At 40.5% G+C, this 72,089-nt stretch overlaps 1 long non-coding RNA gene across 1 annotated transcript; it reads left to right on the top strand.

The window, feature by feature from the left end:
* The first annotated feature begins 11,900 nt into the window (after positions 1–11,900).
* Positions 11,901–50,753, top strand: LOC141409915 (uncharacterized). The gene is made up of 2 exons (XR_012432780.1): positions 11,901–12,452; positions 48,700–50,753. It is a non-coding gene; the product is annotated as an uncharacterized lncRNA (long non-coding RNA).
* The last annotated feature ends 21,336 nt before the right edge of the window (positions 50,754–72,089 follow it).

The raw sequence follows: 72,089 nt of genomic DNA, 5'->3' as shown, positions 1-72,089 counted from the left end.
TCTGCATGCGGTAGCCATGATCATGTGGTCACAGGTGCCCCCATGCCACGCCTTTGAAGACTCATATGCCTGCACTATGCTGCCTGATTTTTCTAGTATTCTTTTTCCTTTTCACTTGATCCCAAGCATTTTGATAAATCCAGCTTTGTTTAACCAAAGGCATTCTTAATAACTATTATTAGACAACTCATTTAATAATGCTCTGACTTTCACATTAAAAATGAACCCAATATGAAATTTTGTCTTTTACTCTTGATAATTCCTGTTGCTGCTCTTTCCCTTGCCAAGATAATGGAATAAGCCTCCTAAAACAAGACACTGAAGTAGAACTGCTAAGAGGATGATTTAATCATTATTTGAAGGAAATTGCTTTTTAATCTCTACATATGTGAGACTAGAAAGAATTTCAGCTCAAGTTCTTGATAGCTCATTTCCATCTGATGTCCAGCTTATAAGAACGGAGTTATTTTCTGTGAACTTCAGGGGCTTTGGAGGGCATATGACATTAAAACAATTGGGTGTCCTTAGCAACTTTGTTCATTACTACCTCCCTAAGTTAGGAGAAGCATCCATCAAGCTGCACGCACCGGCTCACCTATTTAAGATCAGAGCACTACAAAGGCTTGTAGGCTTTTTACTAGAGCAAGAACCCTTGGGCCTGGAATAATTTCTGACTCCAGTAATAATGGTAGCCACTCAAATATGGGATCCTCATGGGAATGGAGAATGTCAGATTGAGAGGTGACAATAGAGCCCATCATGTACCAGCCTCCTTGGTCCCACCCAGCATCACCTTGGATGACACTTCTCTGGCTGAACTCTTTGATGAAGCACAAATGGTTTTCAGAAGTAGAACTTAGGTGTCCAGAAAATAGCAATCAGTTTCCTTGGCTCCCCATAAGCCTTAAGGCATTGACTGGGAACCATTGAGAGATATTGTGTCCCAGGACCATGTGAATATCCTAGAAAAGCATAGACCCAAGGATTGCCTAGGACAATAATAACAGTCACTTACATATCACACTCAAGAACTATTTTAAGTATTTTCTGTCATAGTAACTCCTCAAAATAACTCTGAGGAAGTTATTTTACAAATGAGGAAACCAAGGGTTAAGAAGGGTGAGTATCCTGAAGAGCACCCCACTTTTGTGTGCCTTGGCCAGAATTCACAGCCAGGCAGTCAATTTCAAGTCCCCTCTCTTTACTAGGACCCCTGATCTGCCTCCCTAACTCTCATCCCACCAGGCCTGCTTACATTTACCCAAAAATCCTGGTGCAGAATGTCAACTAATCTATGTAAGGTGTGTAATGGAAGGTGAGATGCATAATTTTTAGTGGAGCGAAAAAAAAATTTAGGCCCTGTTTACCAGGGCCCAAACACGTGCCACAGCAGTGCTCCAGCCCCCAAACCCGTCTGAATACTCTTTTAAAGCCCATGTTAAAACAAACACTTGTCTCCAGCAGATTCTCTGGGCTTCCCTAGAAAGATGCATACATCCCATAAAATACTGAAGACAGACACAAAATAAGCTTCGACTCAATGCTAGGTCAGAGCACATGGTTAGATTTCTGGCTGCAATAGAATATTTCACTGTTGAAGGTCTCCAAAGAACATTTGTAGGACTCCAACTTGGAGTGATGGGACATAGGAAACCTCCTCCTCCTCTTCCCCCTCCTCCTCTTCCCCCTCCTCTTCCTCTTTCTCCTCCTCTTCTTCTATGTCCGCCTCCACTTCCTCTTCCTCCTGTTCCTCCTCTTCCTCCTCCTCTTCCTCCTCTTCCTCCTCCTCCACTTCCTCCTTCCAGGCCTGGGCCAGTGCCAGGAAAATAGAGTGACCAGCAGGCAGGTCCTGCATGGCCCAAGGGAGAACAGTGACCAATATTTGGGGAAAGGATTCAAGATGACAACAGAGAACATAAAGGATAATTTTTACTTTTTAAGGCTTTTTCAGGCTGGGAGTCTGGCTTTGAAGATGGCAGTTAAGATGTTATGGGCAGGAAGAACATTAAAGTACTATGTGATGATTACACATCTCTTTTTTTTAAAGGATGCTCTTGATTTGTAAAATTCTGCAGAACTTCAGAAATCTCCAAATGTCCCCAAATTCCAATTTTTCAGCATCTAAATGACATTTCCCACATCGCCTCTCACATCTGGAAAAAGCGGAAAACCCTTTGTGGACAATATGACTTGCTGATTGTCTTTGAAAATGATTCCTGTAGCTATTCATAGATGTCATTAACTCATTTGTCCAACACATGTATAAGCGCCTATGTGTGCCATGCTAATACTGTCACTGAAGACACAAGGAGAACAGGGCCCAGGACTTATAGACCAGTAGTTACAGACATGTCTGTAGGATCTGAGTTCCTAATTTGGAAAATTAGAAAATTGGAAAAGGTATCTGCAGTGGAGAAGCCCACCATTCCCACTGCTGTACCTGTTGAGATACATAAATGTAGTGAAGCTCCCTGAGCACATTTTCCCCTAAGCCATCAAATCCAGATTTGAGTCATTAGACCAAAGAACACAACTCCACAGAAGTACTTGCCTATTTTGACCATCAGATGCTGTGATCAGAGTTGCCGAAAGTAGAGTCCCTGGAGAGATCTGATAAGAAAGCAAAGACTGGAGAGAAAGGATATCAAACTGCTCCATGGTGGTGGCAGATTTGCACATGGAGGGAACACAGAGGGACACACCAGAAACATCCTTAAAAAACAAACTGCTCACTGTGGGAACTTAAACTCTATGGAAAGTTAAGTGACTGCACCCCATGTGTGGTAAGTTAGGACAAGTTGCTTGTCTCTGATGCTCTCTCTCCTACACATTGCTGTTTGCTACCAAAAACAAAACAAAACAAAACAAAAAAGCATTTTATTACCCCTCTCCATACACTCATTATTTCTTTCCCACGGTGTACTTAGCTCTCCGAGTCCCCTTCTTCCTTCCAAGAACAGGGCCCTGTGCAAGACTTTGCCCTTTTTTTGTTCTAGGCAAAGGACAAACCTTACTAAATGTAACCCATGTTTGCAAACTTGGTGTCCCCCACTAACATACATATAGTAGGTCCTGGCTTCCCTCTTTGAAGATCCTATCTCCTCTAGTGTATTTGGGGACAAAGGTTATCTCACGAAGCTACCCCATTAATCTGCAGCCACAGTTGTGCCTCCAACATTCCTTCCATCCATATGTTTAGCTTCTGCTCCTCCTCAGATCTCATTTATTTTGCTGCCAGTCCCTCCCGTAGTTGTCGTGTGAGCTGTTCTTGTGATCACCTAGGCCTTTAGTTCCCCAATAGCATGGCTAAACCTAAGCTTGAATGAGTAACAAGACTTTAGTAAAGATTTGGAAATGGCACACAGGAATGACCACTCTGAGAAAGTCAAAACTGATACTAGAAATGTGGAATCATAAAGTTTACAGGCCGAGCCTCCCCACATACAACCTTTATTGGGCACCTCTCAGCCAAGCTCCCAGCAGGCTTCTCCAGTCCTAGACTCTGCATTTCCTCCCACCAGGGAGAGGGGAAGAGGCCTCCAGTTTTTCTCTTGTCCATAGGGTTCTTGTCTGCAATCCTGGTCTCAATATTCCCCAGGTTCTCTCTGTTTTCTCCCCTTTGTGCATGATTAACAGCTGAAATGTCCTTCCTATTCAGGGAGGGTTGGTCTTACCTTGGACAATGAACTAGAAGGCGGTAAATTAAACATCAGTCCTTTTCCAAAGTCTGAGTTAGTATAGAATGTCGCAAACAGTGCAGCTTCAAACAAGCCCCACTTTAAATCTGGGCCCCCTGGTAATCTCTTCACCGGCCTGAGTGAGGATGGGTCTCCAGTGCCCCACCCTCACCCCCAAGAGCTTCCAGCCTCCACTCCAAAAAGGACATCCACATATTTTTCAAGAAAGGAAAACAATTTTTGTAGGCTCTGCAGAATAAATCTTTAAAGATTAAACATTTTCCTATAGAAAACAATTTGCAGAACTGCAACACCATCCACAATGAAAACAGCTTTTTATGTTTTGTGCATGACACCGGAACCCCTCAGAAAGGCAGGGTCTAAATTTCTGTATTTGAGAATATTTACTTTTCCTTTTAATAACTAAATATCCATTGTAGTGTCTTTCCAGAACAAAGGAATATTTACCCCAGAGGACAATATTTGTCCCCCTGTTTTAGAATACATCAAACAAGAAAAGCTTTGAAAGTACAGGGGGTTTTTTTTTTCTTCACCAAGATTTCAAAGATCCCAAGACACATTCTTTGTTAGGGATCAAGATCAAAGAGTTACGCCTTTCCTTTCCCCCGGAGTCTCCGCCAGAGGATGTTTTCTCCAAGCATATGGCCTAAAGTGGGGAGCCTGCATCAGATTTTGTCAGCAGGGTTACACAGATTCGTGATGGGGGAGGCATGGGGAGCTCCCAGAAAGCTCTTTAACATCTGCACCCTGGCAGCAGGGCCTTGATGCAATGGCAGATGCTAATGACCATAAGCCAGGGGTCCTGATTATAGTTCCACATCCGCCAGGGCTTAGAAAGTTACTAACTCGTAATCCCCAGCCCCTTTTCAGTCATTCCCTATAGAGGCTAGCTTCAGAGCTGGTGGAACCCATGCCAGTGTGTCCGTATCTGTGTTATCACTTTTAGGTTTGTAAACTCAGATATGGCAGGAACCAAATTCCTATAACCCCCTTTCTACACAGAGCATCTCACATGCAGAGTCCTAGGATGCTAAACGTAGATGGAACCTTAGAGTTTCTCTAATCCAACCTCATCATTCATTCAGATAAGTAATTTGAGGTACAGAAGTAAATTTGCATTGGCAAGGTTGCAGAGCTGGTTCACCCCAGAGCGGGGACACACCCAAAAGTCTTTTGTGTTCTTCCAGGTATTCTTCTCATTTAGCAAGGCTTTTTTGATGATAGTGATGTGATGAAATATCGAGTGAAAATCCTACAGGTTTTATCATTCACAAACAGTTCCTAAGAGACATCTATGTTCCAGGCCCTGTAGTAGGAGCTGGTTCTGCCCTTAAAGAGCTCACAGTCTAGGCTTCGAGAAAGTTAATGACTAGCTAAGGAAGGCTCTATGACAGGGCATCTAATACTTTAGGGGCACCAAGTAGAGGCAACTTCCCAAGCTGAAAACTATACTCTCATTTTGAATTGGACTACATCTAGATAGCTGAGGACTTTCTGAATGTAGTAACTTTGCTTTAGGGGCATTTAAACATCGCTTGCTACATCTCTCATGGTTGCAGTGAAAAAAAGATTAAAAATAGGCTGGGCGTGGTGGCTCACGCCTGTAATCCTAGCGCTCTGGGAGGCTGAGGTGGGTCGATTGCCTGAGCTCAGGAGTTTGAGACCAGCCTAGGCAACACGGTGAAACCCCATCTCTACTAAAATACAAAAAATTAGCCAGGCATGGTGGCGTGCGCCTGTAATCCCAGCCACTCTGGAGACTGAGACAGGAGAATCGCTTGAACCTGAGAGGCAGAGGTTACAGTGAGCCAAGATCGCACCACTGCACTCCAGCCTGGGCAACAGAGTGAGACTCCATCTCAAAAAATAAAAAATTAAAAACTAAAGTAAACATTGCCTCCTTGTGCAGGTAAGATGGAGGTAAGTGTGCTGGAGGAGGGCAATGGGTCCCTCTGTTCTGACTCCCTGGGGTGCTAAGTTAGCAACTTATGTCCCAGCAGCTCCAGAGAGGACTAGGTATGACCAAGCCTAGCAACCCACCCCCAGGCACCATGCCCAGCCTCTGGATGAGGCTGCAGATATCCCCTTATGCAAAGAGCATGTTTGTGCAGCTCTGGTGGGGCAGTGTCTCATGCTAGCAGAAGCCAGTCAGTGCTTAGTAAGGTGACATTGCATTTTTGATGCCCAGCCTTGGCACCAGGGATTGGGCAAGTGAGGACAGCCTGAGTGCCTTGAGGGAGGGTCTCTGGGAACTGTTAATCCTGGCTTCCCAGGAGGTGCAGGAGTCTGAGCAGAGGAGTTGCAGAGAGCAGTGCAGGCCAAACCACAAGCCAGGTGCACCCTGAAGAAGGGACTACACTCCACACAGTCAGCCAACCTCCAAGCCATTCCACCTCCCAAGGAGCTCTTGGTCTCTGAAACCACCCACTTAGATGGGTACTGAGAATGGGGGAAAGGATACAAGAAGTGCATCAAAGTGAAAGTAAAAAACATAATGGTTAAGACAGGTTCTGGGGAGGGGGAACAGAGCAAGATAGAGGGACAGAAGGCTCCACCAATCATGCCACCTGCAAGGACACCCATTTAACAACCATCTACACCAAAAAAGCACCTTCATAAGAACCAAAAATTAGATGGAGTTCTTTGATTGCCCTAAGCACATCTGCAATAGGATGGAAATGAAATTGTGGATTTGTACTTAAACTAAAGAACTAGTTTTAAACTACTGGAAAAAAATAAAGCATACACTCATCTGGTATTTTTTAAAAACAGAGAACAGGTTCTGGGGCCAGATCATCTTGGTTCAAACCCTGGCTCCACTTACTGCCCCTGTAACTTTGTGCAGGTTGATCAGTATCTAGGCTGTAGTAAAACACGAATAACAAGTAGCTACCTTAGAGTATTATTGTAAGGATTAAATGGATAATGCATGTAAATTGCATGGTTCCTTGTAAGTATTTAATAATATTAGCTATTATTAAAGCATAAGACATAGTCCTTGTTTCTAAATTTCTTACAATCTAACGAGAGGGATGAGAAAAATCATATAGGAAACAATAGCAGAAACATGAGATAATATGTAACTCAGTTTCAAACTGCGTAGTTCAAACTCTAAGATCTGTGAAAATTAGCATAGAATTCTTCTTAGATTGTCTCTGGATAATGCCCAAATAAGAGAGATATAGGAGGATTAAGAGGGGAGCACTGTGGCAGAGTGGTCAAGAGCTTGGACTTCAGAGTTAGACAACAGTGTTTGAATTCTGGCTCCACCAATGACTAGCTATGGAATCTTGGGGAAAATGCTATAATGGTTAATTTTATGTGTCAACTTGACTGGGCCCGGGCTGCGCAGATGTCTGGTTTATCATCATTCTGGGTGTGTCTGTGAGGGCGTTTTTGGATAAGATTGACATTTAAGGCCAGCGTGGTGACTCATCCTGTAGTCCCAACGCTTTGGAAGGCCGAGGCACGCAGATCACTTGAGCCAGGTGTTCGAAACTAGCCTGGGCAACATGGTGAAACCCTGTCTCTACTAAAAATGCAAAAATTAGCCAGGCATGATAGCATATGCCTGTAATCCCAGCTACTCAGGAGGCTGAGGCAGGAGAATCACTTGAACCTGGGATGCAGAGGTTGCAGTGAGCCGAGATCTTGCCACTGCAAAGTGGAATCTCACTTTATCCAGCATGAGTGACAAAGCAAGACTCCGTCTCAAAAAGAAAAAAAGATTAGTATTTAAATTGGTGAACTGAGTAAAGCACATTGCCCTTCCTGGTGAGGGTGGGCCTCATCCAATCGGTCAAAGGCCTGAGTAGAATAAAAGAGCTAATTAAAGGAGAATTTCCTCTTTGCCTGATCGTCTTCTAGCTGGAACGTTGACTTTCTTCCTGCCTTCAGACTCAAACTGAAACATCAGCATTCCCTGAGTCCCAAGCCTGTCAGACTTGAGAGACAAGAACTGCACCAACAGCTCTCATGGTTCTCAGGCCTTCCGATTCAGAACAGAACTAAACCCATTGGCTTTCCTGGGTCTGCAGCTGGCCAGCTCACCCTGCAGATCTTAGGACTTGCCAGATTCCATAATCACATTAATGATATTTTATCTGTGTTCAGATGTGATTACGATGTGGTTGTTTCTCTCTGATCCATTTTGCAGTCACAGAGTAGCCTTGTCTGATGTTGATGTTATGTTATATAAGATTGTTGACATTCCATGAAAGAACACCAGGCCCAGTGGGGAGGGTCAGGCCAGCTCCTGGATGTCAAGTGTTACCTTGTTCTTTTTCAGGAGCTTCTAAGAGAAATCAACTGAAGGCTACTAATAGACCCAAATTGCCTTCTGAGGGGCTAGAAGTGGATAACTTTCCATGTTAGTCTTTTTTTTTTTTTTTTTTTTTTTTTTTTTGCTGCTTACTGAGAAGTTGCTATTATTTATCAGATTAGAAAATTTATGTTTCCTTCATTCCAAGAAATACATCAGGATTTGATTCAGAGCACACAAACAACACATATAGCCTGTGACAAACGAATTAAAACATGTGCAGTTCCAAGTGTCAAGAGGATGTTCATCACTCTGGGAGCTGTCAAAGGAGCTGATGGCAGTGCATGTCTCAGTCACAAGCCAGGCTATTGGTGCACGCCCAGGAGGCCTGTGGCATGTGACAAGTCTCTGGGGCAGCCAGTTGGACACAGACAACTCTCTCTGTCATCCAGAGCTGTTTTCCAAAGAGTTTCCTTTACTGTCTCATAGGTGAACTGCTGTAAAGGTGCATTCACTTTGTGTCGTCATGACTATGCACTACAGAAATTACAACCCTACTTTCTTCATTTATTGCATCCTTGTCTAGGCTCACAAGTGTCATCTTCATAGGTGCTATGACAATCTCATGTAGGGTTTCAGATCTTTCAGACTCTCTGCATTTTCCTTGTGGGCTAATGAAGCCTTGGAGAAATGCTGTGTAACAGTGGCTTTTTGCTCTTGACCCCCTTATTTTGAGCTTTTCTTTTTCTTTTTTCTTTTTTTTTTTGAGATGGAGTCTCACTCTGTTGCCCAGGCTGGAGTGCAGTGGCGCAATCTCTGCTCACTGCAAGCTCCGCCTCCCAGTTTCAGGTCATTCTCCTGCCTCAGCCTCCTGAGTAGCTGGGACTACAGGCGCCCGCCATCATGCCCTACTAATTTTTTGTATTTTTAGTAGAGACGGGGCTTCATCATGTTAGCCAGGATGGTCTCGATCTCCTGACCCCATGATCTGCCCGCCTCAGCCTCCCAAAGTGCTGGGATTACAGGCGTGAGCCACCGCGACCAGCCAAGCTTTTCAAAACTGAGATCAGTTCAGGTGTTCCCAGAGGTCTTCCTTTGCTTTCCAATCAATGTGGACTTCCCCAAAGGTAATTCATAACCCAGTATGTGTTCCTGTAGCCTCACCTATCCAAAAACATGAGCTACCTTTTCTCCCCAATGCTGAAGGTAGTTTTTCCTTCTACTATACACGTTATCATTGATTTCTTATTTATAATTACTGACTCAGTATGCTATCAGCTAAAAAACTGAAAACCGAACTAAGTGTGGCTTAAACAAGGAGAAAAATGTATTCCTTCACGTAACAAGAAGTCCTAAGTTAGGACAGTTTCAAATAGGTCAATTCAGCAACTCTATAACACAATTAAGAACACAGGTTTTGTTTTGGTTTTTTTTTTCACCTCTCTTTCCCTCTCTCCACTCTAGTCAGCACACTGACCTTTCCTCTTGGGCTGGCTTCCCTCAAGGTGGCCAAGACAGTGGCTCCAGATCTCATACTCTCACATAGTAACGAAATGACAGAAGATGGGAATGGACACTATCCCTTACTTGGGCACGTACTTAAAAGATAAGAGAACTTTACCTAAAGTCCCACAGCTGACTGTGCATCATGTTTCATGGGCTGGAATTGTGTCCCATGTCCATTCGTGAACCAAACACTGACAGAAGGGATGGAACTTAGATCACTGACTTAATCAATTCACTTCCTTGGGCTAAGGAATGACCTGGCCTCCACATAAAGGAGATAACTACCAGATATATTTTAAAAATCAGGGTCTGTTAACAAAGAAGTAAATTGGATAATGACTGCTGAGTAGACAACAGACAGAACCTACCATTCTCAGATATCTCCAGAAGAAAACTCAGGTCCAATAGTGCCTGCACATGCCACAAAGCAGTGCAGCACAGACCCCTTTGCAGGTCATCCACTTCCAGGTTAACTCAGAGGCAGTCGTATTTCACCTGGAAGCTGCTACCAAAGCCAACACAAAGGAGGCCAGAGATGAGACAAAATAAAACAATCTTTTGTTTTAAGTGCAGGCTACAGTATGTGTCTCTGAGAGAAACGGAAGTAGGACATAAAGTACATAAGATTATTTGAATTGTTGAACTGTGCTTTCCTAAGGATCTAACATATAATGCTGTAGCATTTTAACCTTGTATCGCATGCATCATAATGCATGGGCTTATTATAAGCAATGTTTGATTGTAGTCTGACTTTCCCAAGTTTGCAGTAAATGCAATTTTGGATTGGAATAAAAATTTAGGGCAAAATCTCCTTGGTTACTCTAGAGCCAAGAAGTAGAAGGATTCTGAGAATTGATTCCATTAGGTGTAGCTGTGCCTCTGGAGATGAGGAAGGGCTTTTGTTTTGTTAATGATCCTGGATCTTGTTTCTCCATGCCAGGCTCCACTACTGATGCTAGAAATCACTCACATCTGAATGTGAGATTATTTTCCATTTTGAATAAGTACAAGTTTCATTTTATTTGACAGCTGCTTTTCCAAAGAGTACTGAATACACTCAGGTGTCTACAGTATCTACTCTGATGTTCTTATCACCCAAAACTCTTTCCACACTTACATAAAGCACTCTACATGGCCACAGCCAGGTGCCCAGAAGCATTCTGTATAGATGAGTCCTTGTCCTTTGATCCAGTTAATCCATTGTCTCATAACAATAACCATCCCACAATGCAGTGACTTAAAACAACCATTTTATTTTGCTCACAATTGTGTGGGTCAGGAATTTAGGAAGGACTCAGCTAGGTGCTTGGTCTGTGGTCCACATGGCATCAGCTAGGGGAGGCAGGGCTGGGAGACCACCTTATATATGGCTTCCTTACTCATGAGTCTGGCATCCTGACCTCTCTCTCTACACAGTACCTCCTCCTCCAGGGCCTCTCCACATGGGGACTGGGCTGCTCACAGCACATTCCTCTCAATGTGCTCTATTTCTTACACAGTGACTGGCTTCCAAGATGCAGGAAGCAGACATTATCAAACCAATTAAGGGCTGTGCCTGGAGCTGCTGCAGCATTACTTACATTCTATTGGTCTAAGTAGTCACAGGGCTTTCCCAGGTTCAAGAGAGTACAGAGAAAGAGTCTCAGCCTTGATGGGGTTTGGCAAGGTAACTATGTTACTCTATCTTGCTGTAAAGGCATACCTGAGGCTGGGTAATGTATGAAGAAAAGAGGCTTATTTGGCTCACAGTTCTTCAGGTTGTACAAGCATGACTCCAGCATCTGCTTCTGGCTAGGACCTTAGGATGTCATTTCTCATGGTGGAATGTGAAGGGGGAGCAGGCATGTCATATGGCAAGGAGGGAGCAGGAGAGAGGTGTGAGGTGCCATACTTTTTCAACAACCAGCTCTCATGTGAACTAACACGGCGAGAACTCACTCATTACTGTTGGGAGGGCACCAAGCTATTCATGAAAGATCCACCCCCACCCATGACCCAAACGCCTCCCATCAGGCCCCCACATCCAACATTGAGGGTCAAATTTAACATGAGAGTTGGAGGAGACAAACATCCAAACTCTATTAGTGACATTTCAGAAAACATATAGAAGGTATTATCGTGGCCATCTTTGGGAAGGACAATCTACCATATCCTTTTATTTATTTTCATTGTGTAACAATTCTCGCTTCCTGTCTATTATACAGGTTTCTTGAGGATAAACCACGTGTGTTGCTTTTATAAGGAGCCACACATGCCCTGTATGGAATGTCACAAATATTCATCAGTAAGTGCTGACCAACTCAAAGGCTTAAAATCTAACTCATTGATGAGTCACAGAAGATCCAATGACTGATGCGGATCCACCCACTGTTCTTCGGTCCATCCTACCCTTACTGGTAGAGCAAAACTATACCAGAGAGACCTTTGTTCCTTTTAAACCAAGGCTGACTGCCAAGACTCATGGGAGCCACTGATGAGTATCAAATCTAGTCAGGGAGAAGGACATAAAGATGACTTCAAGGACTTGGAAAGTTCAAAGGGAGTGGTAAGACAGAAGATGAGAAAGGCAAGAGAAGGGAAAAGACAAGAGAATTTCCAGCACCAGAAACTGCTCTAGGTTAAGCAGACAGGACTCTATAAAAAGGCTATCTGGAAGCTCGCAGAGTCACTGAGAGGCTGGGAACTGGACTCAGAAGATGGCAGAAGTGTCAGAAATCTGGTACAACCAGAACAAAGCCAAAGTCATACCACAGAATCAGGGAGGACACTGTGCCACTGCCTCTGTTCACAGGATGCCATGGCTTGCATGGCTGCTGCCCGGATCACTGCTATTGCTACCCTGGAAACCAGAAGTGCTGCTGCAGCCGCCTCCACCCATGACAGCGATCATCTGCTGTGCCTGCTCCCTAGTGCTGTTCCCAGAAAGGTGCATCTGACTGGCTGAGCGAGTCACATGTCCACACATATCGCAAAGGAAAGCTAAGAGAGTGAGTACCATTGTCAGCTTTTCTCCCACCAAGGCTCACAATGTGGTGTTCCCTAAAATAGACAGGAAGTTCATATGATGGACAGCCAAATCATGGGCAAATGTCCACTCTATAGCCATTATGGATGGTTTATTCCCTAACCATTTATGAGACCCTGCCATGTGCCAGGCACTATTCTAGGCACTAAGAATAGAAAAATAAATAGGAAAGACATGGGGCTTATCTTTTTGTGGGGTGGGGGAGGGAAGACAATAAATGAAGACAATAAGGTATTTCAGATAGTGATAAATGCAATGAAGAAAATAAAGTTGTGTACTAGGATACAGGGTCACTGGGCAATGTATGGATATATGTGGAGCATGGGGAAGTGGGCAGGGGTTACTCTAATGGGATTGTCAAGGAAGGCCTCTCTGAGGAGGTAGGAGGAATTGGTCAGAGATCTGAAAGATTGAATGGAGTCAGCCAATGAAAAGGCCTGGAGAAGAACCTTCCAGGTAGAGGGAGAACAGAAGCAAATGTCTTGAGGTGGGCATACATGAGCAGCGCTGAAGGAAGAAACAGGAGCCGCTGTGCCTAGAGCAAAAGGAGCAGTGGGGAGTTCTGAGACGGTGTTGGAGTGGCAGCCTAGCAGTGTCAAGGTCTCCCTAATTGGTGTGAGAGCAGGTGTAGCAAAGGACACTTTACACCTGGAGACATGGTCCCCTTTCTTATGATGGTGGCAGTGCTGGCTTAGAAGTAGAATTCAAAATGGTTTTGTGGGCTTTCAGAAGTTTTCAATCTACTTGGCCACAATCTGCTATAAGAATATATTTTATTATATTTTATTCCACTACCCAGCATACACACATGCACATGTGTGCCATTTGATGACAGCCATGAGAAGACTATAGTATTAAAATTACATCCTCCTCCCCGTAAGTATTTGCTTTTAAAAAAAGATGACTTTCAGAGAAAAACTGCTTGAGCAAAAAAAAAAAAAAAAAAAGCCTGCCTGAGGGTGGATTTCGGGCCCAGCTGCATCTGAGTGAGGGCCAAGTAGGTGAAGAGATGGGGCAGCATCTTCTCAACCCTCTCAGGTTGCACATATGTGCGTGTGTGTGTGTGTGTGTGTGTGTGTGTGCGTGCGCGGGCGTGCGTATTGGGTACTCTCATATGTAAGATGGTTTATTTCATGTGTCAACTTGGCTAGGCTATGGTACCGATATTTGGTCAAACATCAGTCTGGATGTTGCTGTAAAGGCATTTTTTAGATGAGATTAACACTTAAATCAGTAGACTTTGAGTAAAGCAGATTACCCTCCATAATATGAGTGGGCCTCATCCAATTAGTTGAAGGCTTTAAGAAAAAACAGACTGAGGTCCCCCAAGTAAGACAGAATTCTGCCTCCAGACTGTCATCAAACAGAAGCTGCAACACCAAGTCTTCCCTGAGTCTTCAGTCTGCCAACCTAAATATATATGTAGGTTCTATTTCCATGGAGAACTCCAACAAATACAATATGTGTATATCATATATCTACATATTTATCTGTATCTATACCCAACATCTATACGTACAACAAAAGCTTCACAAAACACAATACTTACTCTTATGGCATACAACATAATCGGGCATTCCCTCTTCTCTTCTATTACAGAAAATAAATACTGATAACTTATTTCAGGCCTGTGAGACCTTCTCCTCCCTTTCCCCTGAGTTTCCAGTGCCTTCCTGCTGTTTCAATTCTGGGAGTGATAATGAGTCATAAAGTGGGAAGTAACTTAGAACTTTCTTATTTCATCCCTTATTTTACAAACAAAGAAACTGAGGAATAAGATAAAATTATTTGTCTTTCGTTCCTTTTATCCCAAAATATTGCCATTTGATAACAGCTGTGAGAAGACTATAGTATTAAAATTACATCCTCCTCCCCTTAAGTATTTGCTTTGAAAAGAGATGACTTTCAGAGAAAAACTGCTTGAGAAAAGAAAATGCCTGCCTGAGGGTGGATTTCAGGCCCAGCTGCATCTGAGTGAGGGCCAAGTAGGGAAAGAGATGGGGCAGCATCTTCTCAGCCCTCTCAGGTTGCACTTAACTGCCTGCCTGAGTATAAAATCACTTTCTTGGTAATTCACTTGGTAATTCACTGGCTGGTGACTCATTGACAGTTTTTGGTTCCTTCTGGATGCTTGTGCCTGGAGCCAAGACAGCTGTCTTTTGTTTTCTTGTATTGTTCATCATTAGAAGCTGGAGGCAGGTTCTGAAAGGATGAGTCCTTTAACCAGGAAAGGAAAGGCTCTGTCCAAAAGGCAGACAAGAGGCTGATAGGTGGATGGTGCCACAGATCCTGCATCACTCCTCCACAAAGCCCTAACACCTGCCGAGAACAAGGTTTTGGTTGGTTGAGTCCACCCAGCCCTTCATTTCCTGCCTGCTGATGCTGTCCACTGAGACCCCTGCAAGCTCCGTGAGGAGGCACTGCAATGGGCACAGGTTGGTGAACAGGATGGCAGGTCATGGGCAGCCTTGTACAGACCGATGTTCTGCCAAGAAACCTGATCTACAAGACTTTTTCACTCTTGAAGCCAACTTGGCACCTCAGTGAAACATGGAAAGTAAACAGCTTTCATTTTAAAACATTATTTTCTATTTTGGCTCTCTAGTTTAATTTGATTCATCTTTTGTAAATAGTAGAAATATTAAGGGAGCCTTTCTTTCTTTGAAGTCTCCAGAACTAGGTATCTCTGTGCATGTCTCTCTTACTTTCCGTACCAGAGTGTGAACTCTAAAAGCTACCATGTCTCAAACACTGTAGTATCCCCTATCAGAGCTATCACACTGCCAGGCACATAATGGAGACTTAGGAAGTATCTGTGGATGAATGAACATAGATAGGACTCATTATGTCAACTGGCCCACAAAGGAGCGGCAACCTCAGGCGAGGAGAAGGTATTTAGAAAGACTGTAAGGCAGCATTTCCCCAATTCTGAGGAAGACAGTTTTACGAAACACTCTTCCCCAAAAGAACTTCATAGTCATATCCATTTAGGAAACAATGCAATCGATTGTCCCATAAAGTGTAATTAAATACACATTGATATAATAAAGGCACTGAAAGGAGCTGCTGTAAAGACACCTCTATTTCTCACAGCTACCTGAACACGGGCCCCTGCTGCTGTTGAACTCTAACCTTGTGTAGAACTCTATAGATAAACTCATGTTTTGCAGAGCACACTGCAGGAAAATGCTGCTTTCAAGTAGAACTCTATAGATAAACTAATAGATACTCTATAGGTACTCTGTAGAACTCTATAGATAAACTCATGTTTTGCAGAGCACGCTGCAGGAAAATGCTGCTTCAAGTGCAGCATAAAAGGAATCTGGGAGTCACCACTCTGGTACTCAAAACAACAAAAAAGCTGAACAAACTCAAACTCAACAACTTTTCTCTTAGATCCAACAGAGAACTGAGGTCACACGGCAAACCGATGCTCCCAAAATTAGGGAGAGGCAGACAGGTGAATACAGAAAATCACAGTTTACCAGAGAAGAAACCTCTGTGGGAGCCAGGTACCAATACTAAACCATATTGATGTATTGCTGGAGGCTCAGCGTGGACAAGTTTGGGAGGTGAAAATGAAAACTGCAGTAGGAGCTAATCTTAAGGGGGTTCCCCATAACTCTGCAAATGCCACCTCCAGGAACGCCACCGAATTATCAGTGAAGATCAGAGCAAAACTCCCTGTGCATCAGGGGAAAGTCACCATTCTGAAATATGCCAGAGCATTCTGTTCTTCTAATGAGGTCTCCCTCAAGGGAAGCTACTTTCCAGAACCTAACCACCTGGGGTTCTGGTAGAGCCTAATCGACCTAGGGGAATGGAACTACCCAACTCCAGCCCCCTGTAGCCATCGTGTCTAACCTAAGAGGGGAAAACCAGAAGCACCTGGAAAGGTCACAGCCCTGATTCACAGTGTCTCTAGCAGACTGAGACCTAGTCACAGGACTACAGGCTGCTTCCCCTCCACATCATTAGGGTTCCTGTACAAAGACAGGGAAATACAATGGAAACTTGTGGAGAGGCCCAACATGAATGGCTGTGACTCAAGAGGGCTGGTAGAAAGAAAGCACCAGTAATGCTGAGAGAGATGCTATTTCCTCCACCTACCATAATTTCCTCTGCCCTCTACTTCCTGTGTTTACTCCTCATCCACCATGCCTCCCACCTACCCCAATCCTATCCATTCTCCAAGTTTCTCCTCTTGCATGAGGCTCCTGAGGACTCTGGCACACATACAGGTTAACACTTACGTCCCCAGATTCAAACATTAGCTGTTTTTTTTTTTTTTTTTTTCCCTGATGGTTTCATATTACCTCTTCAGAGTATCAGTTTCTTGAGAACAGGGATGTATGAATTATGAATTACTTGGTGACTTCACCTCCTTCTGGTGTGTGGCATCACTTGTTGGAGCAAAAGAGCCCCAGAAGCCAGCAGAGCTCAGGCAAGTGTTGCAAATGGGAGATGCAAAGATAAATCAAATCTTGATCCTGCCCTCCAGGAGTTTACCTGTTGATAGACTGAACAGGAAGAGAATGGCTACTGGTTAGCCCATGAGTTGGCTCTTTTTGCACAAAAAGGAAGACTGTGTAAAGACAGGAACTATCCCTGAAGAGGGGAGTAGACTCTCTGTGGAGCTTCTCTTGACTAGATCCTTCAGTGCAAGCCTGGGTGGACTGGGCACTGCTCTCAACAGCATGCGTCTGAGACCTGCTCACAAATTGCAGATACTTTCACACCTGACCTGCTGTGATTTATTGCACTGAAGCAAGAGGGGAAAAAAAACCCAAAAATGTATAAAACATGAAAATTTGACCCTTAAAGGTAGTGTGATTTCATCTCCAAAATACCTACCATTTGGCAAGGAGTTGGGTTAAGTTTCTAAGGAACAGTTGGATCTGATCTGAATTACCTAAACCAGAAGACACTTTCAGTCTAGAATCATTTCTTTCCTTTAGGGGAAAATGTCATGGTGTAATGAAAACAGTTAAAGAGCTGGTGCTTTGAGGTAGCAGGCCTGTCCCCACTCCACCTCTCCCTTCCTAGCCAAAGTAACCTTTCTGAACCCAGGTTTCCTCATCTCTGCAATGGACAATAATGACTAGCTTGCAGATTTGTTGTGAAAGTTAGAGATAACATATTCAAAATGCCAAGGGTGATAGTGGATATGAGTAGTACCCATTCTGATTATTTAGATAGAAATCCACCTGTTCAGTAAGACTCCTTCCACTGAAACTGCGAAAGCAAACTCTTGTAAAATGGAGTTATTTGCCTTCTTGATATGTCTTAAGTTCTGTCTCTTTCAATGTGATGTCAAAAATGACATCCTGATTAATTTTCAATGATCTATCCAGACTAAGAGCCAGTTTCATTTGAGTAAGAAAACTCAGGAAATTAGAGAGATCTTTATTTGTCACCCAGGCTGGGGCAATCATGGCTTATTGCAGCCTCAACCTACCCAGGCTCAGGTGATCCTCCCACTTCAGCCTCCCAAGTAGCTAGAACTACAGGTACATGCCACCACAGCTTTTTTTTGTTTTGTTTTTGTTTTGTTGGTTTTTTGTTTTGTTTTGTTTTGTTTTTTTATTTAAGAGATGGGGTTTCACCATGTTTCCCAGGCTGGTTTTGAATTCCTGGGCTCAAGTGATCCACCTGCCTTGGCCTCCAAAAGTGTTGGGATTACAGGCATGAGCCACTGTGCCTGGAAAGAGATCATATATTTTATAGAACTGATTAGCTCTTTTCACCCAGACCTCATGTGTAATGTGAGTGCCCTATGATTATCCTAGCAGTTCAGAATGAAAAATGAGTGAAATATTTGTGGAAAGCTTTGGGTAAATTTTTAGTTGGTTTTTGCCTTACTCTGGCGTAGAAGGATATTTCTTTTCCAGCTGGAAAACTTCTCTGTATCTTTCTTGGCCCTTGGTTCTTCCTTCCTTCAGAAATTTTAGACCTGCCCTGTTATGCAAGTTGTTTATTGTGGGTGAAAGCACTACATGCAGCTTCTCTTAGTTTTGGGCATTGGGAAAGTCCTTTGGGAGAAGTTCCAACCCTTATGACCTGATAGAGAGCTGAAGACAGTTCAGAAAATTCCAGGAGATTAGTGAGTTCTGCAGTTCCACAGGATCCAGATAGGTCTGGACCCAGAACTTCCCCAAGCACACTCTGATGGAGTTGGAACCAGGGGTCTCTAAGCATTTCCTCTCGTTTGTATCCAACCCCACATATTCCAGGGCCTCTAAGCCATGGTAAAGTTGGCTTGCCACTTCTTGACCTGAACATTGCCCCATGCCCTAGGCTTGGATCACACCCAGCTGTCCAAATATCTTGTTTTTTTCTGGGGGTGGAGGGGCTGGCAAGGAGTCAAGCCCTGGGTGAAATGGCAAAGCTTTTATTATGTAAGAAACCTGTTTGACTCGCTCATGCTAGAGTGGAGGTTTCATAATGCTGTGTCATTCCCCTAGTAGACGTGACTTGTGATTTGGCAGTTTCTAAAAGTGAAATTGGAATATGCAGAAGACATGGTCTCAGTTAGGTCTACAGAAATCATTCTTTTGATATCTGATTGACTTGCCCTGGAACACTGTCTTCAACTTAGGACTGCACTGTCTCACCCAATGTGAGAGACTGTAAATAATTGAACTCAGGCTGGTTTACATTTCCATTTTTTTACAATTTAAAATTTTAATTATTACCAAACAAAAATATCCACTCAAAATACAATTCAACAATGCAACAGTCATCTTACAGCAGAGAAATGCAGAGAAAAGCAAAACTGTAAGCGACTATGAATAAAGGGTGAATGTAGTCTCAAATCCTCAAAGAGCTGTGTTTATTTCGTTGATGAATAGATTATTCATATTCAGTTCTGGTGTGCTTTAAGGACTAAGATGCTCATTTTACAATTAGCACACATGTATATTGTCACCTGTTCTCCTTACAGAAATGTTCTTCCTCATGGTTAATGTTTCCCTTTGGTAACAGTTTTGCCAGTTCATATAAAGTATTTCATTTTTAAAACCCAGCATAAAGTATAGACTGAGTCTGAAAAGATTATAAATATAACAAACCAGAATACACAAGTTCCACATTTCAAAAGCCTCAATAACAAAAGAGAAAGATCAAATCCCTTATTAGTCTCTGTAAAGTCACTTATAAAGCTGCTGCTGATCCTATTAAACATGATATAACTGACCTTTTTTATTAAATTTTTATTATACTTTAAGTTCTGGGGTACATGTGCAGAATGTGCAGTTTTGTTACATAGGTATACATGTGCCATGGTGGTTTGCTGCACCCAACAATCCATCCCCTACATTAGGTATTTCTCCTAATGCTATCCCTCCTCTAGCCCCTCACCCCCTCACAGGCCCCCAGTGTATGATGTTCCCCTCCCTGTGTCCACGTGTTCTCATTATTCAACTCCCACTTATGAGTGAGAACATGTGATGTTTGGTTTTCTGTTTGTGTGTTAGTATGCTGAGAATGATGGTTTCCAGCTTCATCCATGTCCCTGCAAAGGACATGAACAACTCCTCCCTTATGGCTGCATAGTATTCCATGGTGTATATGTGCCACATTTTCTTTATCCAGTCTATCACTAATGGAAATTTGGGTTGTTTCCAAGTCTTTACTATTGTGAATATTGCCACAATAAGCATACGTGTGCCTGTGTTTTTATAGTAGAATGACTTATAACCCTTTGGGAAATGGGATTGCTGAGTCAAATGGTATTTCTAGTTCTAGATTCTTGAGGAATCACCACATTATCTTCCACAATGGTTGAACTGATTTAAGCTCCCACCAACAGAGTAAAGCATTCCTAATTCTCCACATCCTCTCCAGCATCTGTTGTTTAATGATTGCCATTCTAAATGGCGTGAGATGGTGTCTCATTGTGGTTTTGATTTGCATTGCTCTAATGACCAGTGATGATGAGCTTTTTTTCATGTTTGTTGGCTGCATAAATGTCTTCTTTTGAGAAGTGTCTATTCATATCCTTTGCTCACTTTTTGATGGGGTTGTTTTTTTCTTGTAAATTTGTTTAAGTTCTTTATAGATTCTGGATATTAGCCCTTTGTCAGATGGATAGATAACAAAAACTTTCTCCCATTCTATAGGTTGCCTGTTCACTCTAATGGTAGTTTCTTTTGCTGTGCAGAAGCACTTTAATTAAATCCCATTTTGGCTTTTGTTGCCATTGCTATTGGTATTTTAGACATGAAGTCTTTGCCCATGCCTATGTCCTGAATGGTATTTTTGTGGGTTTTCTTCTGGGGTTTTTATGGTTTTAGGTCTTAGGTTTAAGTCTTTAATCCGTCTTGAGTTAATTTTTGTATAAGGTGTAAGGAAGGGGTCCAGTTTCAGTTTTCTACATATGGCTAGCCAGTTTTCCCAACACCATTTATTAAATAGGAAATCCTTTCCCCATTGCTTGTGTCAGGTTTGTTAAACATCAGACGATTGTAGATGTGTGACATTATTTCTGAGGGTTCTGTTCTGTTCCATTGGTCTATATATCTGTTTTGGTACCAGTACCATGCTGTTTTGGTTACTGTACCTTTGTAGAGTAGTTCAAAGTCAGACAGCGTGATGCCTCCAGCTTAGGGTTGTCTTGGCTATGCGGGCTTCTTTTTGGTTCAATATGAAGTTTAAAGTAGTTTTTTCCAGTTCTGTGAAGAAAGTCAATGGTAGCTTGATGGGGATAGCATTGAATCTATAAATTACTTTGGGCAATATGGCCATTTTCACGATATTGATTCTTCCTATCCATGAGCATGGAATGTTTTTCCATTTGTTTGTGTCCTCTCTTATTTCCTTGAGCAGTGGTTTGTAGTTCTCCTTGAAGAGGTCCTTCACATCCCTTGTAAGTTGTTTTTCTAGATATCTTATTCTCTCAGTAGCAATTGTGAATGGGAGTTCACTCATGATTTGGCTCTCTGTTATTGGTGTATAAGAATGCTTGTGATTTTTGCACATTGATTTTGTATGCTGAGACTTTGCTGAAGTTGCTTATCAGCTTAAGGATATTTTGGGCTGAGACCATAAGGTTTTCTAAATATACAGTCATGTCATCTGCAAACAGAGACAATTTGACTTCCTCTTTTCCAAATTGAATACTCTTTATTTCTTTCTCTTGCCTGATTGCCCTGGCCAGAACTTCCAATACTATGTTGAATAGGAGTGGTGAGAGAGGACATCCTTGCCTTGTGCTGGTTTTCAAAGAGAATGCTTCCAGTTTATGCCCATTCAGTATGATATTGGCTGTGGGTCTGTCCTAAATAGCTCTTATTATTTTGAGATATATTCCATCGATACCCAGTTTATTGAGAGTTTTTAGCATGAAGGGCTATTGAATTTTGTTGAATGCCTTTTCTGCATCTATTGAGATAATCATGTGGTTTTTGTCATTGGTTCTGTTTATGTGATGGATTACATTTATTGATTTGTGTATGTTGAACCAGCCTTGCATCCAAAGATGAAGCTGACTTGATCGTGGTGGATAAGCTTTTTGATGTGCTGCTGGATTCAGTTTGCCAGTGTTTTATTGAGGATTTTTGCATCAATATTCATCAGGGATATTGGCCAGAAATTTTCGTTTTTTGTTGTGTCTCTGCCAAGTTTCGGTGTCAGGATAATGATGGCCTCATAAAATGAGTTAGGAAGGATTCCCTCTTTTTCTATTGTTTGGAATAGTTTCAGAAGGAATGGTACCAGCTCCTCTTTGTACCTCTGGTAGAATTCGCCTCTGAATCCATCTGGTCCTGGGCTTTTTTTGGTGGGTAGTCTACTAATTACTGCCTCAATTTCAGGACTTGTTATTGGTCTATTCAGGGATTCGACTTCTTCCTGGTTTAGAATTAGGAGGGTGTACGTGTCCAGGAATTTGTCCATTTCTTCCAGATTTTGTAGTTTATTTGTGTAGTGATGTTTATAGTATTCTCTGATGGTAGTTTGTATTTCGGTGGGATCAGTAGTGATATTTCCTATATCATTTTTGATTGCCTCTATTTGAGTCTTCTCTCTTTTCTTCTTTATTAGTCTGGATAGTGATCGATTTTGTTGATCTTTCCAAAAAACCAGCTCCTGGATTCATTGATTTTTTTGAAGGGTTTTTTGAGTCTCTATCTCCTTCAGTTCTGCTCTGATCTTAGTTATTTCTTGACTTCTGCTAGCTTTTGAATTTGTTTGCTCTTGCTTCTCTAGTTCTTTTTAACTGTGATGTTAGGGTGTCAATTTTAGATCTTTTCAGCTTCTCCTGTGGGCATTTAGTGCTATAAATTCCCCTCTACACACTGCTTTAAATGCGTCCCAGAGATTCTGGTATATTGTGTCTTTGTTCTCATTGGTTTTAAAGAACATCTTTTATTTCTGCCTCCATTTTGTCATTTACCCAGTAGTCACTCAGGAACAGGTTGTTTACTTTCCATGAAGTTATGTGGTTTTGAGTGAGTTTCTTAATCCTGAGTTCTATTTCTCTGTGGTCTGAGAGACTGTTTGTTATGATTTCCATTCTTTTGCATTTGCTGAGAAGTGTTTTTTACTTCCAATTATGTGGTCAATTTTAGAATAAGTGTGATGAGGTGTTGAGAAGAATGTATATTCTGTTGATTTGGGGTGGAGAGTTCTGTAGATATCTGTTAGGTCTGCTTGGTTCAGAACTGAGTTCAAGTCCTGAATATCCTTGTTAATTTTCTGTTTCATTGATCTATCTAATATTGACAGTAGGGTTTTAAAGTCACCTGCTATTATTGTGTGGGAATTGAAGTCTCTATGGAGGTCCCTAAGAACTTGCTTTATTAATCTGGGTGCTCCCGTATTGGGTGTATATATATTTAGGATAGTTAGCTCTTGTTGCATCTTGTTGTTGATCCCTTTACCATTATGTAATGCCCTTCTTTGTCTCTTTTGATCTTGTTGGTTTAAAGTCTGTTTTATCAGAGATTAGAATTGCAACTCCTGCTTTTTTTTTCTTTGCTTTCCATTTTCTTGGTAAATATTCCTCCATCCCTTTATTTTGAGCCTATGTGTGTCTTTGCACATGAGATGGGTCTCCTGAATACAGCACACTCATGGGTCTTGACTCTTAATCCAATTTGCCAGTCTGTGTCTTTTAATTGTGACATTGAGCCTATTTAAATTTAAGGTTAATATTGTTATTGTGGATTTGTTCCTGTCCTTATGATGCTAGCTGGTTATTTTGCCCATTAGTTGATGCAGTTGCTTCATAGTGTCCATGTTCTTTACAATCTGGTATGTTTTTGCAGTGGCTGGTACCAGTTGTTCCTTTCCATATTTAGTGCTTCCTTCAGGAGCTCTTGTAAGGCAGGCCTGGTAGTGATAAAATCTCTCAGCATTTGTTTGTCTTGAAATAATTTTATTTCTCCTTTGCTTATGAAGCTTAGTTTGGCTGGATAAGAAATTCTGGGTTGAAAATTCTTTTCTTCAAGCAAGTTGAATATTGGCCACCACTCTCTTCTGGCTTGTAGGATTTCTGCAGAGAGATCCACTGTTAGTCTGATGGGCTACCCTTGGTGGGTAACCCAACCTTTCTCTCTGGCTGCCCTTAACTTTTTTTCCTTCATTTCAACCTTCATGAATCTGACATTATGTGTCTTGGGGTTACTCTTCTTGAGGAGTAACTTTGAGGTGTTCTCTGTATTTCCTGAATTTGAATGTTGGCCTATCTTGCTAGGTTGGGGAAGTTCTCCTGGTAATATCCTGTAGAGTGTTTTCCAACTTGGTTCCATTCTCCCTGTCACTTTCAGGTATGCCAATCAAATGCAGATTTGGTCTTTTCACATAATCCCATATTACTTGGAGGATTTGTTCATTCCTTTTTATTCTTTTTTCTCTAATCTTGTCTTCTGACTTTATTTCATTAAGTTGATCTTCAGTCTCTGATATCCTTTCTTCCACTTGACTGATTCAGCTATTGATATTCATATATGCTTCACAAAATTCTCACGACTGGTTTATATTTCTAAATATTAAAGAACACTCCAGTGTTTTAGATCCACCTTTCTTATAGAAGCCTGCGAAACTCACTGGACTAATTGGAATGGTGATAGCTAACAATTGTAACACTTTTTGAGAACTTAATAGTATCAGGCATTTTCTAAGTGCTTTACATATATATGCTCATTCAACATGATGACCACCTTTTGTGATAGATATTATTACTACTCCCATTTTACAAATGGAGAAACTGAAACATGGACTGGTTAAGTCACACATCCAAAGTCATACAGCTGGAAAGTGGTCAGCTGGGAGCTGAACCCCAAAAGACCATATCTGGAGTCTCTTACACCATACTGCCTGTCCTAGAGTTGGAAGACCTAGGCTCCTGCCTTACTCTCCCACTGACTTGCAGGACAGGGTAAGAGAGATGTTACCATGCTTCACCCACTGAATGGTGTTTTTGTGAGGATCAACAGCAGAGCCAATCACCTAGTCACTCTAGCCAGAAATCTGAGAGTGTTCCTAGATTCTACCCCCATCTCTCTCATACGCACACCTCACATCCAATACAGCATTAAGCTTCACCCTTCTGGGTCCAAAAGTGACTTCCAATCAGTTCCCACCTAGTCTCACATCATTAGAATTCATCAACCAAGCTGCTTTCTAAGATCATGTTACTTCTGGTCTTAACTCTAAAGGACATTTCTCAGGAGGCTGAGGCAGGAGGACTGCTTGAGCCAGGGAGTTTGAGATCAGCCTGGGCAACATAGCAAAATTCCATCTAAAAATTTTTAAAATTAATTACATTTTTAAAATATAGAGGATATTTGTCATTTTTTGGCTGTATCTGAGCACCCTTCTATTTTGAGGAGACTTCCATTGTGTGAATCCTGGTGAGGGTCCATTCATTTGTTTTCTTGGCCCCCTGGAAGCTAGAGCACTGGGTCTGAATTTAACCACTCAGCTGCCCTTCTCTGAGATTTTGAGTCTGAATGATATAAAGAAGCAGGAAAGGTTTAGGATTTGTACTGGTGGTGTCAGTGGTAGCCAGGAACCAAGAGGAGTGGTGGTTGTTGGTTGTACCTATGTGAGCATTATAAACAGATTCCGCTTCTCTAAGCTGCCCAGCCTTCATTCCTATCCATTTTCTAAACCTAGTTCTCTGGTCTTCTCATGAGCTCTAGGAGCTACCAAATATCTAAGACTGGTTATCTATCTTAGTTACTGAAAACAACTGGAAATTCCATCACTAATCAGAGGTGGGCAACTGACAGCCTATGGCATATAGGACGGGAGCCACTAGTTGAATTATTATCTGTGGACACAAGGCATAAAAGGTCCATTGAAGATATGGCTTTGGGGAAACTGAATTGCTGCCACCATAAAATGGTTTGAAGGATATGAGAAATTTGAGGATAATAGAATTCTTTCTTTAAGGACTGAACAGCTAAAAGAAAGGGAATGATTAACTTAAATGACTAAACTATGGGCTCATGACGTGGACTGAAACTCGGAACTTTCTATAACTGTCCAAAAGGAAATTCTTATCTCTTACAACCACAGCACAGAGGGAGCTGAAAATTAAAAGCACAACTTAATCCTGTGGATTGCCAAATCACCCTGCCAGTTGAATTCACAGCCTTGCCATATTTTTTGTGTGAAATTTTTAGGGCACCAAGTCTCATTTCTGCACCTGCAACACTTAGCCAAGAGCCTAGCCCTCACTCAATAAATCTGTGTGAAATGAATGATAAATCTTCAAATTAAAAGTAAAATGTCTTATGTTAACATTGTTCTTTCTTCTAAATTAGCAAAGCAGCAATAAGGTAATGACTGTTATGATCACACGCTATGTGATTTTACCTTCAGTGGCATTAAAAATTAGTGACTCTTCTAATCCTATCACAGGCATCTCCAAGACAGACAAAAATTAGGAAGCATGCATTTCACTGTAGCTTGCAAAACAGCTTCATTTTGCTGCAATTATTTCCTCTTTGGAAATTGTCTTTGGGGATTGTTTCCTCTTTGAGACTTGTAAGCATTTAGTAAAATATCTCAATTATTTGGCATAGCCGTGGCTTTTAAGAAATGAACAATGGGGGCTGCAACATTTCAAGAGGCAATGTTGTCTTCTTTTGGCTACACACAGAGGGATTGCCCAAGAATCCCCAAAGAGAGTGGTGATCTAGGGATGAGCCCTTCTGAGTGTATGCCCTCCATGACCTAGGTGGGCAGGGCTGCAAAGGGAAAGTCAACCAATGGCCAAACCCTTTTTTCATTGATAGTAGAATAAGCCCAATATCTTCACTGGATCCTCAGTTCCTGGCTGCTGACACATGATGTAGAGTTTATGTGGTACCTTTTCAGACTTCAAGTATCTGGACAGGTATGACACAGACACCTGTTCTTGCTCTGTGAATACTGAGTAAGGATCTCAGACTTCCTGCCCCTACCAAGTTGCTGTTATGTATCCAAACCCCTCACTCTGTCAAAGTCACTGCTCTATCCTAATCCAAACGTCTCAGCATCTCATTTCAGAACGAACTTATTAGCTGCCTTCTAAGTGCCAGGTCTGAATGCAAGTCCCAGTTTCCGTATCTCCTATCTGTGTGACTGTGGGCAAGCTACTTCACTTTTCTGTTCCACTGGTTCTTCATCTCTAAAATAAGCATAATATTTCCTGTCAGAGGTATGATGAGAGTTAAGTATTACAGAAAGTATATATCACACTACCTCGCCATGGTTATACTTAATTATTATTTTTGCAACCAGTCCATCAGGTTCCACACCTCCCGTGACCACCTTTGACACGGTGGTTGGACTAACTTCCATGTTTGTTCTCCTACCTCTACATTTTCAGACCTTCCATATTAAAAAGGGTCTGTGTAATTCTAAAGTCTTTCAACAGAATGCAGGCTATTAGGCTGGCACAAAACAGAAATCTGCACTTCAGCACTTGGCTCAGGATCTTTTCCAAAAACTGCAACTGATATTCCCGAAAGATAGGAAAGGAGTCACGTCTCTTCTCACGGGTTGACTCTCACCTGAACTGACTGAGCACTGCTTCTCTTTGGTGCTTATTCCACTGGTTCTGCTCAAAGGTTGCTTTTGCTTTCATCATCTCTCCTTCAGGACACAGTGAATCATGTAAACAATTGTGTTTTCTTCTTTGCTGTGACTGCTAAGAAACACAAGGTCCTCTCTGGAAAATAGAAAACGGGGATTCTCTGCCTCGTGTTTAAAGATCTTACCCTTAAGATCTCTGTAACTGAACCAGCAATTTCACTTCTAAAATTTATTCTACATAAATACCCACAAAACTATAAAAATATGTATGTATAAGAATGTTTCATTGGAGCACAGTTAATAATAGAAAAAAAAATAAGAAAACTACCCACATGCCCACCAACAGGGATAGTTTAAATAAATTATGGACCATTTATGCAATGGATTAGTAACCAGCCATTAAAATAAAGCATTCGATCTACATTAACTGCCATGGAAAGGCTAGGATACATTCCAAGTCAGTAACAGTGATTTCTCAAGGGAGCCGACTTAAAAAGGGAAAAGGGAGCTTTTCACATATTACTTCATACAGTGATTTGAATCCTTACAAGTATTACTTTTGTAATAATTTCAAAAAAAATCTTAAGACATCACAACCTTTCACTTTTTACTTGGTGTAGTATATTATTACGTTAGAACTCTTAGAATAAATGTGTATTGCTTTTGGAATAATTTTCAAAGATAATCTTCAGCCCTCCCAATTATGTTTCAACAAAATTTCCTGCTTCCCACTTCCACCAGGTCTACCTCCAGATCAGAGGTGCGCTGTGAAAAATCCTTCTTGTAGCAGTAGGATTTATCTTGTGAGACTTATGTGGAACAATAAAAAGACAAGTTTTGGATGAATGACTGAAGGTCAACAAATCTTCATCCTATCAACTTAGAGGGCAATCACTCATTTATTCACTCAAAAAATAATTTCTGGAGACCCTACTCTAGGTGGTGTTCTAGGAACCAGAAATATATATACAAGACTGGCAATGCCATGCCTCAGTGGAGCATTCTTTCCAGTGAAAATCACTCTAATTAAAGAAAATTATTTATTTTGCTCTGTATTTCTTAAGTAGTACACTGGGCATGTTTTGAACCTGATCTTCTTAGATCAGCCTTCTGGAGGTGATCAGATATTGGAGATGTCCTCGGCCATAATAACTTGTCAGTAACTTTCAATGACAGAGGTAATGAAAGTATTTTGTAATATCCCCGATACAGGAACATGAAAATCACCCCAATTTAAAATGTTCTAAAATAAGGTCACTGATGTTTTTAAAGAATTTTAATAATATTTATGTGGAGAGTCCTTGTTGTTATATATTCATTCATTCATTCATTCATTCAACAAATATTTAGTGAGTGTTTATGATGTTCAAGGCACTAGGCTTGCTTTGGTGAAAGAAATAAAAGACAAAGACAAGCTCCCTGGTCATGAAGAATTTATCCCATGTAAGAGCAATAAGCTGAGACATACGAATGCTACCTAGATGTGTTCAAGTTCTTCTTCAGGTCTGACTTACACTCTTCTTTAACACTCAGTTAACAATAGTCTGAATCCCTATTCTCTTGACCACATGAGGTCCTGGTATTTAGCGATTTCCCCTCCCAAATCTAACTTTCTCTGGGAAACTTAAGGAGAGATCACATGTTCCGCAATTCCACTCCAACTGTGGTTGTAGCCTCCGCCCACAATATGGTGCTCAGTTCTCTCCAGCAGCTGTTGCAACCTCATGGCCTCATCTAGAACTTCCAGTACAATGCTGAATAGCAGTGGTGAGAGTGGATATCCTTGCCTTGTCCCTGATTTTAGGGGGAAGATATCCAGTCTTTCACCATTAAGTATCATGCTAGCTGTGATTTTTCCTATGCCCTTTATCAGGTTGGAAATCCCCTTATAATGCTTTTCTGAGAGTTTATCAGGAATAATTTTTGATTTAATTTTGTCAAATATTCTGTATTCTGATGATCATGAGTTTTCCTTTTTAGTCTGCTACTATCGTGAATTAGACTGACTTTTCAAAGTTAAACCAACTTTGCATTCCTAGGATAAATCCCACCGTTCATGATATATTACCCTGTTTAATAGATTATTTGATTTAAAAAATTTAGTTTAGATTTTTTGCACATATTCTCATGAGAGGTGTTAGTCTATAGTTTTTTCCCTTGTGATGTCTTTATCTGACTTTATTATAAGATAATGCTAGTCTCAAAGAATGAGTTGGGAATAAGTCCCTTCTCTTCATTTTTGTGGAAGTTTTTGTATAATTGATTTATTTCTTTCTTAAATGTTTGGTAAAATTCACTAGTGATGCTATATGGCCCTGGAATTTTCTTTGTTGGAATATTCTGGTTACAAATTCTATCTATGTAATAGATATAGGGACAGTCAAGTATTTATTTCTTCTTAAGTGAGTTTCAGTAGTTTGCATCTATTAAAGAATTTATTTCATCTCATTTGTCAAATGTATTGACATAATGGATAATATTTCCTTATGTTCTTTTTAATAATTCTAAAATCTATAGTTATATCACCACTTCCATTCCTGATATTGGTAATTTGTGTGTCCTTTATTTTTTTTTCTGATTGGTCTAGCTAGAGATGTATCAATTTTATTGATTTTCTCTAAGAACACATTTTTTGTTTTATTGATTATCTTTATTGATTTTCTGTTTCATCAGTCACTGATGTACACCCTAATCTTTATTATTTCCTTTCTTCTGCTTACTTCAGGTTTAATTTGCTCTTCTTTTTCTAGTTGTTATAGTATAAACTGAGATAATTAATTTGATCCCTTTTTTCTTTTCTAATATAGGTATTTAAGCCCGTAACTTTCACTTTAAGTCCTGCTGTAAATACAACACAATTTTATATGTTGTATTTTCATATTTATTCATAGTTCAAAATACTTTGTAATTTCCCTTTTGGTTTCTCCTTTGTCTCATGAGTTATTTAGAAGTGTGTTATTTTGTTTTCAAATATTTTGGGATTTTTCTGAGAGATTTGTATTAATTTCTAATTTAATTCCAGTATGATAGGAATATATATTTAGTATCATTTTAATCATTTTAAAGGTATGAAGACTTTTTATGGTCTAGAATATGTTCTCTCTTGGTAGGTCTCCTATGTGCACTCAAAAATAACGTGTAATCTGTGCTGGTGGGAATGTAAATTAGTACAAACTCTACGGAAAACAGTATGAAGATTTTTCAAAGAAGTGAAAGTAGATCTACTATGCAATCCAGCAATCCCACTACTGAGCACTCAAAGGAAAATAAGTCATTATATAAAAAAGACATCTGCACCCATATGTTTTTCTCAGCATAATTCACAATTCCAAAGATATGGAACCAGCCTAAGTGCCCATCAACCACTGAGTGAATAAAGAAAATGTAGTGTATAGACACCATAGACTACTACTCAGCCATAAATAAAGAATGAAATAATATTTTTTTGCAGCAACTTGGGTAGAGCTGGAGGTCACTATTCTGAGTAAAGTAACTCAGGGATGGAAAACCAAATACTGTATGTTCTCACTTATAAGTGGAAGCTAAGCCATGGGTACACAAAGGCATACAGGTGGTATAATGGATACTGGAGACTCAGAAGTGGGGAGGGTGTGAGGGGTGAGGGATAAAAAGTCCGTATTGGGTACAATGTACACTACTCAGGTGACAGCTGCACTAAAATCTCAGACTTCATCACTACACAATTCATCTGTGTAACCAAAAACCACCTGTACCCCAAAAGCTATATATATATATATGTGCATATATATAAATAAAATAATGTGTAATATGTTGTTGCTGTTAGGTGACTTGTTGTGTAAAGTCAACTAGGTCACTGGATGTCAGTGTTTTATCAATTTCTTGGGCAGGTATTTTCAAATCACTTACCATGTTTGTAAGTCTGTCTATGGCACTCGCAATTCTCAGTTTTTACATTTTGCATTTTGAAGCTGAATATCTGGATACATAAGCATTTGCGATTGTTAGGCTTTCTTGATGAATTGACCCCTTTATCATTATGAAATGGCCCTCTTTATCCCTAGTACTATTTTTTCTTTAGAAATCTACTTTTTCTGATAATATGGCCATTCCAGCATAAATTTAATTAATGTTAGCATTAATTAATGGCATTTCTCATCCAATCCTATACTTATAACCTATTTTTGTTTCATACTTAAAGTAGATTTCCTCTAGGCAACATATGAAGAGATCTTATTTTTTTAATCCAATCTGACCATCTCAGGCTTTTAATTAGAATGTTTAGACCATTTACATTCATTTGAATGTTAATATGATTGATTTTAAATCTATCATGTTATTTTCTAATTCAACTAAAAATTCTTCTAAAATTAATACTACAGAAATACATACAAAGCTAGAAATTTTTACCATCTGTCATTTGTTACATTTTCCCAATTTTTCTATATTCTTTTGGACTGAGAATTTTATGAATCCATTTGTTTTCTTTTTTAGGTGACTATAATTACTTGCTGAATTGATTTTTGTTGTTGCTTAAGAGAATCAGGGTCGGGCGCGGTGGGTCAGTCCTATAATCCCAACACTCTGGGAGGCCGAGGCGGGTGGATCACGAGGTTAGGAGATCGAGAACATCCTGGCTAACATGGTGAAACCCCGTCTCTACTAAAAATACAAAAAATTAGCCAGGCGTGGTGGCGGGCGCCTGTAGTCCCAGCTACTCAGGAGGCTGATGCAGGAGAATGACGTCAACCTGGGAGCTGGAGTTTGCAGTGAGCTGAGATTGCGCCACTGCACTCCAGCCTGGGCGACAGAGCGAGACTCCATCTCAAAAAAAAAAAAAAAAAAGAATCAGGTAACATACTCAAATTGTTTGACTCAGCAGTCAGGGAAAAAATCCATCCTTATAGTATTGGTATGGTTTTCCAGTGTTCAAGATTTCTTGGTGTAAATGCAGATTTCCAGTTGTTATTATTTTCTTTCTGCCTAAAGGACTTCCTTTAAAATATCTTTTGTGAAACAGTGCCAAAGATAAATTCTTTATTTCTGCCTGCATTTGTGAAAGATTTTTGCTGAATATAGAAGTCTAGCTTGTCAGATGTTTTTCTTTCAGTACTTTAAAAATACTGCTTCACTGTCTTCTCCCATGCATTATTTCCAACAAGCCTGATATATTTCTTATCCTTGTTCCCCTACACATGTCATTGTTCTGGATGCTTTTAAGATTTTCTCTTTATCACCAGATTTAACAGTTTGATTTTGAAGTGACTTGATGTAATTTTCTTCATGTCTCTTATGCTTGAGGATTATGGAGGTTTGGGGACCCGTGGGTTTATAGTTTTTATCAAATTTTGAAAATGTTTAACCTTATTTTCTTGAATATTTTTTCTATTCTAACCACCTCCACATTTGAGACTTCAGTTATCCAGAGTTTAAGCCTCCTACAGTTTCCCATTTCTCTGTTTATTCTTTTTTCTCTATGTGTTTTATTTTGGGTTCTATATATATATATATATCTGATCTAAATCCATTATAATGATTATAATACCAGGGTCTCTGTATTCCAAAAGATTATCTTTCATTTGTACAATCCAAAACTCCCTTAAGTCTAATTCTTCTCCAAAAATCAAAGATCTACCTTTCTTCAAAGATAAATTTAATAATCACTGGCAGAATTAAGACAGATTGTTCTCACTCTCAGCCATCAATATTTTGGAAAACATCAAGTGCAGAAGTCAGCACTGGGAGTCTGTTACATTAACAGCTCAAATAGCTGGAAGAACGTGGTAAGTCTACAAACAGGTTACCAGTAAAGTGCTCTCAGAGTCCATGGGAAAGTGAGATCACTAGAGAGAGGAAATCAGCAAGGGTGTCATGAGTGAGGTAGCATTTACCACAGATCTCAGACAAGGGAAGCACTTCTATGGTCAATATGACAGGAAACATTTAGAATGCAGATAATACAATTTCCCAATGCATGGAGGCAGAAATTTATGGAGCAGGTTAGAACAATAGTATGTGATCCCATTTGGCTATTTAAAGAGTTATGAGTCACATAAAGAAGTTAAGAGGAAAAATCAGTGACAAAATATGTGTATATAAATATATATATATATAAAAATCAAAGACAAAATATATATATATATATAATCTTCAAGTTTACTAGTCTTTCCTTCTGCAGTGTCTAATCCAGTGCACTTTTAATCTCAAACATTGTAATTTCCATCTCTAAAAGCTACGTTTATGTCTTTTTATGTCTTCCCTGTTGCTGCTAACATCCTCAATATTCCCTCTAACTTCTTAAAGTTAGAATATAGCTATAATGATGGTTTAATGTCCCTGTCTATCAATTCTTTCATCTGTGTCGTTTCTAGGTTGATTTCTACCCATTGATTTTTCTCATCATGACCCCAAAATGTGGGTCACATTTTTCTGCCTCTTTACTTGTCTAGTGTGGGTGGCAAAACTCAAACATGACCTCGGTGACAGATGCTTTTTTGTAATCCCCTAGCCTTGATGAAGCAGTATCACTTTTATAATTATATTACATATCCAAAGACAAGATAACATTTCAAAGATGAAAGTACCATATCAATTGGATTAATCAAGAGAGAAATTGCCTTGGTAGACCTGACACAATCAGATGATCTCTTAACAAGGAAACTGGAGAGGAGAAACAGAGAAAGCCAGAGAAATGTGTCCCTCATGGTCTTGAAGATGATGCCAACCCTATGAGTTCTACAGTCGTAAGGAAATGAATTTTGCCCATAATCACATGACCTTGGAAGAGGACCCTGTGGCTCAGATGAAACTATAGCCCCAACTGTCATCTTGATCACAGCCTTGTGAGACCTTGAGCAGAGAAGTTAATTGAGCCTTGTCTGGACTAAGGTAATAAATGTGTATGTTATTTTAAGCCATTTCATTTGTGTTCCCCTTAGTCAGTTTGGGCTCTTACAACAAAGTACTTCAAACTAGGTGGCAGAAATTTATTTTTCACAGTTCTGGAAGCTGCAAGTCCAAGATCAGGATGCCAACATGATTGGAGTTTAGTGAGGGTATTCTTCTGAGTTACAGACTGCCAGCTCTTTGTTGTACCCTTACATGGTGGAAAGAGGGCAAGAGAGCTTTCTGGGTTCCTTTATAACAGCACTAATCCTATTTATAAGAGCTCCACCCTCATGACCTAATTACTGCCCAAATTTTCACCTCCTAATGCCATCACATTGGGGTTAGAATTTCAACAGAAGAATTTTGCGGGGAAACGAACCTCTAGTCCCTAACAGTGGTAATTTGTTAGGCAGCAACAGAAAATGAACACACCTGGTAATAGTCCATTGTATGCCAGGTATTGTCTATTTTAATTTGTTCAATTTGTATTCCTAAAAATCCTCTTGATCATTGTCCTTAACACAGTTAGGTTACTTGTCAACAGTTAAATCCTCTCAGGAGTTGCTTTTAGGCTTTCATCGCAGAACCAGAGCAGTGTTTCATCTAGAATGATTTTTCCTTGACTAATGCGTCAAACAACTTCTATATATGTTACCTGATTCTCCATAAATCATGAGCTTTTCCACTCTGGCTGTTGGGAACAGAAACTTCTCCAGGCCCTGGGTGATCTCTGAGTATTATTCCCTCTAATCCTTTGAGTAGTTCTTTCCCCAGCCTTGGCTAATTTGCTCAGACACAGGATTTGATCAGTACCCAGCTGAAGAATCAGGGGACCCTTTGCTGATCTCCAGAGTTCTCTTCTCTCTAATGCTCTGCCCTGAAAACCCTAGCTGCCTTGGCCTCTCCACTCTGCCAACTCTGAGTCCTCCACTGAGGGAGGCATCCAGGTTCTGCCTGGCTTGAACTCCCTACACCAATGCCTGAAAACTGCCAAGGCAGTAAGCTGGGGCAATGATAGGCTTATTTCATTTGTTTACCATCTCACTGTATTTTATTGCCTGATACCCAGTGTCTTAACGTTCATATTTTTTTCTTATTTTTTAGTTGTTTCAGGCAAGAGGATATATTCAGTCCTTGTTGCTCCATCTTGGAAGAATTGGCTATCCTTATTTGTATTATGATTTTAGTAATTAATTTACAAGTGCAATATAATCCTAAACTTTACCATTTACTTTTAATAATGTACTACTCAAGTAAATTATAAAAACTTTGAAGTCATTGGTTCCATAAGCCCATCATGATTCATGTTATAATTATTATATGTATTACATCTACATTTGTTATAAATCATAGAAGATACTGTTATAGTTTTTCTTTAAAGAGTTATGAGTCACATAAAGAAGAGGAAAAATCAAAGACAAAAATTATTCTTTTGTACTTACAATTTTTTATGTTATTTCTTCTTTTTATGGCGATACTAATATCATCTAGTATCATTTACCTTTAGTCTGAGGAACTTCCTTGACCATTTCCTGTATTGTAGGCCTGCTTGTAATGAATACTTTTAGGCTTCTTTCATCTGAAAATATCTTTATTTTGCCTTTATTCTTGAAGAATATTTTCTCTGGATATAGAATCTGGGTTGATGTGTTTTTTTTTTTTTTTTCTTTCAACACCTTAATGATATTTTACCACTCAATTCTCCATGGTTTATGATGAAAACTCAGCTGTTAATAATTGGTCCATTATATATGGTGTTTTCTGTTGACAGTTTGAAGACTTTTCTCAATCTTTGGCTTTAAAAAGTTGGACCATGGTGTACCTTGATGTGGGATTGTTTATATTTATTTTACTTGATGTCCTTTGAGCATATTTATCTGTAAATTTCTGTCTTACAAATTTGGGAAATTTGGGGGGCCATTTTTAATCATCTTTTTTCTATTCCTTTTTTAAAAATCTCTTCTTCTGAGACTCCAATTACACATATACTGGAACACTTAATATTTATGTAACAAGTCCCTGCACTCTGTGGCTTTTTTTTTTTCCAATTTTTTTTCTCCCTGTTCGTCACATGGAACAGTTACTACTTATCTATTTTTCACTTCACTTACTCCTCCGTCTGTCACTTCCACTCAGCTGTTAGTTCTATTCAGTGATTGTTTTAGATCAGATATTACATTTTTTAGTCCTAGAATTTCAATTTAGTTTTTTCTGTTTTTCTCTGTTAAATTTTCTGTTTCTCTTTATTTATTGAACTCGTATTTTGTTTGGTTTCATTGAATATCATTATAATAGACGTTTAAAAATCCTTGTCTGCCGTGTCTATCTAACGTCTTATCTGAGGGTCTCAATCCTCTTTTCTCGATATATTCCATTTTTCTTGGTTCTTTTTTGTTGGGAAATTTTGGATTTATCCTGAACTTTATGAATATCAAGCTGTGCAAATTCTTGATTTTATTGCTTCTCTAAAAGGTGTGGGGTTTTTTTGGCGGGGGTGGGGGGCTTATGCAATTTTGTTTCTTGCATTATAAACTCTAATCTCAGTTCAGATCATTTGTCTTTAGTTGAGCTGCCTTGAGTCTGTTTCATGCATATGTGGTTCAGGAATCAGAGAAATCGTTAGACAAAATTTTGGGATTTCCTCTGTGTTTCTTTTGCTTTGGGAATTCTCCAACTGTCTCTATCAGCCATGGATTCCCCTACCAGAGAGATGGTGGATTTTCTATTGACACCTCTACCACACTGCCACTGTGCACATTCAGTGGGTTGCACTGAGACCCAGGCTAGAAGCCACAGACACAGGGCACTTACTTCATACTGCTTCCTCTTTCAAATATTTATTCTTCGCCAGTGTCTTTCTGCTTCTGTTCTCTCTCCACTGCCTTCAAGTAGTTGCTTTTTGCTTTATATTCAGGTTTTATCATTGTTTTACTGCAAGGGAATTTTTCACAAGGGTCTTGTTCCATCATCACTTGAATCAGAAGTCCCTCTCAGTTACCTTTTAAATTCAAGAATCTTGTCACTCAAAGTCAAAACATTTTCTCCAGGGCTTTGCAGAGACTTGTTCACATAATGAAAAATGTCTGCTGAGAAGGCAACTTTTTGCAGCCATTGTTCATCAAAGCACTTAACGAAACTTGCCCAGTATGATATTGAAAGTACTTTTGAATTTCATCTTTCAGTTCAAACACCCTGTTGAAAATGCTTCCTCTGCTGAGCCACCAAATTTCTGTGTATAGCAGGATATTTCTGTGGTCTTTATCGACACCTTTGCAGCTTTAAAAGTATTCTCAAGTTAGCCTTTATATAACAAAGATAGTCATTTTGTAATACTATCTAAAACTTTCATTTCATCTCCAAGAATGTTTGACATTCTCTTTGAAGAAGACAATGTGTTGTGACAATGTGGGAAACTTTTTTCCTTTAATAAGATGCAAAAGCTCTCACAGAACCAACTTTTGACAGAGCACTATCCGTGTTGATGTCAATGTAGTTCTTAGAACTTTTGTTTATAGATATGAAAGCCAAACATTAATTATATCTTGGCCTTTCCTTGTTATGGGCCACTCTTTGTTTTCTTGAATTTCACAATTACTTGCAGATCTTACAAATGCTAAGTATGACTTTTATTGGTGAAATCCTGACTCATCAACCTAGAAAAGGAAGCTGCGGTTTTTCAGGGTATGTCACAAAACCGCTTCAAAGTAGTGTGACGTGTCATCAATACTTCAACATATGACACTGTTTGAGAGTGTGGAAACTTTTCAATTTCTTGTAGTGCATCTTTTCCTAGCCTTTGATTCACAGTAATTTTACATGATCATATTGTTAGTCTTACCAACTGTGTGACTTTTCCTGTTTAAGACAGTAAGTTCTGCTACTAAATAACTTGCTCCCTGATCCCTTTCACTGAATGTACTTGTTTCTTTGTTGTTTGTTTGTTGTTTGTTTTAACAAGAGTTACTGTTTGTTTTGAGATTCTAATGGCTGCTTAAAGTAATCAGCGTCTTTACTTCTCAAATAGCTATGACTTATGTTTAAGGGTTTTTGTTTTGTTTGGGTTTTTTTTTTTTTTTTTATTGAAACCATTCCCACATCTCTAAGTTGTTTGACATAGCAGGGATTGGCAAATGACAGCCCATGGGCCAAACCTCACCAGAGGCCTGCTTTGGTACAGCCCACAGAGCTAAGATTGGCTTTTACATTTTTAAAGCATTTAAACAAGCAGACGAAGACAAAGAAGAATATGTGACAGAGACTACATGTGATCTGAAAAACCTAAGATATTTGCCACCTGCCTCTTTACAGAAGAATCTTGCTGGCCTCCTCATGTGGATGATTCTCAATAAAATAAGAAAATTTGGATAATCAACCTATAGAAGCTCCTTGATAAGTGTCTTTCATCATAAAGATGGACTTTTTCTGTGTCCTTTGTTCCAACCACGCAGGAAAATGACTCAGAAGGCTATAATTCATCATCACTAACCTTATCAGGGTTATCCCCAGGCCTAAAATTTTCCTCTCCCATCTCATATCTCACCTTCACAAATTACCACATTGGGTTATCAAACATGTTTATAAAATACAAACACAAGTTAAGTATAAAATGTAAGAGCATAGTAAAATTTAAAAATTCCCCCAAACTCATCAATCACTAGAGAAATCACTTTTAGCCTTTTCAACCTACATTTTGCAATGTTTGTAACCACAACAAAACTGGGGGCAGGAGGTGGGGCAGGGAGCAGCTGATCCTTTAGAATGAAAATTAAATTTCCCATCATTTTTAGTTATACTAGCAAAGCTTGTTTAATCCTGTAAGTCATCCTGTAGTGCATATGGGGAGTTTAGGGAAAATAATTAGAGAGGGAAAAACTCATGTTATCCGTCTACCACCCTCTCATCTGTGTAATGTAGCACTCATCAGTTACCAGTGACCTCCCATAGCTTGCATCAAAAACCTCAACTGGGCACAAACAAAGGAATACAATCCTACTGCACACTGCCACAACAGGGCTGAAAGACCTCTAATGAAATTGCTGACATGTCTGCTCAGCCACTATCTATCCTCAAAGTATGCAAACTTCAAACGTTGATGTTTAGGTTTTAAATCAAAACCTCTTACAAAACCCCTAGTGATGACATATTGAACTGTAAGGTTTTGTGGAACCCAAATTGAGAAACGTTGGACCAGGGTCTCTGTATTCCAAAAGATTATCTTTCATTTGTATAATCCAAAACTCCCTTAAGTCTAATTCTCCAAAAATCAAAGATCTACCTTTCTTCCAAGATAAATTTAATAATCACTGGCAGAATTAAGACAGACTGTTCTCACTCTCAGCCATCAATATTTTGGAAAACATCAAGTGCAGAAGTCAGCACTGGGAGTCTGTTACATTAACAGCTCAAATATCTGGAAGAATGTGGTAAGTCTACAAACAGGTTACCAGTAAAGTGCTCTCAGAGTCCATGGGAAAGTGAGATCACTAGAGAGAGGAAATCAGCAAGGGTGTCATGAGTGAGGTAGCATTTACCACAGATCTCAGACAAGGGAAGCACTTCTATGGTCAATATGACAGGAAACATTTAGAATGCAGATAATACAATTTCCCAATGCATGGAGGCAGAAATTTATGGAGCAGGTTAGAACAATAGTATGTGATCGCATTTGGCTAAAGTATAGGTGACATGTAGGGGGAAGGGGAAGGAATATTAATAAAGTGGCATGAAGCCTGAATGACAGCTGGAAGCCCTACAGTGCTAAGACAAGGAGTTTGATTAAGTCATGAGAGCTATTGGAGGTTTCTGAGGAGTAAGATGACATAACCTCATGAAATGTATGAGATATGATTAATATAAACCCATCCCATATTGTGCCCCTTTGTAACCTACTTGTACAGAAGAATGTGAGTTGTTTCTGGCAGGATTTTTGTTTAATATATACCCTTTCTTTCATTTCCTCCAGTGAGCAGCAACACACCCTTGTAAGACAGCTGGTAGGGTTAGGAGTATTGCCTATGTCAGTGGAACGAGTTCCTCTGCCTCAGAATAGGTGAAAAGCATCACAGAACTAGGAAGAGAATGAGGCCAACAGATGGCAGAGTGGTCAGGATTTGTCAAATTCTCATTAATGTATCAAACCCCACACGGAAACGCAGAGAGCCTTGTATAACCTTTATGTGGCACTTCTGTCTTGCAGTCAAAATGAAGAAACCCTATAAAAGCCAAAAATTACTCTCCCATGACATTACAGAAGGAAGTTTTTGGTCAAAGTGTTGGTTTCTTCAGAGGTTGGGGCCCACTGATTCCTGGCTCTAGCTTTCTCCTGCCAAGCTGTCTAATTTTGCAATTCCAACTCAGGTTCAAATAAAACCATGCTCCAGGGTTGCCACCTTGAAGGGAGGAGATTTCCTTCTGGAATATTTGTGATGACGTAGATAAAGCACTAGAGAGGGTAGTAGAAGATCCATGGAGAGACCAGAAGGATGGGTACAAGAAGACAGATATGCTTTACAAATAAGGACTCTCCAGGATAAGACACAAACTGTGAGCAGGCAGATAGAACATTATGTAAACATGAACGAGATCATGGGATGGCCACCAACTCTTAAAGTGTTAGGATGAAGTGGATAGCTCTGGAAGCTTAAAAACTACTAAAATTGATTAATTTTAAAAAACGTTGGTTTTACATTCTATATGATTCAATATATGTAGGAGTCTTGGAAATATCAAGAAAACACAATGAAGAAATTAAGAGTAGAGAGGTTAGGAGCCACCGTGTTCTTGCCAAACAGGCAGAGTAGGAAAACAGGAAAATATTGAGGTAGGAATATAAGAATATACTACCCTGTTACAGTCAGGTTCTAGGATGCCTGCATGATCTTCACCTCTTACTATTCATGATCATCTGCTGTCTCCTCCTACAAGAGGTGGTCTGTGCAACCACTTGATGAAGAAGACAATGTTTAACTTCTGAAGATAGGTCATAAAAGTCACCACAGCTGTTGCTTTGTTTTCCTGGACCACTCTTTCTGGGAAGCCAGCTACCATACTGGAGGGAAGCTCAAACAGCCCTTTGGAGAAGAACCCATGAGAAATAGTGAAAACTTCCCACCAACAGCAAGCACCAACTTGGCAGCCATGTGACTAAGCCAATTTTGAAGCCACTCCACCTCCTATCAAGCTTGCAAATTGTTACCAGTGGAGGGTTTCCAGATTCTTGGTGTCTTGAACAAAGAATTGGACAAAACGCACAAACAAATCAAGGAAACAATGAAGCAACAAAAGCAGATTTTTTTAAAATGAAAGTACACTCCACAGAGTGGGAGTAGGTACAAGTATAGGGTCTCAACAGTGCGATTACAGAATCTTCTGTGGCTTAAATATCCTCTAGAGATTTTCACTGGTTACTTGGTGTACACCCTATATAAATGAAGAGGATGAATTAAAGTTACAAAGTCACTTACTAGGTGTATGCCCTATGTAAATGAACAGGATATCTTCTGTCATCACTGAAGTGTTTTCCTTTGATTTAGTTCTAAGAAGTCCTTAGGTTCCCTGCCTCCAGGCCCTATTCTCCTGTCTTATTTCCCCCCCCAAAAGATGTGATCCCCACAAATCTTTATGGGAGGCAGAGGGACTGATGGTCTTTCTTCTGTAACTGTTTCATGCTGGCTTGGGGTGTAGTCCCTACCCATTATGGATCACAGAACTCTTGTCCTGCTCTGTCTAAGGGAGGCAGGGTAGCTCCTTAATGACCAGGGATGGTGTCTTCACCTGGAACTGACTGGAACCTTTGTCACATGATCATCTGAAGTTTGATGTTCTCTAGGAGAGAGGAAATGAATTTCATTAAAAGGTTTAATGGGAACTTCAGGAGGTAGATACTTATGCTGTCAGGAATGTTTGTTATAGAGACTTGCAGGAGAAAAACAAAACCTCTTCTGTTCTAGGATCCATGTGTGATATGGTTTGACAGTGTCCCCACCCAAATCACATCTTGAATTCCCATGTGTTGTGGGAGGGACCCAGTGGGAGGTAATTGAATCATGGGGGCAGGTCTTTGTCGAGCTGTTCTTGTGATAATAAGTCTCATGACATCTGATGGTTTTATAAGGGGGTGTCTCCCTGCACAAGCTCTCGCTTTGCCTGCTGCCATCCATGTAAGATGTGACTTGCTCCTCCTTGCCTTCCATTATGAATGTGTGCCCTCCCCAGCCACGTGGAACTGTAAGTTCATTAAACTTCTCTCTCTTTTGTAAACTGCCCAATCTCAAGTATGTCTTTATCAGCAGTGTAAGAACAGACTAATACAGTAAATTGGTACCAGGAGTGGGGCACTTCTGAAAAGATACCTGAAAATATGGAAGCGACTTTGGAACTGTGTAACAGGCAGAGGTTGAAACAGTTTGGAGGGCTCAGGAAAAGACAGGAAAATGTAGGAAAGTTTGGAACTTCCTAGAGACTTGTTGAATGGCCTTGCCCGAAATGCTGATAGTGATATGGACAATAAAGTCCAGGCTGAGGTGGTTTCAGAAGAAAATTAGGAATTTGTTAGGAATTGGAGGAAAAGTGACTCTAGCTATGTTTTAGCAAATAGACTGGTGGCATTTTGCCTCTGCTATAGAGATTGGTGGAACTTTGAACTTCAGAGAGATGATTTAGAGTATCTGGCAAAAGAAATTTCTAAGCAGCAAAGCATTCAAGAGGTGACTTGGGTGCTGTTAAATGTATTCAGTTTTTTAAGGGAAACAGAGCATAAGAGTTAAGAAAATTTGCAGCCTGACAATGCAATAGATGAGAAAATCCAATTTTTCTGAGAAATTCAAACCAGCTGCAGAAATTTGCATAAGTAACAAGGAACTGAATGTTAATCCTCAAGACCCTGGGGAAAATGTCTCCAGGGCATGTCAGAGGTCTTCACAGCAGCCCCTCCCATTCCAGACGTGGAGGCCTAGGAGTAAAAAATCATTTCATGAGCCAAGCCCAGTGTCCCTGTGCTGTGTGCATCCTGGGGACTTGGTGCCCTGCATCCCAACCACTCCAGCCATGGCTGAAAGGGGTCAACATAGAGCTCAGGCCATGGCTTCAGAAGGTGCAAGCCTCAAGCCATGCTTGCATGCAGCCATCTTGCTTGTTGAGCCTATGAGTGCCCAGAAGTCAAGAACTGGGGTTTGGGAACCTCCGCCTAGATTTCAGAGGATGTATGGAAATGCCTGGGTGCCCAGAAGTTTGCTGCAGGGGTGGGGCCCTCATGGAGAACCTCTGCTAAGGCAGTGCAGAAGGGAAATGTGGGGTCAGATCCCCCACACAGAGTCCCTATTGGGGCACCATCTAGTGGAGCTATGAGAAGAGAGTCACCATCCTCTAGACCCCAGAATGGTAGATCCACCAATAGTTTTCACCATGAGCCTGGAAAAGCCACAGACACTCAATGCCAGCCTGTGAAAGCATCTGGGAGGGGAGCTGTTCCCTGCAAAATCACAGGGATGCAGCCTTCAAGACCGTGGAAAACCACCTCTTGCATCAGTGTGACCTGGATGTGAGACATGGAGTCAAAGGAGATCGTTTTGGAGTTTTAAGATTTGATTATCCTGCTGGATTTTGGACTTGCATGGGACCTGTAGCCCCTTTGTTTTGGCCAATTTCTCCCATTTGGAATGGTTGTGTTTACCCAGTGCTTATACCACCATTTTATCTAGGAAGTAACTGACTTGCTTTTGATTTTATGGGCTTATAGGCAGGAGGGACTTGCCTTGTCTCAGATGAAACTTTGGACTGTGGATTTTTGAGTTAATGCTGAAATGAGTTAAGACTTTGTGGGACTGTTGGGAAGGCATAATTGGTTTTGAAATGTGAAGACATGGGATTTGGGAGGGGCTAGGGGTGGAATGATATGGTTTGGCCGTGTCCTCACCCAAATCTCATCTTGAATACCCACATATTGTGGGAGGAATCCAGTGGGAGGTAATTGAATCATGGGGGCAGTTCTTTCCCATGCTGTTCTCATGATAGTGAATAAGTCTCATGAGATCTTATGGTTTCATAAGCTCTCGCTTTGCCTGCTGCCATCCATGTATGATTTAACTTGCTCCTCCTTGCCTTCCACCATAATTGTGAGGCCTCCCCAGCCATATAGAACTGTAAGTCCATTAAACCTTTCTTTCTTTTGTAAATTGCACAGTCTCAGGTATATCTTTATCAGTAGTGTGAGAATGGACTAATAAAATGTGTCTCCTTAAAGTCTTAGCACAAGCAACTCCATTTTCTTTGGTTTGATCTGATGAGGTCTAGTGCATGAGCTCAGTCCAAAACAATGACCTACCATAATTTTGTTTAAAAAAATTGTCCCCTTTTGGTCAGGTTCTAACACAACCCTTTCTGGCACATTTTGTATACAAAGTTATGTGTTAACTAGAATTCTTATCCTTAGTAACCTAAAACTTTAGTGAAATCCTAAAAAGCAAGAAATCTTGAGCTATGAGATATGGACATTTATAGATAAGAACAATTCCACAGTGTTTAGAAACATATTTCCCCATATCACAACCCTTTCTTAATTGGAAATGACCCAGATATTCAGTGAGCATCAAAAATAACTTTAAGATTTTAATTTACACAAAAAAACACCTAAAATATCCCATTTACATGTACTTATTTCATTTTTAAACAGTTTATCTAGATTACTTCTGTAAACTGAGATATTAGACACTATTATTTAAAGTTAGTTATTTCCTTGTTAACCACATTTTTAATAGCTAGTGAACATCGGGTGCTCACCCATACCTAGGTGAGAGCCTCAAAGTTAAGTACACAGATATTTTTGCCAACAGCTCAGAAGATTTAGCTAACATTAAATTACTATCATTTGTCAAAAAAAAAAAAAAAAAAGAGGGGGCAGGCAAACCAAGATCATTTTGTTTTGGCTGGGTTTATAGTTTTATAACCTTCTATGCCAAACCCTGATACCTCAAAATATCTACCAGAGACAAATATAAAATTGAGATAAAAATGTATGCCAACAATTCTGAAGGCATTTCTATTTTTATTTTATCAATAATTTAAAAGCCAGCTTGTTTAGTAAAGTTATACTTAAGTCATGTGAACTTGAAAATTGCTCAGACTTATTTACTTAATTTATGAGTGCTCTTTTATAGGCCAATTTGGTAGACACAACATATAACAAGTGTACATACAAATAAACACATCTAGATATGTATGTAAACACACACAAAGATTCGATAGCTTTTACCTTGGAACCCTAGCCATGAGATAGCAATACAAGCTCACTAGTTTTACTTTGTTTGCCCCAATAGGTAATCCAATGAAGGCTGTGAACCAAAATTTCGGGTAAAGCAGTTTCCATTGCAGTTTCATTTTTAGAGGCCAAACCTCCCCAGACTCCAAAGAACACTGGGTCCAAATATTACCAAAGAAGAGCATCACACATTGACCAGACCCCCTGCTTAGAACAACAGCACAAAAGCCTAGACACATAAAACTCCATCCCACTTTCCCATTCAACAGCAAACTTCAGATTCCAAACAATATGGGGCCCACACAGTATTGCAACTGCAAGAGAAAATTCTGAGGGCTTAGTACTAGACCTCAGGACCTCTGCCAAGGGCATCCACTTTGGAGAGGTTGGGGTCCGGAGGACCCCCAGGGAATCCCCCTTTAGGGTCCAATCTTAGAGTGTCAGATGTCTCTGACCTCAGATGGGCACCAATGCCACTCTGCATGCTTTCCCTCCAGAGGGAATAACCTACTATGAACTTTCCTTTGTTCCTGGATGAAGGCCTCAACTTCCAGCATCCTTATAATTTGATAAGGCCATGCTTTCCCATGCTTCCCATTCCATTAGTGATAGCCATGAAATTTAATGATAAGAACTGGAGGCTGGGTGGGTTTCTTCTGCCCTTAGTCAAGTAGGGTAAGGGAAGAATTTAACATAAAAGAAGGTTTCAGTAACATGAAACACATGTGAGTTCGCCCCGAGCTGTACCACATGTAGGGATTAGGGACCACAACCACAAAAGATAGAAAATATCCCTTCCGAGCAGCCCCAGCCAGAAATCTGCAGTTGCCTCTGTGTTTAGGCACTGCCCACCAAGGTGCCCGAGCTGGAAAGGAAAAGAGGGAGAGAGATTCCCCTGTATGGAGCAGAAAAGAAAAGGAGAAAAATCCCAAACTTTGGGCTTACCTCCTGGCTGGCTTGCCAAAATATGTTACCAGTGGAGTGTGTCCAGGTTCTTGGCGTCTTGAACAAAGAATTGGACAAAACACATAAAACAAGGAAAGAAAGAAGCAAAAAGGCAGAGATTTATGGAAAAATGAAAGTACAACCACAGAGTGGGGGTGCGTATGAGCATAGGGTCTCAACAGTGCAGTTACAGGATTTTCTGTTGTTTAAATACCCGCTAGAGGTTTCCATTGCTTACTTGGTGTACACCCTATGTAAATGAAGAGGATGAAGTAAAATTATGAAGTCATTTATTAGTTGTATGCCCAATGTAAATGAAGAGGATATTTCCCATCATAGCTAAAGTGTTTCCATTTGATTTAGTTCTAAGAAGTCCTTAGGTTCCCTGCCTCCAGGCCCTATTCTCCTGGCTCAAAATGATTGTAGCCCCAGCCAACATCTGAAGAACAGATGTTATGTTTGTCAAAAGAAAAAGAAATAAAAAAACACCCTGAGCTAGAGGAACAACCCAGCCAACCCCAACTATAAGAAAATAAATGTTTATCGTTGTTTTAAAACACTCTGTTTGGAGGTAATTTCTTATATAGCAATAAATAACTAATGCACTGCCCTACCCAAACCTAATCTGGGTGGTGAGCAGAAACTCTTGTCAATAGAGTAAACAGTTAATAAACAGAGAGGAGATGAGGGAGTTCAAGGCTTAAAGATGTGAGGGTAAATGGGGGGATTTAAAATTAGGAGCTCCGGTTAGTGTTTAGGTTATGTGGGTTATGGTGAAGGAGGGAGCTGAATGCCAAGAGCTGGGTCTGTTTTCTGGGCTGAAGGAGTGCAATATATGTTATCTTTATGCTAAATTATGCTAAAGTCAGAAGAATAAACACATAAGCGGGGATTCAGAGTAAGTCTGCCTAGTTATAGCTCTCCTTGTGACCTACCCAGATACCCTTTACTGAACCAATGCACCAATCCCCCAGCTGTGGTGTCCTCCAAGAACTGCTGTGGTAGCTCCCTCAACCAAAACTGATGAGAAGTTACCCTATCCCCCCAGGGCAACCTGCAGCCATTAACTGACTGATACAGGGATACACAAAGCCCCTCTAGCCTCAATGCTTGACAATTCCATGGTACTAGTCTTGCTCCAAATCTCCCTATTAAATCAGACTGAGCCTAAATTTCAGCTGAAATCATCCAGCTGAAACCACATCTTCCTTAGCTTCTTCCCCTTTGCTATGCCACTTCCCTCATTCCCTTACTGAATTCACTTGATATTACACTCTTAACAAATGATTTGTGCTAGAATTCCTGCTGCAGGCTCTGCTGTTAGGGAACCCAAGCTAAAACCGCAGGTTTAAAGGAAGTGCATATGCTGATAGCATCTATTTGGCTGCATCTTTCAGAATCCATGATTGACCCAGGTAGGGTGCAGTGGTGAGAACCCTAACAAGCGCTGCTTTATGTCATGGATATTAAATATGCATATCCTCTTAGTTCTAAGAGGAAAATGTAAGGAGAAGTAAGAGGATTTGAGCATTGGGTCTGTAACAATTAGAAAAAGGGGTTGATTATCTCCTAATTTTCAAGGCTAGTTTGTGAAGAACCACCACAGGCCACTGTCAGACAAAATATGAATATCTTTACAATAATGGTCTCATCCCCTGGGATGACTTTATGGTTTTAGTTTATGTCCCTGTCTCCTCCACACTTGCTTGAGAACACTGGGAAAAACAGTAATAATAAATTAGATACTGGCACTTATATTTGATGCTTCTATCATAGAAGAAAATGTGAACGAGGTTATATGAAGTTATATGACATGGAATCACCAAAGAGTTCCCAGAAAGATTTAAAGTAAAGAAGTAAATGAATCTAAGAAATTCACACATCTGGGGGATGTCTATTCCCGAAAGAGAATATAACAAAATAACTTTGGCATATTGGCTTTTAAATCATCTGCCCAAGCCGATAGCCAAGAAAAAAGAATCTAATAAGGCTTTTTTACTCTCCTGGAAAGGATCTTCTGGAGGTATTCCCGATTAATTGTAATGCTAAATAGCTTTCTTGACTGACATGCCCTTATGTATTAATAATCTTTCTTCTGATGATTTGTTTCAACTAGGTGGAAATTGCTACCATTGTCATGTCCAAGGTATAGCAAATGGAGGCAATTGTCTCAAACCCCAAGACTGGTTCACTCAACCCCTTCTCGCACCACCCCCTGCTGGCAAATGGGCTGTTACTCAGAGAAATTTGACTCGGAGAAAAGGAGATGACTCTGCCTTCTGATAATCTACAGACACGACCATCATCAAAACAGAGCCAGTGAGGCTTCCATTTCCACCAGGTACCCATCTCCCATTTCTGCATGAATCAGGCCTAACTTCAGCTATTCAGAAATCCTGGAGAGGTAAAAAACCCACCAGAGTTACCTGCCTTGGGTCAAACACCTCTCTAGATATGGCTCCAATCCTCTCCATTTATTCTCAACATTTTATATTTTGCATTTGGAAAGAACACTTAAGTCAGTAAACTTGGGTCTGTGACTGCCACCAACTCTCTGTGAGCCGAGCCCTTCCCCCTCTCTTTGCCTTGGTTTTGTCAGCTACAAAATAGAGAGATTTATTTTAATCAGTGTGTCTGCTTCCAAAAATGCTTGTTCAGAGAGATGACTCACACAAAAAAGATTGAGTATGAAAACCAGGGATCGCTGCAAACCATAACCCCCACATGGGGAATTCCCAGCATTTTGAGCATAATAAAGGCTTTCCCTAATAAATAAAAGTGTTTGACATTGTTTAAGCCAAAGAAAACATTGATCACAGAAACTTTTTGGGTGGAATACTTACTAAAATTCCATGCAACCTGTCTTTGGTGAAACCCTATACTGGAGAAGCCTTTCAAGCTTCTTGAGTCAGTGATTGCTATGAAGGTATTTTTTTTAGATGAGATTCACATTTAAACCAGCAGACTTAGAATAAAGCAGATTAGCCTCCAATCAGTTAGAGGTCTTAAGAGTAAAGTCTGAGGTTTTCTCAAAAAAGGGACTGCAATGTAGGAGACCAGCCTGAGTTTCCAGCCTTTGAGACATATAGTTCTCTATTACATGAGAAAGAGAGAGAGATGGATGAATATAGATACCTATAGATTGGATATAGATGAGATATCCTATTGGTTCTCTGGAAAACTCTGACTAATACACTGGTATCGTGTTTTGGCTGAACCAAATACCAGGATGGAATAGTATAGTTCTTCATTCTCCGTTTTTTGTCATCTGATAGAATCTAAATTCTCTCAAGAATTTGCCATAATAGAAATAATTATCTTCTGCAGGAAATTAGGGACAATGTGGTGCTATGGAAAAAGTATTTATTAAATGGCAAAACAATTCATTTCCACACCCCTTCATCACTCAGGGCCTTGATTGCACCAATAACGTAGGATTGTGGGGATCTGTTTATCTAAGGCAATCACTTGCTGAACTGAATTTTGGTGGTCCTTTCAAGTTCTGAAATCTGTAGCTTTCTGATGTAATGGCTGGTGTGCTTGAGAAATTAAATCTAGATCATCTCTTAACAACAAACCTCTTGACAACCCCACCATGGCTGGGTTTCTTTGAAGGAGAAGTTGCCATTGTTAACCCAAGTTCCTGGCAGTTTCTGGTTCAAATTGTCCCTCAATAAAGGTCTTTTCATGCTAATGAACAATTTTTAAAAGATACCTAATGATATCTTGGCTTTGTATACTGTGTAATTAATTTGGAATCCCAAGGGAACTCTTATTCTGGCATAGACATCCCATCTAAAGAGTCCCTTGAAGGAAGCGATCGTCACAAATGGAATGGAAATCTTTATAATGTCTGTTATGGGAAAATTTTGTATCATCCCAGTGACTTGTATTTCTCATCCACAAAATACTGATAATTAGAATTTCTACACTTTTGTGTTGTTTTAAATACTCAACATGATAATAAGTATAAAGTTCTTAGCACAATGCTTGACATGATGGAAGTGCTCAAAAGTTATTAGTTATTATGACCAGAACAAAAACCGGCTTCTTAGATTGTCATTATAGACTGTAACCAAATATTGTTGTGTTTGGGAACACATTGTTTGCCCTAACTACACAATAAAGCAATGTATGAATCTTCATCCAGAAATGCAAGCAAGCACAAAATATGGCTTTATTTTTTTATTTTTTATTTTTTGGTTTGCCTCAGAAAAGTCTTTATTCCTCTTTCACTATTTTTTGTGCTTCAGTCACTTTACTTTTTAAAGCCATACATATAATGAGAAGTTATTTCAAATTAGCATTTTAAAAGAAAAGAGTGACTGTATTGTAAACGGTATTTCATTTCCTGCAGGAGATTAATCACTCAAAAATGGTAATTATCTAAAACACTGAAAAATTTAGCAATCATTAAACATGATTCAGTCTTTTTTTTTTTTTTTTTGGTTTTGAATCTTTATCTCATCCTTAGCCATGCTGCTGAAAATCATGAATAGATATAATTAATGAAAATGTTACTAGTGCCAGTCCCCAAAATATCTCTAGATCACTGACCTTCTGATTAGTGAAAAACCTTTGAAGAATGATCTTTACAGGAATCCATGGCATTGAGTTAATCTGTTTCTCTCTATATGGGGGCAGCAGACTAGGTGAGTTTCTTCCTCTGTCATTTGTAGGATCTACTGTGCTTTTTTGTTTTTTGTTTTATTATACTTTAAGTTCTAGGGTACATGTGCACTACGTGCAGGTTTGTTACATATGTATACTTGTGCCATGTTGGTGTGCTGCACCCATCAACTCATCATTTACATCAGGTATAACTCCCAATGCCATCCCTCCCCTCTCTCCACTCCCCATAATAGGCCCCAGTGTGCGATGTTCCCGTTTCAGAGTCCGAGTGATCTCATTGTTCAATTCCCACCTATGAGTGAGAACATGTGGTGTTTGGTTTTCTGTTCTTGCCATAGTTTGCTGAGAATGGTGGTTTCCAACTGCATCCATGTCCCTACAAAGGACACGAACTCATCCTTTCTTATGGCAGCATAGTATTCCATGGTGTATATGTGCCACATTTTCTTAATCCAGTCTGTCACTGATGGACATTTGGGTTGATTCCAAGTCTTTGCTATTGTGAATAGTGCTGCAATAAACATACGGGTGCATGTGTCTTTATAGTAGCATGATTTATAATCCTTTGGGTATATACCCAGTAATGGGATAGTTGGGTCATATGGTATTTCTAGTTCTAGATCCTTGAAGAATTGCCATACTGCTCTCCACAATGGTTGAACCAGTTTACAATCCCACCAACAGTGTAAAAGTGTTCCTATTTCTCCACATCCTCTCCAGCACCTGTTGTTTCCTGACTTTTTAATGATTGCCATTCTAACTGGTGTGAGATGGTATCTCTTTGTGGTTTTCATTTGCATTTCTCTGATGGCCAGTGATGACGAGCATTTTTTCATGTATCTGTTGGCTGTATGTATGTCTTCCTTTGAGAAATGTCTGTTCATATCCTTTGCCCACTTTTTGATGGGGTTGTTTGTTTTTTTCTTGTAAATTTGTTTGAGTTCTTTGTAGGTTCTGGATATTAGCCCTTTGTCAGATGAGTAGATTGCAAAAATTTTCTCCCATTCTGTAGGTTGCCTGTTCACTCTGATGATAGTTTCTTTTGCTGTGCAGAAGCTCTTTAGTTTAATTAGATCCCATTTGTCAATTTTGGCTTTTGTTGCCATTGCTTTTGGTGTTTTAGTCATGAAGTCCTTGCCCATGCCTATGTCCTGAATGGTATTACCTAGGTTTTCTTCTAGGGTTTTATGGTTTTAGGTCTAACATTTAAGTCTCTAATCCATCTTGAATTAATTTTCGTATAAGGAGTAAGGAAAGGATCCAGTTTCAGTTTTCTACTTATGGCTAGCCAATTTTCCCAGCACCATTTATTAAATAGGGAACCCTTTCCCCATTTCTTGTTTTTGTCAGGTTTGTCAAAGATCAGATAGCTGTAGATGTGTGGTATTATTTCTGATGGCTCTGTTCTGTTCCATTGGTCTATATCTCTGTTTTGGTACCAGTACCATGCTGTTTTGGTTACTGTAAACTTGTAGTATAGTTTCAAGTCAGGTAACGTGATGCCTCCAGCTTTGTTCTTTTGACTTAGGATTGTCTTGGAAATGCAGGCTCTTTTGTGGTTCCATATGAACTTTAAAGCAGTTTTTTCCAATTCTGTGAAGAAAGTCATTGGTAGCTTGATGGGAATGGCATTGAATCTATAAATTACCTTGGGCAGTATGGCCATTTTCACGATATTGATTCTTCCTATCCATGAGCATGGTATGTTCTTCCATTTATTTGTGTCCTCTTTCATTTCACTGAGCAGTGGTTTGTAGTTCTCCTTGAAGAGGTTCTTTACATCCCTTGTAAGTTTTATTCTCTTTGAAGCTATTGTGAATGGGAGTTCATTCATGATTTGGCTCTCTGTCTGTTATTGGTGTATAAGTATGCTTGTGATTTTTGCACATTAATTTTGTATCCTGAGACTTTGCTGAGGTTGCTTATCAGCTTAAGGAGATTTTGGCCTGAGACAATGGGGTTTTCTAAATATACAATCATGTCATCTGCAAACAGGGGCAATTTGACTTCTTCTTTTCCTAACTGAATACCCTTTATTTCTTTCACCTTCCTGATTACCCTAGCCAGAACTTCCAACACTATGTTGAATAGGAATGGTGAGAGAAGGCATCCCTGTCTTGTGCGAGTTTTCAAAGGGAATGCTTCCAGTTTTTGCCCATTCATTATGATATTGGCTATAGGTTTGCCACAAATAGCTCTTATTATTTTGAGATACGTTCCATCAATACCGAATTAATTTAGCATTTTTAGCATGAAGGGCTGTTGAATTTTTTCAAAGGCCTTTTCTGCATCTATTGAGATAATCATGTGGTTTTTGTCTTTGGTTCTGTTTATGTGCTGGATTATGTTTATTGATTTGCATATGTTGAACCAGCCTTGCATCCCAGGGATGAAGCCCATTTGATCATGGTGGATAAGCTTTTTGATGTGCTGCTGAATTTGGTTTGCCAGTATTTTATTGAGGAATTTTGCATCGATGTTCATCAGGGATATTGGTCTAAAATTCTCTTTTTTTGTTGTGTCTCTGCCAGGCTTTGGTATCAGGATGATGTTGGCCTCATAAAATGAGTTAGGGAGGATTCCCTCTTTTTCTATTGATTGGAATAGTTTCAGAAGGAATGGTATCAGCTCCTCCTTGTACCTCCGGTAGAATTCGGCTGTGAATTCGTCTGGTCCTGGACTTTTTTTGGTTGGTAGGCTATTAATTATTGCCTCAATTTCAGAGCCTGCTATTGGTCTATTCAGGGATTCAACTTCTTCCTGGTTTAGTCTTGGGAGAGTGTAAGTGTCCAGGAAATTATCCATTTCTTCTAGGTTTTCTAGTTTATTTGCATAGAGGTGTTTATAGTATTCTCTAATGGTAGTTTGTATTTCTGTGGGATCAGTGGTGATATCCCCTTTATCATTTTTTATTGCATCTATTTGATTCTTCTCTTTTTCCTTCTTTATTAGTTTTGCTAGCAGTCTATCAATTTTGTTGATCTTTTCAAAAAACCAGCTCCTGGATTCATTGATTTTTTGGATGGTTTTTTGTGTCTCTATCTTCTTCAGTTCTGCTCTGATCTTAGTTATTTCTTGCCTTCTGCTAGCTTTTGAATGTGTTTGCTCTTGCTTCTCTAGTTCTTTTAATTGTGATGTTAGGGTGTCAATTTTAGATCTTTCTTGCTTTCTCTTGTGGGCATTTAGTGCTATAAATTTCCCTCTACACACTGCTTTAAATGTGTCCCAGAGATTCTGGTATGTTGTATCTTTGTTCTCATTGGTTTCAAAGAACATCTTTATTTCTGCCTTCATTTCCTTGTGTATCCAGTAGTCATTCAGGAGCAGGTTGTTCAGTTTCCATGTAGTTGAGCAGTTTTGATTGAGTTTCTTAGTCCTGAGTTCTAGTTTGATTGCACTGCAGTCTGAGAGACAGTTTGTTATAATTTCTGTTCTTGTACATTTGCTGAGGAGTGCTTTACTTCCAACTATGTGGTCAACTTTGGAATAAGTGCGATGTGGTGCTGAGAAGAATGTATATTCTGTTAATTTGGGGTGGAGAGTTCTGTAGATGTCTATTAGGTCCGCTTGGTGCAGAGTTGAGTTCAATTCCTGGATATCCTTGTTAACTTTCTGTCTCGTTGATCTGTCTAATGTTGACAGTGGGGTGTTGAAGTCTCCCATTATTATTGTATGGGAGTCTAAGTCTCTTAGTAAGTCTCTAAGGACTTGCTTTATGAATATGGGTGCTCCTGTATTGGGTGCATATATATTTAGGATAGTTAGCTCCTCCTGTTGAATTGATCCCTTTACCATTATGTAATGGTCTTCTTTGTCTCTTTTGATTTTTGATGGTTTAAAGTCTGTTTTATCAGAGACTAAGATTGAAATCCTTGCTTTTTTTCGTTCTCCATTTGCTTGGTAGATCTTCCTCCATCCCTTTATTTTGAGTCTATGTGTGTCTCTGCATGTGAGATGGGTCTCCTGAATACAGCAAACTGGTGGGTCTTGACTCTTTATCCAATTTGCCAGTCTGTGTCTTTTAATTGGACCATTTAGTCCATTTACATTTAAGGTTAATATTGGTATGTGTGAATTTGATCCTGTCATTGTGATATTAGCTGGTTATTTTGCTCGTTAGTTGATGCAGTTTCTTCTTAGCATCGATGGTCTTTACATTTTGGCATGTTTTTGCAATGGCTGCTATCGGTTGTTCCTTTCCATGTTTAGTGCTTCCTTCAGGATCTCTTGTACGGCAGGCCTGGTGGTGACAAAATCTCTAAGCATTTGCTTGTCTGTAAAGGATTTTATTTATCCTTTACTGATGAAACTTAGTTTGGCTGGATATGAAATTCTGGGTTGAAAATTCTTTTCTTTAAGAATGTTGAGTATTGGTCCCCACTCTCTTCTGGCTTGGAGAGTTTCTGCTGAGAGATCTGCTGTTAGTCTGATGGGCTTCCCTTTGTGGGTAACCCGACCCTTCTCTCTGGCTGCCCTTAACATTTTTTCCTTCATTTCAACTTTGGTGAATCTGACAATTATGTGTCTTGGAGTTGCTCTTCTCGAGGAGTATCTTTGTGGCATTCTCTGTATTTCCTGAATTTGAATGTTGGCCTGCCTTACTAGGTTGGGGAAGTTCTCCTGGATGATATCCTGAAGTGTGTTTTCCAACTTGGTTCCATTTTCCCCCTCACTTTCAGACACACCAATCAGACGTAGATTTGGTCTTTTCACATAATCCCATATTTCTTGGAGGCTTTGTTCATTTCTTTTTCCTTTTTTTCTCTTCTCGCTTCATTTTATTCATTTGATCTTCAATCATTGATGCTCTTTCTTCTAGTTGATCAAGTTGTTTACTGAAGCTTGTGAATTTGTCACGTATTTCTCATGTCATGGTTTTTATCTCTGTCTGTTCGTTTATGGCCTTCTCTGCATTGATTATTCTAATTATCCATTCTTCCATGCTTTTTTCAAGATTTTTAGTTTTTTCAAGATTTTTAGTTTCTTTGTGCTGGGTACGTAGTTCCTCCTTTAGCTCTGAGAAGTTTGATCGACTGAAGCCTTCTCCTCTCAACTCGTCAAAGTCATTCTCCGTCCAGCTTTGATCTGTTGCTGGCAATGAGCTGCATTCCTTTGGAGGGGGAGATGCATCTGATTTTTTGAATTTCCAGCTTTTCTGCCCTGCTTTTTCCTCATCTTTGTGGTTTTATCTGCCTTTGGTCTTTGATGCTGGTGACATACTGATGGGGTTTTGGTGTGGATGTCCTTTCTGTTTGTTAGTTTACCTTCTAACAGTCAGGACCTTCAGCTGTAGGTCTGTTGGAGATTGCTTGAGGTCCACTCCAGACCCTGTTTGCCTGGGTATCAGCAGCAGAGGCTGCAGAAGATAGAATATTGCTGAACAGCGAGTGTTGCTGTCTGATTCTTGCTCTGGAAGCTTCGTCTCAGGGGAGTACCCTGCCGTGTGAGGTGTGAGGTGTCAGTCTGCACCTAGTGGGGGATATCTCCCAGTTAGGCTACTCAGGGGTCAGGGACCCACTTGAGCAGGCAGTCTGTCCATTCTCAGATCTCAACCTCTGTGCTGGGAGATCCACTGCTCTCTTCAAAGCTATCAGGTAGGGTCATGAACATCTGCAGAGGTTTCTGCTGCTTTTTGTTAACTATGCCCTGTCCCCAGAGGTGGAGTCTACAGAGACAGGCAGGCCTCCTTGAGCTGTGGTGTGCTCCACCGAGTTCAAGCTTCCCCGGGTTTTTTTTACCTACTTAAGCCTCAGCAATGGCAGCGCCCCTCCCCCAGCCTGGCTGCCACCTTGCAGTTAGAGCTCAGACTGCTGTGCTAGCAATGAGGGAGACTCCGTGGGCGTGGCACCCTCCAGGCCAGGTGTGGGATATAATCTCCTGGTGTGCTCTTTGCTAAGACCCTTGGTAAAGCACAGTATTAGGGTGGGAGTTACCCGATTTTCCAGTTGTTGTGTGTCTCAGTTTCCCTTGGCTAAGAAAAGGGATTCCCTTCCCCCTTGCACTTCCCAGGTGAGGCGATGCCTCGCCCTGCTTCAGCTCTCACTGGTTGGGCTGCACTCCCCAGTGAGATGAACCTGGTACCTCAGTTGAAAGTGCAGAAATCAGCCGTCTTCTGCGTCACTTGCGCTGGAAGCTGGAGGCTGGAGCTGTTCCTATTCGGCCATCTTGCTCTCGACCAATATGGCATTATTTTTTATCATTTCACTTAATTTCTCTTTCGGTCTTACAGTCTGCTAGGGTAGTGGAAACTTACTCTCCGTCAATTTAGGGTCTCTTTTGCCAAAGGTTTGTCTCAGTTTCCAGGAGACTCCAAGGGAGCTAAGACATTGAATGGTGGGTTTGGAGGTGGTGGCCTCTTGTCCTTCAGTTCTCTGTCTCCATGAGTGTTCACTGGGATTTCTATAGTTACAGTCCTTGAGCATGACCCTTGCAGGTCAAGGCTGAGATTTTCTGTCTTCATAGCCCCTTTAAGTCCAGCCTTTCTCTGTCCTACTTCGCTGACATGCATGTGGGCATGGGCGTCTTTCTGCTGCTTCCTTGCCTCTCTGGAGTATGCAAATCTCATCAAAACTGTCTACAGCAGCCTGTCTCCTCAGACATTTCTATATTTTTTCCTGGGGTTTTGCCTCCCCAGGGCTATGCTTGGTAAATAAAGTTTTTTCTGCTCCTAGATCCCTGGGACGGGGGTAGGATTTCTGCTTTAATTTTGCTATGCTTTCCTCAGAAGCACTTCGCGTAATCTCTCTTCTGGGTTTAGGTGTTTGCACATATAAGAGTCCAAAGACTCAGTAACTGTTCTCTGAATACTTCGGAGGGTTTGTTTGAATAGGAGAAAGGGGACGTGCTTAGAGAAAACTAACACAACCTGAAAATTGCAAACATTTTCCCAGTCACTAGAAAAGTATCAATGACAGTCTACTGTAATTCAAGGTTTATGAGAAAAAAATTCCAGAAACATTTAATTTCAGTTAGATATTTTCAATTAGAAACATGATCTGAGTCCAAACTCTAACTGGCAGAAGGGAGAAAACGTTGCAGGGAATCTTGTCAGTGAAATTTCGAAACCTCACCCAGGAGAGCTCAGGGCTGCTGTTGCTGGCATGCCTCTGTGTTTGGTACGCTCTGGCTTGCAAGTAACAGAAAACCAATCTGAAGTAGCTGACTCCAAAGATTGAGATGTCTCATGGAAGGCAAGGGCAGTGACGGCCAGATCCAGGGCCTGGAACACTGTCAGCAGCCTTCAATCTCTTCTTACATCCTTTTTTCTGTCTCTATTTCTTCTACCCTTGTAACAGCAAACATAGGAGCATTCAGTAGCCCAAAGCTCCTGAATTTTACATTACTGCTAGGTTCAGACATCTGCAAAGAGCCTGACTTGAGTCTCAAACCAAAGTACAGATTCCCTGGGAAGGGAACAATTGACCCATTTTAGATCCACTGTTCACTCCTGTACCAACAAATCGTGGCCGGGGTCTAACCTATGTTTGAACTTACCTAGCAGCTCCCAAATTAAGCATGTGGAGAAAAAGAAAGGACAGTTCTAGAAGGAGGAGGGAATACACAGAAAAGGAAATGGTTGAATTCTAGGCACACAAAATAATGGAATCCACTCAACAAGTCCATATTAAAATGCTTTTCCAAGTCCAGGCTGCCCTCACACCCACTCACGGACAAAGTGTGGGAGAAATGACAAATAGAAAATTTTCTTTATTAAAACAGTTTAGGAGCCCTGAATCATTGTCTGGTAATGGACTTTTGGAAAAACAACATTCTTTCAGATTACAGAGAAGCGAGGAAAACAGTAAAGACACAGATCCCACTAACTTGAATGAGGGACAAGCTTAGATTTTCATCTCTGAATGTGAAGCCAGAGAAACCTTTTGCCAGAGTGACTCTGAAGATTAATAAAAGTTGAGAGAGGGATGGAAAATAACTCAAAAGGCCTTCCCCAGTATAGTAATATTTGCTTTATTGTGGCTTCATGAAAAGACTTAGTGACATTGCTCACTCTACCCTTGAGGACAGAGGGACAGAGAGCACAATGGGAATGGACCACTGGCTGCTCGGAGCTAGTTTTACAAATCTGAAATATGGGAGATCAAAACAGAAAACCATAAAAGAAAAGACAAGGCCAAGTCCTTACACTGTCAACCCCACACAAAACAAATGACGTTAGTAACAGCCCCATTCGAGTTAAGAAGATATTTGAGATTTAATTGTTCATATTTACTCAAAAGACTAGACAAGAAGCTAATAATGCTGGTTGCCTGTGGGGAAATAGAATAGCCAGGCTCCAGTGGTAACAGAGAAACTTCACCATATGCTCTATTAGATTCTTTACATTTTGACCCATATGATAGCTAATTTAAAAAATAATTACAGCAGTTTAAAAGTATAGGATCATTAATAGATAGTTGGAGAAAAGAATGAATGGAGACCAAGTTACTAGCCAGGCTTTATGTACAAATTTTCTCATAGAAAGGAGGAGCTATTTGGGGGTGCTAAGGCAAAGGGATTCCTCTAGCCCAGGAGTTTTAGGGGCTGCAGTGAGTTTTGATGGTGCCACTGCACTATAGCCTGGGTGACAGTGTGAGACCCCGTCTCAACACCACCAAAAAAAAAAAAAGAAGAAAAATAAAAAAGCTTATTTTGAAAATGCAGCATCTGGATATAAGGATAGTGCAATTTAAAATGCTAGTCCAAATTTATATTCCCAGATACACTTTCAATGGGCACACTAACAGTAGGTTGTACCTTTCTCTTTGTGATGAGAAACATATAAAAAGGAGAACTTCATCCTTAAAGCTGTCCCATGATCTCCTCACAGCTTCCCCACCCTGCTTGGCCTCCTACCTTGTCAGCACTGATGTCCAGTGAAGGGATTAGATGTGTGGTAGCCGGGACTGGTCCCTCTACTCCAACCTAAACATGGGGAACCATCTTTGCACACCTGTACCTATAGGAGGGCCAATCTTTCTGGACACAGAAACATACTACAGAATCCAACATTTATTGACTACTTTCTTTGTGCTAGCCATTACACTATAGACCAGAATATATAGGTGAATAAAATATAAGGCCCTCTCTAAAAGGTCGTGTTCTGTCAGGGCACATAATAAACATGCATAATTTGGCATGGTGATGTTAAAGTCTACTTATTTATGCCATCTTCTTGTTTCAGATACTTAAAAATGAAAGCCTTGGAAGTAATAAAAAAAAAGTCAGCCATTCTCTTACAATAAAAGAGATCTATTCCTCAACACCATTAATTTCAAAATGAGACCAACTTGCATCAGCATAGTGCATTCTTTGGGGATTTTTTGTGATGCAAAAAACCTAAGGCTTGTTTCCCTTTCAGAAGGACAAGACCTTCTGTTCCCTTTAATTTTCTCCTGACTTTTATCCTAAGGCATCCATCCTAATCATTTTATTTGCTTTTCATATTTGGCCCTTCCAGATGAACTTTCATCTCATGTGAGCTTACCACAGCCTTTCTCTTTCCATGAATCAGTCAAGCAAAAGAATACCAAATTCATTAATTTATTAGGTTTCTTCTAGGGGCTGGGAAATGGTGGCTGTCCTCAAATATGTACAACATTCTTATGTAGAAAGAAACTGGAAGACTATGATCAATGTTTAGCTAGAAAGAGATAGATTCCAGCAAAGCATAAGAACAAATTTTCTCACCATTTGGTCTGCCTAGGAGTGACATAGGCAGCTTTGAAAGTGTTGAGTTCCTCTTAGCTCTATGAGTCTACACAGACAGTGGATGACTACTTCTCAGGAATATGGGAAGAGAGGGTTGAGACTCAGAAGGTTGCCAGAGCAGGACCCAGATGCATCATTTGGGGTCCCAGTGAAAAATAAAAATGTCAAAAATTTATTCAGCTTGTCAAGATGGTGAAAGGTGAGCAGTAAAGCAAGTGTGAGGCCTTCTGAGCATGAGGCCATGTACAGTCACACAGGAAACACACTCATGAACCTAGCTCTGGGTCAGAGCACTGACTGAACTTGAGGGATGGCTTGGGTTTCTGCCAAAGCTCAGAAGGTATGAAATTTGTGCCAAAATCAACCATCCTGGATCATGCAATTTAGAATAAAAAGATAGAGGAAGTGATGGGCCCAGGAATTTAAACCTGGACACAGAACCCATGTAGGTCCCCCATCTTGAGGCCCTGATACCATATGGAAAATGTTTTGTGTCTATGCGTTTTCTCAGGGAAGAAGGTCCAGACCTCTTACCTGATTATGAAAAAAGTCTGACAGCCTCCCCATAAAAGTCAAGAACCTCTAATCCAAGCTTGTCCAACCAATGGCCCAAGGATGGCTTTGAATCAGGCCCAACCCAAATTTGTAAACTTTCTTAAAACATTATGAGATTTGTGTGTGTGTGTGTGTGTGTGTGTGTGTGTGTGTGTTGGTTTTTTGTTTTCATTTTTGTTGTTTTTTTGTTGTGTGTGTGTGGTTTTCTTTTATTATACTTTAAGTTCTGGGGTACATGTGCACAGCATGCAGGTTTGTTACATATATATACATGTGACATGTTGGTGTGCTGCACCCATTAACTACTCATTTACATTAGGAATATATCCTAATGCTATCCCTCCTCCCACCCCATGACAGGCCCCGGTGTGTGATGTTCCCCACTCTGTGTCCAAGCGATCTCATTGTTCAGTTCCCACCTATGAGTGAGAACATGCAGTGTTTGGTTTTCTGTCCTTGTGATAGTTTGCTCAGAATTATGGTTTCCAGCTTCATCCATGTCCCTACAAAGGACACGAACTCATCCTTTTTTAAGACTGCATAGTATTCCATGGTGCATATGTGCCACATTTTCTTAATCCAGTCTACCACTGATGGACATTTGGGTTGATTCCAAGTCTTTGCTATTGTGAATAGTGCTGCAATAAACATACGTGTGCATATATCTTTATAGAAGCATGATTTATAATCCTTTGGGTACATACCCAGTAATGGGATGGCTGGGTCAAATGTTATTTCTAGTTCTAGATCCTTGAAGAATCGTCACACTGTCTTCCACAACAGTTGAACTAGTTTACAGTCCCAACCAATAGTGTAAAAGTGTTCCTATTTCTCCACATCCTCTCCAGCACCTGTTGTTTCCTGACTTTTTAATGATCGCCATTCTAACTGGTGTGAGATGGTATCTCATTGTGGTTTTGATTTGCATTTCTCTGATGGCCAGTGATGATCAACATTTTGTCATGTATCTGTTGGCTGCATTCTTCTTTTAAGAAGTGTCTATTCATATCCTTTACCTACTTTTTGATGGGGTTGTTTGATTTTTTCTTGTAAATTTGTTTAAGTTCTTTGCAGATTCTGGATATTAGCCCTTTATCATATGTGTAGATCATAAAAATTTTCTCCCATTCTGTAGGTTGCCTGTTCACTCTGATGGTAGTTTCTTTTGCTGTGCAGAAGCTCTTTAGTTTAATTAGATCCCATTTGTCAATTTTGGCTTTTGATGCCATTGCTTTTGGTGTTTTAGTCATGAAGTCCTTGCCCATGCCTATGTCCTGAATGGTATTACCTAGGTTTTCTTCTAGGGTTTTATGGTTTTAGGTCTAACATTTAAGTCTGTAATTCATCTTGAATTAATTTTTGTATAAGGTGTAAGGAAAGGATCCAGTTTCAGCTTTCTATATATGGCTAGCCAGTTTTCCCAGCACTATTTATTAAATAGGGAATCCTTTCCCCATTTCTTGTTTTTGTCAGGTTTGTCAAAGGTCAGATGGTTGTAGATGTGTGGTATTATTTCTGAAGGCTCTGTTCCATTGGTCTATATCTCTGTTTTGGTTACTGTAGCCTTGTAGTATGGTTTGAAGTCAGGTAACGTGATGCCTCCCATTTTGTTCTTTTGGCTTAGGATTGTCTTGGCAATGCAGGCTCTTTTTTGGTTCCATATGAACTTTAAAGTAGTTTTTTCCAATTCTGTGAAGAAAGTCATTGGTAGCTTGATGGGGATGGCATTGAATCTATAAATTACCTTGGGCAGTATGGCCATTTTCATGATACTGATTTTTCCTATCCATGAGCATGGAATGTTCTTCCATTTGTTTGTGTCCTCTTTTATTTTGTTGAGCAATGGTTTGTCATTCTCCTTGAAGAGGTCTTTCACATCCCTTGTAAGTGGTATTCCTAGGTATATTATTCTCTTTGTAGCAATTGTGAATGGGAGTTCACTCATGATTTTGCTCTCTGTTTGTCTGTTATTGGTGTATAGGAATGCTTGTGACTTTTGCATGCTGATTTTGTATCCTGAGACTTTGCTGAGGTTGCTTATCACCTTAAGGAGATTTTGGCCTGAGACGATGGGGTTTTCTAAATATACAATCATGTCATCTGCAAACAAGGACAATTTGACTTCCCCTTTTCCTAACTAAATACGCTTTATTTCTTTCTCCTGCCTGATTGCCCTGGCCAGAACTTCCAACTTTATGTTGCATAGGAGTGGTGAGAGAGGGTATCCATGTCTTGTGCCAGTTTTCAAAGGGAATGCGTCCAGTTTTTGCCCATTCAGTATGATATTGGCTGTGGGTTTGTCATAAATAGCTCTTATTATTTTGAAATACATCCCATCAATACCTAGTTTATTGAGGGTTTTTAGCATGAAGGGCTGTTGAAGTTTGTCAAAGGCTTTTTTCTGCACCTATTGAGATAATCATGTGGTTTTTGTCTTTGGTTCTGTCTATATGTTGGATTACATTTATTGATTTGCGTATGTTGAACAAGCCTTGCATCCCAGGGATGAAGCCCACTTGATCATGGTGGATAAGCTTTTTGACGTGCTGCTGGATTCAGTTTGCCAGTATTTTACTGAGGATTTTTGCAACAATGTTCATCAGGGATATTGGTCTAAAATTCTCTTTCTTGTTGTTGTGTCTCTGCCAGGCTTTGGTATCAGGATGATACTGGTCTCATAAAATGAGTTAGGGAGGATTCCCTCTTTTTGTATTGATTGGAATACTTTCAGAAGGAGTGGCACCAGCTCCTCTTTGTACCGCTGGTAGAATTCGGCTGTGAATCCATCTGTTCCTGGACTTTTTTTGGTTGGTAGGCTATTAATTAATGCCTCAATTTCAGAGCCTGTTATTGGTCTATTCAGGGATTCAACTTCTTCCTGGTTTAGTCTTGGGAGGTTGTATGTGTCCAGGAATTTATCCATTTCTTCTAGATTTTCTAGTTTATTTGCATAGAGGTGTTTATAGTATTCTCTGACAATAGTTTGTATTTCTGTGGGATCGGTGGTGATATCCCCTTTATCATTTTTTTATTATATGTATTTGATTCTTCTCTCTTTTCCTCTGTATTAGTCTTGCTAGCAGTCTATCAATTTTGTTGATCTTTTCAAAAAACCAGCTCCTGGATTCATTGATTTTTTGAAGAGTTTTCTGTGGCTCTATCACCTTCAGTTCTGCTCTAATCTTAGTTATTTCTCGCCTTCTGCTAGCTTTTGAATGTGTTTGCTCTTGCTTCTCTAGATCTTTTATTTGTAATGTTAGGGTGTCGATTTTATATCTTTCCTGCTTTCTCTTGTGGGCATTTAGTGCGATTAATTTCCCTCTACACACTGCTTTAAATGTGTCCCAGAGATTCTGGTATGTTGTGTCTTTGTTCTCATTGGTTTCAAAGAACATCTTTATTTCTGCCTTCATTTCATTATGTACCCAGTTGTCATTCAGGAGCAGGTTGTTCAGTTTCCGTGTAGTTGAGTGGTTTTGAGTGAGTTTCTTAATCCTGAGTTCTAGTTTGATTGCACTGCAGTCTGAGAGACAGTTTGTTACAATTTCTGTTCTTTTACATCTGCTGAGGAGTGCTTTACTTACAACTATATGGTCAATTTTGGAATAAGTGTGATGTGGTGCTGAGAAGAATGTATATTCTGTTGATTTGGGGTGGAGAGTTCTGCAGATGTCTATTAGGTACTCTTGGTGCAGAGTTGAGTTCAATTCCTGTATATCCTTGTTAACTTTCCATCTCCTTGATCTGTCTGCTGTTGACAGTGGGGTGTCAAAGTCTCTTATTATTATTGTATGGGAGTCTAAGTCTCTTTGTAGGTCTCTAAGGGCTTTTGCTTTATGTATCTGGGTGCTCTTGTATTGGGTGCAAATATATTTAGGATAGTTAGCTCTTCTTGTTGAATAGATCCCTTCACCATTACATAATGGCCTTCTTTGTCTCTTTTGATCTTTGTTGTTTTAAAGTCTGTTTTATCAGAGACTAGGATTGCAACCCCTGCTTTTTGGTTTTGTTTTGTTTTCCGTTTGCTCAGTAGATCTTCCTCCATCTCTTTATTTTGAGCCTATGTGTGTCTCTGCACGTGAGATGGGTCTCTTGAATACAGCACACTGATGGGTCTTGACTCTTTATCCAATTTACCAGTCTGTGTCTTTTAATTGGGGCATTTAGCCCATTTACATTTAAGGTTAATATTGGTATGTGTGAATTTGATTCTGTCATTATGATGTTAGCTGGTTATTTTGCTCATTAGTTGATGCAGTTTCTTCCTAGTGTGTCCAGAATTAGTGGGTTCTTGGTCTCGCTAACTTCAAGAATGAAGCCGCGGACCCTCACGGTGAGTCTTATGGTTCTTAAAGATGGTATGTCCAGAGTTCCTTCAGATGTTCAGATGTGTCCGAAGTTTCTTCCTTCTGGTGGGTTCATGGTCTCACTGACTTTAGGAGTGAAGCTGCAGACCTTTGCAGTGAGTGTTACAGCTCTTAAAGGTGGCGCATCTGGAGTTGTTCAGTGGGTTAGTGGTCTTGCTGGCTTCAGGAGTGAAGCTACAGACCTTTACAGTGAGTGTTAAGGCTCATAAAGGCAGTGTGGACCCAAAGAGTGAGCAGCAGCAAGATTTATTGTAAAGAGCAAAAGAACAAAGCTTCCACAGTGTGGAAGGGGACCCAAGCAGGTTGCCGCTGGCTGGCTCAGGCAGCCTGCTTTTATTCCCTTATCTGGCCCCACCCACATCCTGCTGATTGGTCCATTTTACAGAGAGCTGATTGGTCCGTTTTGACAGGGTGCTGATTGGTGTGTTTACAGTCCCTGAGCTAGACACAGAGTGCTGATTGGTGCATTTACAATTCTACAGCTAGACATAAAAATTCTCCAAGTCCCCACCAGATTAGCTAGATACAGAGTGCTGATTGGTGCATCCACAAACCCTGAGCTAGGCCAATGGGAACGGGTGCCGCAGAGCAGGGGGCGGCCCCCTCAGGGAAGCTCAGGCTGCACGGGAGGCCACTGGTTGGGGGTGCTTGGGCATGGCGGGCTGCAAGTCCCGAGCTCTGCCCCATGGGGAGGTTGCTGAGGCACAGCAAGAATTCGAATGTGGCATGGGCGGGCCAGCAGTGCTGGGGGACCCAGTGCACCCTCCACAGCTGCTGGCCTAGTTGTTAAGTCCCTCACTGCCCAGGGCTGGCGGCACTGGCTGGCCGCTCTGAGTGTGTGGACCACCGTGCCCATGCCCACCCGGAATTCATGCTGGCTCACTCTCACTAGCATTGATGGTCTTTACAATTTGGCATGTTTTTGCAGTGGTTGGTACTGGTTGTTCCTTTCCATGTTTAGTGCTTCCTTCAGGAGCTCTTGTGAGGCTGGCCTAGTGATGACAAAATCTCTTAGCATTTGCTTGTCTGTAAAGGATTTTATTTCTCCTTCACTGAAGCTTAGTTTGGCTGGATGTGAAATTCTGGGTTGAAAATTCTTTGTTTTAAGAATGTTGAATATTGGCCCCCACTCTCTTCTGGCTTGTGTGATTTCTGCTGAGAGATCCGCTGTTAGTCTGATGGGGTTCCCTCTGTGGGTAACCTAACCTTTCTCTCTGGCTGCCCTTAACATTTTTTTCCTTCATTTCAACTTTGGTGAATCTGACAATTATATGTCTTGGAGTTGCTCTTCTCGAGGAGTATCTTTGTGGCGTTCTCTGTATTTCCTGAATTTGAATGTTGGCTTGCCTTGCCATGTTGGGGAAGTTCTTCTGGATAATATCCTGAAGAGTGTTTTCCAACTTGGTTCCATTCTCCCCATCACTTTCAAGTACACCAATCTGACATAGATTTGGTCTTTTCGCATAGTCCCATATTTCCTGGAGGCTTTGTTCATTTCTTGTTAGCCTTTTTTCTAAACTTCTCTTCTCACTTCATTTCATTCATTTGATCTTCAGTCACTGATACCCTTTCTTCACTTGATCAAATTGGCTACTGAAGCTTGTGCATGTATCACATAATTCTCATGCCATGGTTTTCAGCTCCATCCGGTCATTTAAGGTCTCTACACTGTTCATTCTAGTTAGTCATTTATCTAATCTTTTTTCAAGGTTTTTAGATTCTTTGTGATGGGTTCAAACATCCTCCTTTAGCTCAGAGAAGCTTGTTATTACCAATCGTCTGAAGCCTTCTTCTGTCAACTCATCAAAGTCATTCTGTGTCCAGCTTTGTTCCATTGCTGGCAAGAAGCTGCGTTCCTTTGGAGGAGAAGAGGTGCTCTGATTTTTAGACTTTTCAGCTTTTCTGCTCTGTTTTCTCCCCATCTTTGTGGTTTTGTCTACCTTTGGTCTTTGATGATGGTGACGTACAGGTGAAGTTTTGGTGTGGCTGTCCTTTCTGTTTGTTAGTTTTCCTTCTAACAGTCAGGACCCTCAGCTGCACATCTGTTGGAGTTTGCTGGAGATCCACTCCAGACCCTGTTTGCCTGGGTATCATCAGCAGAGGCTGCAGAACAGCAAATGTTGCTGTCTGATCCTTTCTCTGGAAGCTTTGTCTCAGAGGGGCACCCAGCTGTATGAGGTGTCAGTCAGCCCCTACTGGGAGGTGTCTCCCAGTTAGGTTACTCGGGGGTCAGGGACCCACTTAAGGAGGCAGTCTGTCTATTCTCAGATCTCAGACTCTGTGCTGGGAGAACCACTACTCTCTTCAAAGCTGTCAGACAGGGACATTTAAGTTTGCAGAAGTTTCTGTTGCCTTTTGTTCACCTATGCCCTGCCCTCAGAGGTGAAGTTTACAGAGGCAGGCAGGCCTCCTTGAGCTTCAGTGGGCTCCACCCGGTTCAAGCTTGCCAGCCACTTTGTTTACCTACTCAAGCCTCAGCAATGGTGAACACCCCTCCCCCAGCCTCGCTGCCGCCTTGTAGTTCGCTGTCAGACTGCTGTGCTAGCAGTGAGCAAGGCTCCGTGGGCATGGGATCCTCTGAGCCAGGTGCAGGATATAATCTCCTGGTGTGCCATTTGCTAAGGCCATTGGAAAAGCACAGTGTTAGGATGGGAGTGTCCCAATTTTCTAGGTACCATCTGTCATGTCTTCCCTTGGCTAGGAAAGGGACTTCCCTGACCCCTTGTGCTTCCCAGGTGAGGCAATGCCCCACCCTGCTTCAGCTCATGCTCCGTGGGCTGCACCCACTGTCCAACAAGCCCCAGTGAGATGAACCCGGGACCTCAGTTGGAAATGCAGAAATCACTCATCTTCTGCGTCGCTCACGCTGGGAGCTGTAGAATGAAGCTGTTTCTATTTGGCCATCTTGGAAGCAAGGCGTAGTTGTGTGTGTGTGTGTGTGTGTGTGTGTGTGTGTGTGTGTGTGTGTGTGTGTGTGTTTAGCTCTTTGGCTATTGTTAGTGTTAGTATATTTTATATGTGGCCCAAGGCAATTCTTCTTTTTCCAATCCTATTGGAAAAAATGAATTGGCAATTCTTTTTCCAATCATATTCGAAGAAAAGAATTAGTTTCTTCTTTGTCTTGGGTCAAGGCAAGTCAAAAGAATAGAAACCCCTGCTCTAATCAGACACCTTCATTTTGTCCGTGAGGAAATCGAAGTTTAGAGGGGGCAGAATTACTTTACAAAGTTGGAGAGCTAGTTCCTTTGCATTGTTTTAGCCCTTGAATCTAAAGGGTTTTTTATTACTATAACTCGATTTAATTGCAATGGCCTCATTAGTAAATTTTGTGTTAGTCTTGGCTTTACTCATTTTATCATTCTATCTTAACCCTCAAGCAATATTCTGATTCATATTTTATATAAGTATCCAACATTTGCTGTCACTTTGTAACTTTACTTGTAATTTTATGGCATTAGCTTCCAAAATCCTTATATTGATTTCTCAAAAAATATTGAAGATACATTTTAAGAATATTAATGTTGGCATTCTGCTTTAGTCACAGGATTAGCAGAGTAAAACTTCAGTCACAGGAAATTTTGAACCAAGAGAAGAGGCTGGCACCATGTTCATTTATCCTCTCCTATTATGCAAGCATGACTGCAAAAATAAACAACTTTAATCAGAAATGCTAGCATATGTAGAAACAACAACAGATTTATAAACAAATTTTATTTGTACATTTCCTTTATCAAGCCTCTGTAGTTTTTGCTTTTAAAGCTAGACGTGATAAAACGTGGGTAATCCTTTTCCCCACTCAACTCCCTCTTTGATCTCTCCTGACTAGCATTTCCCTGGCTTGGCCAGATAATTTTTTTCCAGTTCACACAGTCTCCTTAGAGTCTCTCAGCCCATTTGGGTCTCCAGCTCTATATCATATTTTTCAGGATAGTATCGTGACAAATTTTTTATTTAATTTTTACAAATACCTCATAGTGTGTGGCCAATTATATTTTCAAAAAATGGCTATGCCAATATATCCCAATCCACAAATTCCTATAGTATGATGTTGACACTTCCATCAAAAGGTGGGGTCTATGTTTGCTCCTCTTGTATCTGGTGGGCCTGGGACTATGTTGTATGTGATTCTCCATGACTTCTGAGGGCAAGACAAAAAAGATGATAGAGCTTCTCCCCTGCTCTCCTCCCTTGGGACACGTGCCTTGGGGGCCCTCAGCTGACATGTAGGAAATCCAGCCACTCTGAAGCTGCCATGCTGGAGAGAGCACATGCGGAGACTATGTAGAGAGACCCAAGGAGCCCCAACTTCTCCAGTCCCAGCTGTTTGAGCTGTCCCAGCCCAGGCACCAGATGTGAGGGAGTAAGCCTCCAGATGAGTCCAGCCCCAGCTTCCATGCATAACTAATGCTGAATAGAGCAGAAATAAGCCACTCCAATCCCCACCCAGATGGCTGATTTGTGAGCAAAATAGATGTGTTCTTGTGTTAAACCATGAAGTTTTGGGTTCATTTGTTACAAGCCATAGTAACTGGAACAGCAAGTAATGTTACCTTCAGGATTCATTTGGGTACAGGTAATTTCTAATACTTATTTAAGCTTGAAAGCAAAAGTCTCGGCTTACATAACTGAAAGTCCAGGGCTCTTGCTCGTGTGCCTTTAACAAGGGCCATAATGATGTCCCCAGGACCCAGGCCCTTTGCATGTTTCTGCCCTCTCACGACAGCACTGGCCACATGCTCAGGCTTCATGTGGTGGGCAGGCATTCCAAGCAGCTCCAGACATTTACCCTGTCAGATTCAACTCAGCCACAGCAGCAGAGGGAACTCCACTTTCACAATCAAACAAAGGCCATAAGATTAATCCTACCAGCTACATTTGATTTGGCCCCATCTCTGAACCATGGAATGTGCTGATCATCCAGGCTACAGGCACCAACACAGAAAAGCAGGAATGAATTCAAGTTCACCAAAGTACAGGAACTGACAGTAGGAGAAAGATATTTCTCCCAGGGATATTTCTAGATACTGGTACCAAAAGAAGGATAAAACAATACTAGCCAGACAAAAAACATACAAACAAAATACCCAGATATCCCCAGACTATGTATGAGAAAGAGTTTGTTTTCCTCAACAATTGCCCTACCATTAGGTAAGTAACTTTGTCATTTGTTGCCCCACAATAAACTGAGTTAGGATTTGAACACATGTTTGTCTAATGCAAATGTTTATTTTCTTTACCCCAAACCATATGGAATAGCATTTCTACTCTTTACTTCTGATTTCTTATAATTCATACAGCATGCTGAGAATAGAAACTTTATGTGAAACCAGAGAGAAGAGGTAGTTTTCAATTCTACTCTGTTTAATTTACCTTTTTCCTTAAGCTTTCTCCAGCATTCTAGTTTAATATATACCAGTATTTTGGCATCAGCCTGCTGTCACTAGTATTGGCTTAATATTCCACACAGAAAAATGTCTTCAGAATACTTTTATGGGACTTATTCTATAAAAACTTAACAGTGATTTTTAAAATTTTTGTGGCAGCTTTATTAAGATACAATTCACATATGATATAATTTACCCATTTAAAGTATTCAATTCCATGGGGTTTTTAGTGTATAAGCAGGGCTGTACAACCATCAACATAATTTTGAACATTTTCATCACTACAAAAAAGAAACCTCAGCATTGACTCCCCATTTCCCCTCTGCCTGCTCCCTGCCACCAGCTCTGTCTCTATGGCTTGCCTTATTCTGGGCATTTCATATAAATGGAATCATACAATAAGTGGTCCTTTGTGACTGACTTCTTTCACTTAGCATATGGTTTTCATGTTGTAGCATGTATCAGTACTTCATTTGTTTTTATTGCCAAATAATATTCCATTACATGGATATACCACATTTTCATTATTCATTCATTGGTTGGAGTACATTGGCGTTCTTTCCACTTTCACAATGCTGCTATGAATATTCATGTACAAGTTTTTGTTTAGACACATATTTTCATTTCTCTTGGGTATATACCTAGGATAAGAGGTGCTGGATAACTGTTTAGCCTTTTGAGGAACTGCCAGACTGTTTTCCATTTTACATTCCCACCACCAGGTTATGAGGGTTTCAATTTCTTTACATCCTTGCCAAAACTTGTTAGTATCTGTCATTTTGATTATACCTATGCCAGCCAGTGCTAGGTAGTGCAGTATCTCATTGTGGTTTCTGTTTGTACTCCCCTGGTGGCTAACG

Source organism: Macaca fascicularis, chromosome 3 (genome assembly GCF_037993035.2).
Source record: "Macaca fascicularis isolate 582-1 chromosome 3, T2T-MFA8v1.1".
NCBI classification, from domain to species: domain Eukaryota; kingdom Metazoa; phylum Chordata; class Mammalia; order Primates; family Cercopithecidae; genus Macaca; species Macaca fascicularis.
This window is presented reverse-complemented; position numbering and strand designations above follow the sequence as displayed.